The 71874-nt window shown below is 45.3% G+C and overlaps 1 protein-coding gene across 2 annotated transcripts; it reads right to left on the reverse strand.

Moving 5' to 3' along the window:
• Window positions 1–2095: 2095 nt before the first annotated feature.
• ALDH1A3 (aldehyde dehydrogenase 1 family member A3) lies at window positions 2096–38782 on the reverse strand. 2 transcript variants are annotated; one of them, XM_074156787.1, is made up of 13 exons: window positions 38651–38782; window positions 35004–35108; window positions 28901–29041; window positions 26487–26616; window positions 24711–24772; window positions 21871–21999; window positions 19382–19495; window positions 16422–16524; window positions 15198–15382; window positions 9937–10101; window positions 7505–7662; window positions 6241–6315; window positions 2096–4828 (listed from the first exon to the last, which is right to left on the reverse strand). In XM_074156787.1, the coding sequence occupies exons 1-13, from the start codon at window positions 38753–38755 to the stop codon at window positions 4756–4758; spliced, it is 1545 nt and encodes a 514-aa protein (XP_074012888.1). In that variant the 5' UTR covers window positions 38756–38782; the 3' UTR covers window positions 2096–4755. The 2 variants fall into 2 exon arrangements, with proteins under 2 accessions (XP_074012888.1, XP_074012889.1); XM_074156788.1 differs by lacking the exons at window positions 21871–21999; window positions 24711–24772; window positions 26487–26616 and having other exon boundaries at window positions 38651–38755.
• Between the last annotated feature and the right edge of the window lie 33092 nt (window positions 38783–71874).

The following is a 71874-nucleotide window of genomic DNA, read 5'->3' on the forward strand; positions in this document are numbered from 1 at the left end:
AGACATTAGGAAGAAGTTCTTTACAATAAGGATGGTGAGACACTGGAACAGGTTCCCCAGAGAGGTGGTGGAGGCCCCGACTTTGGAGACATTCAAGGTCAGGTTTGATGAGGGTTCTGAGCAATGTGATCTAGTTAAAGATGTCCCTGCTTACTGCAGAGGGGTTGGACTAGATGACCTTTAAAGGTCCCTTGCAACCCAACACATTCTATGATTCTATGAAGTTGCTCCTTCCCCAGATGGCAGCGTGAGCTTGCTCCTCTTTGGAAAAGCAAGGTGAGCTCCGTCCTTCCCAAGGTGTCAGACGTGCTGTGCTCCAGCTGGTGTTGCACATCTCTTCCCCATCACAAACCTCTTCACATCCAGGTACCAGGAACCTCTCACAAGCCTGGTACAGCTTTATTTTCCCCACCCCCCAGACCTACTCTAAGAGACAATCATTTCTGCACACTTTTTTGGTTTGTTATTCATGAGGATTCATAAATTGCACACATGGGCTTTTCTTTTCTTGCCTGGTCTGTACCAAGAAACAAGTCACAGACAATTCCTTGAGGATGGAAAAAGCCATATCCGTGAATGGCAGCTGCAGTCTGAGACTCACCTAGGGTGTTTCTTTGATGCGGTTATGGAGACATAGAGAGGCTGAATCTTCATCAGGGCTTTTACCTGTGTATCGGTCCCCATTAATCTGCTTTTACCTGCAGCCACCACAGTGTTACCTGTTTAGCACCCTTTCCACCTCCTACCCACCCTGCTGTCTTTTGTGCCTCACAACCTGGCTCTTACCCAGACCTTTCTTACAGCTTTTTTAGTACATTTGTTTGAAAACCCAATGAAATAACTTTTTTCCTTTATTTCTTGCTCCCCCTAGCAAGAATTTCTCCATGTGTTCAAGCTAATTTTTTTTGTTCTTTTTTCCCCCCAGATCCCATCCCACTCTTCCTGGCTTACATCTCCACTGGTTATGTCACTCACAGTAATTCCTTTGTATCTCCGGCCTTCCCCCTTCTAAAGTCTCAAAGCTTGGGAGCAATGCTGCTAGCAAGTGGAAAATCCAAGGAGTTTGGCTTGGCCCGTGTGGGGAGACGATAGGTATTTCTCACCTGTGTATTGGATGGGAAGAGAGTTATAAGACCATGGCATCAGTAAATTCTTGCTCTCCATCTACGTTACGGATGAGGGAAATGAGACAGGAACGGGAGCACATTTAGCAGAGCGACACTAGTGATGGATGTGTCTCAAAGGGGTTTAGGAAATGGCCAGACCAAGCCAGGAAGTCCCATCTGGCAGCATGGTCCACAGTCCCTTCAAACTCTCCATTTTGAGACTCACCTCAGAAAGCAAAAGGGATCCATCCTACTTCGATGGGAGGAAGCTGTGCTTGCCCCTGCCCAGCTGCATCTCTGCTCTCCTTTCCTCTCCGCTTACTCTAAATGGCACAATTTATAAAAGTGACTGCTAAAGGGGTAAGATAACAGACACAGGCTCCAGCTTCTGTGTGTAGAGCATTGACCACACTTTGGCACTTTACTTTTTAAAAATAGGCTACTCTTTGCAAATTGCAGAAGTGAATCCAAGTTCAGATTCCTTCACAGTCCCCCCGTGAGATACTGAATCCCCAAACTTGCACTCTGCGTTCCATGTGGAAAAGGTAAAAGTATCGAAATGGTGTTTTCTCTTGTGAGCCCAGTGCGCGTTTCCGCTTGGGGGCTACCGCTGGGTCACCGAATCATGGGGAACAGACACAAGGCTGTTATAGGAAGAGCCCCCTGTAACTGGAGCAATACAGGGCCATTTTGTTTTAGAAGCATGAAACCGTAACCCTTTCCAGTGATTGCTTTTATTGACACAATGGGCCAAATTCAGAGTGAAATAAGAAACAGCGGAGGACTGAGTTGGGTGGAAGTTCCCTGCTGATGGAAGGGGTCCTAACGCGTGCATTAGAGGGGTTGGAATTATCTTAAAGCACTAATCAGTGTAAATAAAAAAGCGTTCAAGTTACTCCTCAGTTAAAATGAGTAAAGTCAATAGAAGTTTCCTGCTCCCCCACCTTCTGTTCTGAGCAACATCAATATGCGGCGTTTAGAAACCATTTCACAAAGTTAAACATTTATTAGGAACAAGAACTATTACAAAAAGATACCCATAGTCTAAATATATACATGAGGTTTAAACATAGCATTTTCATGTACCTTTAGCTATAAAAATACATTAGATTAACTGTATCCTAATTTATAAATATAGTTCTTTAAAAAAAAAAAAAAAAGTAGTATTTCATATGAAAGCCTTACTGTGCAATGAAAGGATATATACCCTCTAAGGGGTTATTTTAAAGTTAGTGTCTAGTGTTATATAACTTAGAAAATTCAGTGTGTAGAGTCAAACCCTGATTTATACAGTAAGAGATACATTGACTTTTTAAAAACTTGATAAAGGGGGAAAAAAAAAAAAAAGAGAGGTGAAATACATATCATACATATAACGCCAGAATACTAGGATTTGAAGAATTTCAGATGATTTCAGTTTCAACCACTGTTTATCAAAAATTAATACAGAGATACATCAAGATATCCAGCCTTTTACTGTTTGCCTTACCTCCCTACTGTCTGACCGCAGCCCTAGAAAACCATCAAGTAGGCAAAAGTAAAACGTTTGTCTGAGAAGATGTTTGCACTCTAAGTGTTTTACAAAAATAGAAACTTATTTACAAGGTTCCCATTTGGCCTTTCTTGGGGAAGGGAGGACATTTTCTTCACCGGATGGGGAGATTTACCTGTCTCACCTATCCCTGGGAGGACAGGCACCTAGTTATACACAGCTGTTGGAGGTATGTCATTTAAGAAGTTAAGCAGTGTTGAAGTGCAATTTCAACGTTCACTAATAAGGAAGTTTAGGCTCATGCAAACTTTTTCCTTACTTATCGCCACCCACCTTCCTTCCTCCTCCAAAAAAAGGTCCACTCATGCAGCAGAACTTGTCACTGACTGGGTATATCTGTGAGCAAAGGACAGTACTGGTTAAATCCTTGCTTGCAGCAGAGAATAGAGGTTAGACCTGCATTTCTGCTTGGAGCTCTGACATCTCGAAAGCTCCAGGCAGCAATCTTTAGCAGTGCTCTATGGAGATCTGTCGATATGCCTCAAGGAACTTCTATTGGTTTGCTCTCAGAGGACAATCCCAGGAAGATCTTCCCAGTAAACTTCCCAACAAGCTGACACCACCAACTCCTGCAATACTTACAGCTCCTGCACACATAGAACTTCCCTTACCTTTGCCAGTGGTTCTCCAGTACAGAATCAGGAGGAGGAGGAGGGAAAGTAGGGAAACCAGGAACTGAAGACAGCATGTGGCTTGTCATTATTCTTGTAGTAACGTCTGGGCATGCAAAGAAGTTACTGCAGGAGATGCTAAGGCATGAACTTGGTGTGACAGCTGCTCCATGGATGCTATTGATGTATGTACACACTTATATGACTGTAAGCAAGAGACAATTCAAGGCAGTTTGTTCCTCAGTGGAGGATCAGCTACTCCCTGCTTGCCATAAGATGACAGCACTCACGAGGACAATGACTGCAAAGCTGCTGACACATTAAAGTCCAGCCGTAGCTTATTCCATGGTAACTGGTTTGTACACCCACATCTTTAGCACCCAGTGTGTGCTTGGGAACACCTGCCTTTTCATACTGTACTTCCAGAAATGTATTTTAAGCTACATTCATACGGGATAAAGAAGCGGTGAGGACAGCTTGTAAGTTTTACTCTCATAATAATAGCTCTGGCTCAAAAAATGAAGAGATGTTCAGACAGCCTGAAAGTTACAGAGAAGGAGAGAGCAGGACAGCTTCTTGCAGCTCCTCTGCTTCCTCCCCCAGATCAGAAGGATTAGTGTGGGTTGTTTTCTGTGGGGTATCTACCATGCTACATGCTTAGCATTCAACTCTGTGTCATCACGGTAAGTACAGTGCAAAATCCTCTTGCGAAAAGTGCTATAGTGTAGGTTTGAGATACAATTGTGACTCATTTGGAGCCAGAAGGGTTAGCAAGTCAGTAACTTGCGTTTGCAGCATGTGTAATGTGTGCACACCAAAACATCAGGTTCAAAGGACGCTTTAAAGTCTCGCTCTGTCGGGTGAAATACTGGCCCCAAAGGAGTCCTCTAGGAAACTCCCATAAATCTCATTCAGGGCTAGAATATCACCAGTATGGAGAATGCATGTATTTTTAGAGAGACCAAGATAGCTCTTTCAAAGAGAATTTCTTTACAGCTCCGTCCATGAAAGCTTGCACATCCCAAACTCCACACAAACTCCGTCAACTTCAGTGAAGTTGTATCAGCCCTACCGCTCAGGTCCATTTATGCCCAGTGAAACCCATTTGCCTCTGAAGGTGTTCAACAGTCCATGCCAATGGTACCAGAAGTCTCTCTAACATGCCATCGATGTCCACATCCTTCAGGGGTACAGTTTGAAAGCAGATGTCCAGCAAACACTGTGACTGACCAGCATTTTAGTCACAGGTGGCACACAGGGACAGGCAGGGAATTGTACAGTACAAGCGTGTGTCATGCTGCTAGTAGGGTCAGTTAAATCGGTTTTCGAAGAGCCAGTTGACCAAATGGAGTCCAGTAGATTCAGTGTTTCTAGAGGAATAAAGTTAGGTGTTTCCATTTTCCTTCCTCCCTCTCCCCTCCCCCTTGCTCTGAACACGTCCCCCATGTGTCACATTCAGAGTGTCAGCATTTTAGGCCTTCTGTTTTCATGGACTCTTCTGGGAGAGTTTAATGGTGACCGTTTTCACTTCGGTATATTCTGCCAAAGCATATTCACCACTGGAAAAGAAGAGGGAGGAGGGAAAGGGACAAACAATTGTAGCAGGTTAATGTGTACTTCCCTAAGATAAGAGATTTCTACACAAGTGCATTTTAGGCACTGATTGACAGCTAATATAGATGAATTAACTTACATCAGCTATCAGTTTGGCCCACCACTTCTAATAATTGCTAAGGACATGGACATAAGTGCACGCAGCTACACCCTGTTGTAAAACAAACATGGAATGCTTCTGGTCACAGTCACCCACAAGATGACACCTTGTGACTCTCTGCCTAGTGAAAACCGAGTACTGTTGTGAGAACCCACCAAAGAAACATCCACGTAAATATAGCTATCAGTGTTTAGACAGTAGTTACTTTTTCACTGAAAGTAGGCTTCTATCTACAAGACATCATATAACCAAAAGGACATAGTTGCTCCAGAAACATAAACTGATGACAGACCCCACCACTACATTATGTCTTGGTTGGTGGAAACCGGCGCTATTCCCATGCCTTGCCCAAGGGATAAATCCCTGATATCCTTTAATTAGCCGGGCAGTCAGGCAAAGTAAACCATAAGGTCTCAATATGTATGTCCCATTTGTGGGACTTTGCTGTGCTTAGCAAGTGAGGCATCTGAATATCTCAAGGGCAGGAGATGCACCAGAACAGCTACTGGAAATCGTTCCTGAAAATAAACCTGGCTTAGGGAAAAAAAAAGGTGCATTAGATTCCTCTGAAGAGTCTTCTGAATGGTGTAATAAAACCTGCCTCCCTCCTATACAAGAAGAAAATTAAGATTTAAGTAAATTTCTCAGCTCTACCTCTAATTTATAGGGTGACCTTGGTTTAAAAATTGCTGTGTCAGTAGAGCTGGAATGTCTGGCAGCCATAGTGCAACAGGTCAGGCTGAGGAAGAGGGACAGAGGGCCCTTCTGTAATTTAGTAGCAAGTTTGGATGATGGGAGGTAGAATGACTTTGGAGATCATTCCTTGTTGTTCTAGCTCCAACATTAGAAAGTCAGAGGTGGAAGAGGTTCAACTAGGAGCAATGATACAGCAGTCAGGGGAGGCCCAGATACCACCATATAAAGATGGAGGAGGTTTGGGGTGGATACCAGTGTCCCCACCCAAGGTGCCATATTTCTCCCTTGATCTGAAAAATCTAAGTAGTAAGGAAAAATACTTGGAAGTGGAATTGACTGAACTGGTTATTAAGAGCTTATAAAGGAGATGAAGGTGCTCCTAAAGGCACTGCTCACATTCTCACATCCGGGCTTTACATCCACGCCGTACTGGCTTAGCACTTCCCTGTGCAGCATACTGCAAGCCTGAGAGTTTAAAAGCAAATTCAACAGTATTTTTACTGTCACAATTGTTACTGCATTCACCATCCACATCTAAACAAAACATTGAGCAAAACTTACAGTTCTCTGCCATTGCCTGACATTTTAAAGCCACCAAAAGGAGCCTGTGCATAGAGCGCATTGTAACAGTTGATCCTATAATAAAAACATCAATTGTAAAAGACAATTCAATACCAAGGAGAAGCAAGATGATGGCAACAACAACAATACAAAAAGAGGATGAAATCTGTCAGTTTTCTCTTTATACAATTCATTCACTTGAGAAATCAGATTTTAGAACTAAAATCTTATTTTGCTACAGAAACAGAAAAGGTTTGAGTAGTGCTCACTCTGACCTACATCTCACTTCACAGTCTCTCTCAGAGAGAGAGACATGAATGGCCAAGACATTCATGCTTGAGCTGGAATTTATTTATTTTTTTTTTAGCTGTGTTCAGAGCCGTGCTCAAAATAAATAGTCCAACCTATTCCCTAGATTAATGCAGCACATTCTGAAATGAACACGTTTACTCAGAAAGCCGTCTAAGCACCCACAAGCAGGCCCCACCATCCACTTCCATGTACAGAAAGTAGTTGGACTGCATTAGGCAAACGCGTCTCTAGCCCCATTTCTATAGCCACTAGGTAGGAAAAGCTAATGCAGATACTTCCTCAGCGTCCCAGTAAAACCGAATGACTGGAGAGAGACAGGTATGGCTTGGTGCTGTAGGACATGTGTGTAGAGCACATGTATCCTTCACAGCCCAACATCCCATTTTTATGTAAGTATTACTCAGATGCAGATTCTTCTGGCACCAACTCTTGAAATCAATCCTCCGTATGCATCAAAATCAGGCATCAGATCCAATTCCTATCTTGAGTGGGAAAAAAATCAGGATTCCATTTTCAAAATTATTGTAATGTAAAATAAGAAATTTTGTAAGCAAAAATAGCTGTTTATCTTTCTGGCAGTGGTGTGATGCCATCTACTGTCCATACCGGTTTGTGCACCGGTATGTGCAGCTAACTCTCCATCTGATGGAGATCATAAGGATTGTTTTTTCCTACCTATAGGATTTTGAAAGGCATCATGCCTGGTGGAAGTTACTACAACCTCTACATTTTCAGAGTTTTCCAGACGAAGAACTGCATTTTTCTTGCCAGACTGTCTGTTCCTCACCACCTTATTTTGATGAAAGGATGTTGCTTCTGAGCAGAGTATCAAAAATGAAGCAGAACTCTAATACATCTTATATCCCGCACTTATACATGATTCCAAATCATACAACCCTCTCCTTTCCCAGGAAACAAAGTCCCAGCCCACACTCTGTCCCATGCTGCTTACCAGACAGTTCCCGACTGCAACGCAGACGCAAGAGTTAACGCTCTGTCCAGATTCTTTGTGAACACTGCGGCCGTGAGTCCATACTCGGTACTGTTGGCTCTTCTTATGACCTCTTCTATACTCTTGAACTTCATAATTGGCTGAACTGGCCCAAAAATCTGCACATATCAATTAAACATTAGTACAGGAAAGCCTTCGCTAATCATGGTAATTTTGAAGTAATCAAAATCAGATGTTTGTTTGGAAACTATATTTAAAGTGTTGTACCCTAGCCTTCTAGAAGTCACTGATAGAGCCTCTTAAAAACTACTAATTACACTGACTTCAAAGGAAGTACAGCAATGTGCTATAGTAGTTAATATGATTAACTACTAGTTCTATGTAGTAGTTCTATGATTCATTCTATGATTCATATATGCTAAGATCCAACAACTAACAGATCATCTATAACAATCAAAATAAGCAGATTTAGATCTGGACAAGTTTCAAATGATTCGTCCTTACTCCATTTACAACTCTCCTTTTGAACTCAGAAGCTGAGTATACTCAAGAAGCAATTAATATATTTCAAGGATTGCAAGTTTTCTTCCTTGGTTTTAACTCTGATTTTGTCATCGTATGCAGTTTATTTGCATGCAGTGTGTTTACCATGGATGTGTTTGACCCAAACTTGGCTTCCCAGGTTGGCAGTATAAAGGCAGCCGGCACACACAGCACTTCCCAGCTTCTGGGATGGAGTCTCTCATCAAGTGCAGTATCAAGGGTGAGGGGCCCTTTCCTACCTGCATGGTCTTGCAGTAAATAAACCCCAACCGAAGGCGAGATACAGCCTCACTTGTGCCACCTTGAGGGCCAGGCCAAGCAGTTTGCCCAGCCTTTAGGCCCAAACAAGTGTTTCTAAACTTCTTCATTTTGGGAGACCCAGGTACTTAACTGGAACTTTGGTAGGCAAAGGATGAACGTGCATTTGCAACAAAACTGCAAATGAATGAAACTGCATAAGCTTCATGAATCATGACTTGGGATTTGGAGTCAGTTCATTAAAAAAAGGCCTGTCATGGGATTTTCAGATCTTATTCCCTCTATTTTTAGAATGTAACTCATGCCCAGACTGACTGATATCTTTCCCAGGTTCCTTAGAGATTCTGTGGCAGATTTGAGACATCTAAACATTTTGCCAGGAGTGAACAGTAAGCAGCCCCATAAAAAGCACTAGGCTAAACTGTAAAATACAAGTACCAGTTAGACTTTGGCAACTACTTATTTTCCATTGGGTAACATGATGAAAAGTACATTAATTTCTATTTCAAAGGAATATCACAGGATCTAATCGCATGCAGCTTGTTCAATTTTTCTGCATATGAATAATGAAAGCCAGAGGATTAGATCTGCGCTTTGCTGGCTTCAACCATGTTTTCATATAGGAAAAAAATGGTCAGCCTCAGGGGATTTCACCATGAGAACTGAATCTGGGATTACTTCAGACGCTGACGCTACTTGAGAAAAGTTCTTTAGTGGCAGCGTAGCAGGGCCATTCCTTTCCTCCTTACCAGCTGCAGGTCCCAGAGTTCTTGTCCCACCTTTCTGCAGTAAAGCAACTCCTTTTTTACAAAGTAGTGAAGGAAGAACACACGTTATACTGTTCTCTGTCACTTCGAATCAGCATGTACCGCAGCTGAGCAATTTCAAGTCCACACAGTAGGAGGTATGTAAGAGCACATAGCATGCACAACCATCCCTCTGCGTAGAGTGGGAGAGCTTAACTCTGCCTTCAGAAAACCTTCGAAAGGTTTTCTGGACAAAGAATATGCAGAATTGCTCCAGCCCGCCACAGCCTCAGTTATTTTTATTCAGTTATTTATATTTAAAATGAAAGGATTAAGACTGAAACCCCTCCATCACTACTATTTATTATTCAGAAGCAGCATTTATAGCAGCTATAGCTAGGTAAGGCATGAGCTTGTACTTTGCATTATATCACATTCTCCTGAAATGAGACCCAAAACCTTTAGGATAGTATTAACTACTATGTTTTGATCTGGGTTTGTTATTGTCCAGCGAGTACACTCATAGGGCTACTTCCCTTTTGGAAAAACAAAATGGGGGAAAGCAGCAAGCCATTAGAGAAGGCTGGGAAACAGACACCTATTAATTGCACACAAATTGCTGCTAAAACATTTTGACAGGTTTTTTTTTGCCTGCTCTCCTTCTTCTCCTCTCACAATTCCATACACACAGAATCCAAATTGAAGTTCACCTTGCAGATACTTCATCGGTAGAATGGATTTCAGCATTAGGTAGCTGTTAGAACACTGAAATAAGTGAAACTTCTTCGCTCAGGTTTTCGCTTCCAACCACAACCATACCTCTTTTTTTTTTTTCCCATTTACAGTAGTAAATGCATATAAAGGTTCAGGTGACTCGTACTGTACCTCTTCTTTGGCGATACGCATGTTGTCAGTGACCTCCGAAAACACAGTGGGTTTTATAAACAGGCCTCTGTCTTCAATGGCAAGACCCCCACACTCCAGCTTAGCCCCTTCTTTCTTCCCACTTTCTATCAGCTCCAGGATTTTATCAAACTGTTTTTGGTCAATCTGTCAGACACAAAAGGAAAAGAAACAGACAGCGGCACCTTTATTATCACTGTTCTAGAGAGCTGAGTCGTGGTATGTGGCCCAGGGGTGTATTTGCAGGGCACTGTCATAGCAGGGAAGTTTACATCTCATTCTATGATACGGCAGTCAGGCAATGAGCAGGCTGAAAGGCAGGACGTGGGCATAGCCCTGATCCACAGAAAACAGAAGGTGGAGTTACATGTGATAGTTTAATATGATCTAATAATTTGCTGCCACATGGAGGGGGTCTCCCCTCTTTCCCTTGCTCTGCATCCTGGATGTGCACTCCCCCACCTCACCTTGCTCCAGCTCTGAGACTTACTGACCCCCCTGCACTGATTTAGCTCAGGAGCACTGTGAGAACAGCCCGAGATGGTTTCTGCTGGGCTGGCAACCTCAGGCAGCTCAGCAAGGGATGTGACCAGCAACAGAACCAGTGCAAGGGAAGGAGAATCAGGGTATATAAACTATTAAGTTGACTTTGCTGTAAAGAAACCCAGAAGAATCCAGCAAGCTCTGACTCCATCTCTTTCTGCACACACAGCTACACAAACAGCCGCAAAACCAGAATCATAGAATGATTCTATTCTAGAAGATGACTAGTGGGGTGACTTCAGAACAACTACTGCACTGAAGGCATACTTTTAAAATCAGAATCATCTTTCATGGATCTTAGAGACTAGTACCATCCCAGCATTTTTAGGGTCTCTGGACTGGGAGCCATATCCTTTCTTTTAACTACCAACCTTGTCTAACTCCTCCCCATCCATACCTAAATACACAGTAATCTCAAATAGCAAGCCCTGGTGTGTTACCAGCCTTTTAAACTAGAGGTTTCAGAAGAGGTGGGGAAAGGCCAGTCCAGCTACAGGACACTGAAGTCACACAGCTGTGTGGCCCTGCACCAAGACTTGGAGGGGACATCGCATACTCCACAAGCACAGTGGGGTCATATGCTGGGAAGAGGTGCAGAAGCCCCCAGCGCTTCTGATCATACTGGTCCTTCTTTTGTGCTCCACATGCACAGTGTACTGCAGGTATTGCCAGGTTTCAAACAAACAGATGTGGCTATTCGCATGATACATAATCAAGTGATGAAACACCTCATCACAGCACGCTGCAGATGGTAAGAGGCTTATGGAGATGGTTAAAAAAAGTTAAACTAACAAAAACCTCGACAAATTCATTTGAGGTGATTAAATAAAAGATTCCACCCACTGGTTCAAGGTGCCCTGGCAGCCTGGGAGGCTATTCTGAATGCCAGGTATCTCCAGAAGCTTGTACTGGTTCAATACCACTCCCTAGGCATCTGGTTTTATTTCAGCAGGGCCAGTTGCCAGTCAGGACTGTTTACATGAAGTGTTCCACACTCAACTCCTCCAGATTACAGACTATATCCTGTCCCTAGTTAATCCTGGCCACACGCAACCCAAGTTTTCATGCTTTTAAGACAAATATCAAAGCTTCAGGAGGGTGTCCTTGGGGTAATTCTGGTACACAGCAAAAACAGAGAACAGCACATCTCCTGCCACACAGATGTGTGTAGCCCATGCACTGTGGACAGCTTTGTACTAAGTGCTGGTATTCTCTCATGTGTTAAGATGCTACTCAAGAAAACACTTGATACATGCTACTGCACAAGGAAACGTGTGCCCTCATGTAGGATGCAGAGTGTCATATAGAAAGTTTGGCAGGTGTCATACATATTGTCTATTTGTCTGGTTGCTTAGTTGCCAAATGTAAATAATTTGAAAATATCTGCAAGTGCTTTCCATCCTGGCATGTCTGTGATCCAGACCAATCCAGTTCATCCACTTCACATCACAGAAAACAAAACAAGGATATTTATACAGCTGTAACTTGTTGCAAGGCAAACTATAGTTAGATGAAAAGACACTGGGGAAAGAAAACATTTGTAAAAATGACATGCAAGGGTGGAACTGTTTGTCATTGTAACTAGAGCTTGCAAGGCTTGTTTAAATTCTGTCCCCTACTCCACTATTATTTATGGTTCAAGCATTGACTTCTATTAAAAACACATGCTCTGCTAGAGCAAATTCTACTATTTGTCCATCTAACTCAAAAGAGAGGAAGGCTTCTAATGACCACTGCAATGCTGAAAATCTGACAACCCCCAAATCTTCGTACCTTGCTTCATTTAAGTCAAGGAACAGTTTTTGTTCTTCCAGACCTAGCATTTGTCATCCTACAGAACAACCCCACAACTGTGTCCAACTGACTGTTAGACAAATACTCTTTCTACTTACATTTTTTACTTTCACACTTTAATCCTAAAGTACACAAATGTCTACACTCTAAGGAAACTATTCGCCGTCTTAAAAAACAAACAATAGGTTTGGGGCTAAAAAACTTGTGGCTAGCAAGTGACGTGAGGCAGTGCTAGTGCTTCTTTCTTTCCTGCGGACCAGGCCTTGTAGTCCACAAATCCCAGTATTCGGGGTTCTACAGTAGCAAAACTAGTCTAATCTTGTTCTAATCTAATCCCTGTTCTAGTCCACCAGGACGTTAGTCTCATCTAAAGCTTTCTGCTGTTCACAACTGTATAATCCACTGGTTAACCGGTTTGCCATCTGGGCAGATTTACTTTATTATTTCCTATGATATAGCTCACAGGAATCCAAAGTTAAAAAATGCCCTTGGTCTGCGTTTGAGATTGGCACTCAAACAGTCCTGATCACCCCTCAGGTTTCTTGTGGCGTCCTTTGAATTCCGGCCAGCCAGCATAGTCAGATACATGTGAGTTTTGGAGAAGTCTCATCAGAAGCATGCCACATTTCTGTTTTAATTTAATACTGTATATATTTGACCTAATTTTGATCAGAGCAGTGCAGTTTGTATCAGCATAACCCAGTACTGCAGCTGACGCAGTCTTTTCCCCACACCCATGCCACAAGCATCCATGCCAGTGCACGGTAATCCACATCAGGGAACTGACCTGAGTCAAACCTTTCTTCCTCACTTCCAAAAAGGCTGGATCACAGAATCACAGAATATTTTTGGTTGGATGGGACCTTTGAGATCATCGAGTCCAACCAACAAAAAAAAAACAAACAAACAAAAAAACCAAACAAACAAAAACAACAACAAAACCACCACCAAAAACAAACAAACAAAAAACAAACCAAAAAATGCCAGAACACCAAACACCAAAACCAAACCAAACCAAACACCCACAACCTGAATCAGCCAGTTCCCCAGTCTGGTTCATTAGTGCGGTGCAATATAGGAACAAACAGCTCCAGACACAGTAATTTTTCCAGGACTAGCTTACATCAAGTACTTGTGGAACAGCATTGTCCCTGCTGTCCCCGTGCTGTCCTGCACCAGGTTGCCTCTGTAGCTACTTAGAGCACGATGCTCAGCCACGGTGTGGCTTGGTTTCACGAAACATAAGCTCAAAGTCTAGATGGCAGAGGCTCTCCTATTTTAGACTTTTTGAACTCTCTATAAGTTGCAGGACCTGTTGTCTGGCTACAAGCACTTGGAGCTGATGTAGGACCAAAAAGATGATGGGCTACAACCACTGTGAGCCTAAAGGCTGGCTCCCAACTCCTTCCCTCCATTGTTGGTTTCTAAGCCAGTGATCACCCCAGAATGGGGTCTACACGACAGCATGTGGCCATTTTTGTAATGCTGTTGTATATGTTCACCCTGACCAACACAGAAGGAGAATGAAAGCAATGACCTGGAGCTGAAGCAACTGAGGCCTAATGAGGAGAGAGGAAGAAAGATTATTTTTCCTGATGATTCTTCCCTCACCCATCAGTTCAAGATAAAAATAACCCTCACAGCAGAGCAGGTTACTTCAGGGACAGAGGAAAAATCTGATCTGGAAGCTTCGCATTTAAACAGCAACTTGTGGGCAGGTGTGAATTGCTGCTACTTTTGGAGATATTTTAAGCCCCTGTGACACTGCATCATTTCTCTCTTCTGCTTGAATTTCTGTGTGTTGCATCTTACAGCACAGGTTCCAGAGAGCGAGCAACCATAGCTGCAGAGGAAGTGGTTGTTCTTTTGCACTGGGAGCCACATGAAAGCTTTGGGATTAAGTTTCCTCTCACTCTCCCAACACCTTCCCATCTTGGTCTTGACAGCTGCATGCAGAGAAGTTCAGGGGTGTGTGTGCTATCTCTCCTAGCTGCAAGTGTAAGAGGTAAGCCAGAAAAGGGGAAGAGGACAGATGAGCCATATTTAAAGTCTGACCAGACACTGCTAGGGATAGATGCAGTCCCAGCATGAACAGAGCATATACATCATCTTATTCCCCATGCATGAAGACATGCAATAAGGTTTTGCTGTGCATGGATCATGCGTAAATGGGCCTAGATCCAGATAAGAGGAGGCAGATAAGAGAAGGGATCCCTTCTCTGAGGGTTCATATATAGCATCAAGGAAGAAAAATAGTGCAGGACTGAGAAAAGGAGGCCTAGGTTATAGACTTCTGGGATTCCCCCTATATTTTTGGTAGCAAACAGTGAACCTGTTAGAAGGTCTGACTGGCAGACCTCTCTACGACAGCTCAGATTGCTTTGGAAGGAAAAAATGAGGAAGGCTCTGGAAGCATTGACAAGGGTCATCACGACAGCAACTTGGCACGGCTCTTCCTCCTCATTCAGCTGAAACTTCTCCAAAGGATCAGAAATGAGGGAAAGGAAGAGAGGGAAAGTGTGGACTCAGGAGTCCCTGGGCTCTACTTGTCATCACCAACACAGCCAAGTGGCTGAATGGCCATTTCTGCAGCTTCACTCTTCTGTGCATTGCTATTGCTTGCTGCAACATGCTTTGTATTACTGCACCAGGGAGACAGCCCCTTCCATAAAGCTGGATAAGAAGTGAATTAAATACATTTGTGTTTAAAAAAATTACAACATAACATTTCAACAGTTGTGATTAATTGGTATTTAAAATAGAGAGAAAAATAACGCCATGATACATTACTCACCCCTCAGTGCTTCTGGTGGGACCGTATTTGCAAGGATAATATTTACACAAGGAAAATTAAACAAAAACACAACCAAAAACCAAACAACAACTGTTCCCAGGCACACAGTTACCTGGGGCCCTTGTTCAGTTCTGGCATCAAACGGGTCTCCAACGAGTCGCTTCTTGGCATACTCCACGCTGCGCTTGACGAATTCCGGATATATCTGCTCCTCCACAAACACTCGTGAAGCAGCCGTGCAGCACTGCCCTTGATTGAAGAACACGCCTTGATGGGCACATTCCACTGCCAAGTCCACTGCAACACAGCCCAGGAGGGAAAAGTGTTACCACATGCACAGTTTCAGCCTTCCAGTGTTTCCAGACTTGTTTTTTTCCTTTCTCTCTTGAAAGCCTCCTTAAAAAATGCTGACAATGGTCCCACACCCATTGAAGGCACTCAGAAGACCTCATACTCCCCCCAAACTAGATCTCTTACTATTTCCACCCGCACTTCCTGCCTTTTGACTCAAGGTCTAGTCTGCCATAGTCCCTGATACTTTTTTCCATAAGGACTCATTGAGGGCAGCAACCAGTTTTTCTCGCTTTGGGAATTCAGATCTGGATTCCTAGATATGGTGTATTGATTCCCAAAGAACTAGTTTCAGTAGTGATTGTTTAGAAATCAGCATGTCCTTCTGTTGTACAGCCAGCTCAGACCAGGTCCTTGCAATGCTCGCTGTTAGCAGATGGCACAAATACCTCCGGTTTTCAACCTATGCTGTGCAGGAGAGAGTATTTTCCTCAAGCCAAATAGGATTTTCCAACCACTTTGGTGGTCACAGATTACACGTATCTCCTAGCACTACCCACTAATGCAACAAAGTCACAACAGAACATGGAAAATGAGTCCTACAGACCCCTAGGACAGAGGTGAAGGCTGGATTAGAACAAGTCCTACAAAACTCTCTGTCATAGGAATGCCTGCAGAGGGGCTGCATTTTAGAAAACTGCTTTCCCCACTGCTTGGCTGAGGCTCTGTAGTACTGTCAAACAAAAGGAAGGCACTACAACAGCAGAAATGCAGAAATGCAAGATTTATCTGCAATTGCAGCTATCCCCAGGGAAAGCAACAGTATAATGGTGTGCTTGTTTGCCATAGGAATTGTCCCTGGGCTGGCCAAGAGCTCCAGCAAAGCAGAACTGCATCCTGCTCTTGGAAAAGGGTTTCCTCCAGCCTCTGGCTTGGATGTTGTGGCAAACGCCAGCCTCGCCAGCTGCCAAAGGACAGCAGAGGCACGCGAAAGCACCACACTCGTAGTGTCTTACAGCAAGTAAAGACAGCAGCCAATACTTACAGTCTGCATCTGCACACACAATGCAGGGGTTTTTCCCTCCAAGCTCTAATGTCACCCTTTTGAGGTTGCTTTTAGAAGCAGCTTCCTTGATCAGTTTTCCAACCTGTAGCATTGAGACACAAAGAGAACATGAGCTGTTTCCCCTGAAAGTCTTAACTCATTGTGTCCAGTGTGATGCTATCGAGGGTAGAAAAGCCTGGTGAGTGGCTGAAGCAGGCAGAAGTCAGGGATAGGACTCTTAAATGGTCTGAGTTTCCTACTGCTGTGATGTGCTGGGTCAAAACCAGCCCCAGAATTAATGTTTGGTTTAGGCAGATCTGAAAGGGCAGGCTACGTGGGAGAGCTACAGGAACTGTATCCTGAAGTTATCTGCTACCCAGAGCTGCAGAACAAGGCATCTCTGACCTCGTGCAAACTAATGAGCAATGCTGGTAATCAATGGGGCTCCAAGGTTTTAAAAACTGGGAATTCAACTTCTTAGATGGCCTGAGGATGTCAGCAGACAAACTCCATCTAGCTCTGTTGTGGCACTTTCTGCCCAAGAACCTGCTCTGACCATTTGGTGGGATTTATGGCAACCCTCTCCTGAAGGAAAGGATTTATTCTGCTTCCAGAATTTAATGAAAGTAATGCCAAACTAAGGGGTTCCCCCCTCACACTGAAGAATTATTTCCTTTAACTGACTGTGCCATTTCTTTTTTATACTGGTAACACCAAAACAGCGATTTCTATTCCTGTTTTAAAAAACAGAATTCCTTGCAAGAAGATCATTAATCAAGCATCAGGACCATTTAGTAATCTAATTGTGCTAGTATGAGTTAAAACTATTTAGAAGCTTCAATTGTGAAGGCAGGTTATTTTTGTTAAGTGTGACCTTATATTTGAATTTCCTCATTTTGTAACGGTTTTTCTTGTATTTTACCTTTGTGCATGGCAATCTTAAGTTCATTTTTGCCTAAAAATACTGTTGCCCTCGAGTGGAGCTGTGAGCGAGGTAAGCACGTGGCAGGTAGCTACAGGTCTGCATTTCTCATGGTTTGCCTTTGTAACTCAAACCTAGCAGTGCAGATCACATCTAGTCACTCAGCAGCCTAGGCCTAGAGACAGCAGAAATAAGCGATGCATCATGCTTCAGATACACGTAACTTCGCAAGAGGCATTACTACAAGCTGGCTGGTCAAAAAGGAGTAACTTAATAAACTAAGAGAAGGGAAGAAATCTAGATGGGAAAATTCTCATGGAGTTTAAGATGAGTATTTCCAGGCTGGCACTGAGCCCAAGATGGGGCTTAAAAACTAAGTCAAATTATATTTTGAATTAGCTTCGCTTCCTGGCTCAGAAACAGTAGCATTATTCTGCAAATACTGCAGAGATGAAGCTGAACTCACAGATGGGTGAAGAGGGAGGAAAACACCTCTAAATTACACATACATTAGTGAAGAATCTGTCTCCCTCGGTGTTTCCTGCACACCCATGGATTAGAAGACAAGCACAGTGTCTATAGAGTTTTTTGCCTAGAGGCTCCAGCAGCCGAGATTTTCCTTCTGCCCCTAATCCACTGGATACTCCTTTTTCATTAAAAACCCAAACAGACCCATGTGGGCTGGATGAGTCCATAAGCTCTATTGTTCTCACACAGCCAGAGTCTAATCTGGGCTAGAAGTTTATGATCTAGGATTTGGAGAGAAGCATGTATCTGGGTAAACTCCTGGATTAGACCAACTATCAAGAGAGTAAAAGTTCATCATGAACTTCTACTTTATTGTGTTCATGTTTGTTCCCATGATCCCTATACAGAAACAGAGGCTTAACACACCTTCTCCTGTAAGATAAACGAAACAGTGAGCATGTACACAAAGCCACTAGATGGTACTGTTGTTAAATGCAGGAGCTTTTGAGTGTTCAGTAAGTTACCTTTATGCACCAAGAATACCATTCAAGGTAATTTGTCATCATTATGCAATTAGATTACACTCTGCATTGTGAAGACAGACATAAGAATGGATGAATTCAGCAAATGCTCAGCAAAAAGAACATTACTTAGGGAAATAAAAGAGAAGAGACTATATGTGCCTCAACTGCACCCATCAGTGTCGGCATTCTTTGGACACTGCCCCTCTTCAAGGGGTGCATATATATTGCAAGAAAAACCTAGAGCAGAGAGTAGAAAAATATTCACATTTCTAAGCAAGCTGTTGTTTGAGGATTTGCAGCAGTGATTACTAGAGACAAATCTGTTTGCATGCCACAGCTGTGCTCAATTCTCTGGACAAGGCCAAGCCATGCTCTCCTTTCCCCCATGTAGGTACAGAAGAGGACAGCTGTAGGTGTCTGATAGTGCTGAGGTCTCGCTTCCACTCCTCTCCTAAGCAAGGCAGTGGTGTCTATTTAAAGGAAAAAAATGAATAGAAGGTGCCTTACTGTGCAAGTCTCAAGAGAAGCTCAAATGTTAATCCCATCCACGTCAGCAGAGGAAGCCTCAGGCACCGGGCCGTGTTTTTATTTAAGTCCTAGTTCCTCAGAAGTAACTAAAGCCAAGGAAGAATTGTTTGGGGCTCTGACTGACGTGTTTTCCAGTTGCACACACTTTCAGGGCAGGACTGGCAGGGAAACTTGCCCAGAAGCTCCATCAGGTCAATGACATGATGATAAATCACTGCCACCCTCCCCTGTAGACTGTCTTACCTGTTAGAGCATCTATTACTTACAGTTTTTACAGAAATATGGTGGTTTGGCAAAAAACAGCTTACAGAGGCATGGGATTATCACAAGCACAAGGACCTGAACTAGACAAATCCCAAACACTTCTGAGAAATCCTGTCGCGTGGAATGTGATGGAAAATGGTGTTGGCTATACGGAAAACACTGTCATTTCATTCGTCCAGTCTTACATGGGTGGCAGTCTTAGAAAAGAATGCAAAGAGGAACAGCAGGTGTTTTATGAGAAATCCATCACCTACCTTTGTTGATCCAGTAAAAGCAATTTTATCAATGCTGTGATGAGTAGAAATAGCAGCTCCGGCTGTGGGGCCATAGCCTGGCACAATGTTCACCACACCTGGAGGGAAACCCACCTAAAACAGAGTTTAAATACAGCTCTGTAAGACGAGACCTTGAGCACTCTGGAGCTGATCTGCACTCCTGAGAGCTGCAGTTCAGTTCTCAGGAAGCTTGAATTAGTTGCGCTATATTCCTTTCAATTAAAAATTGCAAGTTCCAGACAAAGGAGCCCATACCAGATACATCACTGTTTTCCAGACTTTCCAGTAACGTGGCTGTGTGCTACCAGCTGGAGTAGACGTGGGTGAAAGTAACAGCCATGCTTAGGAAATGCCAAGTTTCAGTAAGAATTCTTGGAGGAGTCCCAGTTTCGAGTCAAAAGAGAGTGAGTCTTTTGGCCAAACTTGGCCCCCAGCTACTGCTGTGCAGCTGAAGCCAAGGGGTAACTGAATGAAAGTTTGTTTTGAACAAAGGTTGACATTTGTGGTTCTTCAGGGGCCAGAGGGATTAAGAAGTCAGTAAAACCTCACTAGATGATGGGGCTAATAAAACAGGAATACAAGAGCAGATGGTAACAGACTTATGCCAGTTTCCACCACATTTACAACCTAGATTAGGCAGCTAGTATTTTGCCAAAAGAGACAAATGACAAAACTTTAGGTGAAATTCTAGTGTGAGGAGAAGCACAGAACTTACTGGTCTGTTTTTACTTCCTGAAACAAGAGTTTCAAAGATTATGGTCTTCTAGGCCAGCCCTCCGCTGCTACTGATTGCACAAAGTTGTTTTCTCTGCATTTTCTAACAATGGAATTGCAGGATATTAAGCCTTCACTTCATTTCTTGTGGCTTCTAAATGTAAAATCTCAATAAATCCAGTTGCTCCTTCCTAATACAGAAAAAGATTGAACTAATTGCTCATGTACTACCTTGCAAAGATTATCTTCATATGCTTTTTTCTTTTTTTTTTTTTCCCCATAAATCGGAAGTTCAGTCTGATTTCTTTTATGGATGTGACAATGATAAAAGTGAGTTTAATAGAGTTTGCATCTTGGCTAATAAGTTTTCAAGAAAATGCTGCGAGTCAAACTGTGCAAGTAATGGTGTTTGGAGTCAGCAGCAAAGCCACAAGGAAGCAAAAAATTGGTTCAGTTCAGCCTAAGCCAAAAAGTTTTTTCTGTTTTTCAGCAAAAATGAAAGCCAAAATATTTTGGTTGGCCCAAAATTATTTCATCGAACTTAACACATAGCTTTGCTTATGTGTTAACATCTTCTGCATCCTTTTAAATATGGAAAAAAAAAAAGAAAGAAAAGTCTAACTTATTCTTCTGAAAACCTGCAAAGAATTTAGCTAATTTTGGGTGGAGAAAGGAACATCTTCAAATAAAATTATTCTGCTCTAATTACATTTCTGCCTTGAAGGGGAACTGTGAGAAAAAGGCAGCTTAGAATTTCAGCTAAAAAATTAATTTCATCAGAATTGAATGGCTTTTTGAGGAAAAGCTACGCTTGTGTTTGTGGAGCTGTATGTCAGAGTGAAAAAGCAGTGGTGTGGCAGGGCTAGCTAGAAGTCATGAAAACTGCACCCTATGCTCACTCATCTTGTTAAGTCAATTAATTAAGGAGATACTTAACTGGTAGTATTTTTGCACTGCCTTTCCTGACATTTATCCTTCAATTTTCTCCCAGGCTAAGCCAAGAATAGACAAAATCATCATTATCGTTAGACTGAGCCTAACAAACAGACTTCTCCAGCTGAGAGGCAAAAGCATATCTACAACCCTTTTAGTTTTCCTCATAATTAGTCACATATGTAGATACAGAAAGCTGACGTGCTGCCCAGTCCTGGAAGGTATGGTGCACCTCCCACCACCTCTATATGATTAATAGATCTGAGGGCACTTAACAAGCCCTAAACCAAGCTTTTTAAATTCCAACCTATGATCTCCCCTTTATATCTGTATCAAGTTGGCTTTAAAGGCCAGACGTAGTTAAATTGTTCTATGAACCACAGAAATTATGAAGAATTGTTTCCTATGGCACTCTGTCTTGGTTGAATTACCCCAGTTAAAAATGGTACGAACTCAATACTGCTGTCTAATCAAACTCTTTTTTGCCCCATTGTGTAATGAAACTGAGCTGTAGTGTTTCCCTCACTTGGGAGGAGGAACAACAAGGCAGGAGAATAAAAATACCATTTTTTCTCTCTCTGCAACTTCTTGAGAAAGAAGAAAAACCCACAGGTTTTGTGATCTTTGCTACCTCCCAGCTAGCCACTGCCAACCAGGAAGGCCTTTGTAAGAAAAGACTGAAGACAGAGGTTGTTCCTACTTTCCTCTGTGAAGCTTTAACATCTTTAAAACCTAAAAATCTACACCAGCCAATTTAAAATAGAGTCTTGCTTATGACCTTGAAAGACCAGTACCTAGATGGGATGTTCAGATTTCCTTACCTCCTTGATCAGTGAGCCAATGTAGAGCGCCGTGAGAGGAGTTTGTTCAGCTGGCTTAATAACCAAAGTGTTTCCACAGCACAGCGCTGGTGCCATCTTCCAAACTAGCATTAGCAACGGGAAGTTCCACTGCAAGAACACAAAGTTGGTCAGATCAGCCCGGCACAGTCACCTACTCACTTCCACGCAGCATTTTCTCCACCTTCACACAACTCGGGGAGAAAGAAGCAACTGGGAGGACAGCCACAAAGAGAAGCGGCTGCTTACAATACTGCGTTGCTTGGACTGTGGAGTAGAACTTCCTTGATTTCCCCCGGAGATCCCAAATATTGTTGGCAGTCCTCAAGTTAATCCTGTAAATCGGACAAACCTCTGCACAACGTTACCTCATTCTTTACAGGAGTTTGATCACACTTTGTATAGGATTTTGGCTGTTCACAGAGATCGTGTCAGAGGCAATGTTCTGATACATCACTTTTGTACAAAACGTCCTTATATGAGGGAATTAGAGGGTGCAACCGCTCATTGAAAAAAACTCGTTTTTCTGTGTTAGGTATTGGCTGAGTAGTTAAGGGTTACACAATATCATTCAATTCCAGGTTTATAACTAGGAAACTGCAATGGGTTGTTCACTCATGGAAATCCAGGGGAGGTCTTATACTCCCTTCAAATTGTAAATTGCTCCTTTCCAATTAGTTTTCTTATTTGGAATTAGGAACCAGTCCACATCAGTTTCCTCTGAGCTAATCTCTTTCATGGTCATGTGTATTTGTAGATCTTGGAGCCTAAGCAAGAAGTGGAAAATCTAGCTCAGAAAGGTCATTTGGCAGCAGAAAGGATTTCTTCATTAAAAATAATTAATGCTGCTTTAGGGATGATGGAAGCAGGCCAACAGTAAGGGGACTTCTTGTCAAGACTCAAGCCAAGGGCCTTCAGCTATCGACAAAGAAGCCAAATATGTTAGGAATCCACAAATTCACACTTAGAAATAAATTAGCAGTGTAGCTTTTAAGAGATGAGTTCTGCTCTAACCCAGCAGAGCCTTGAGACAAAGCAGAATTTAGTCTAATGTATTATTCTTCAACTTGACTCTCCTTCTTTCCCAGACCTGTTTTGTTTCAGTGATCTTCTCCAATGGCTACATCCCATGATTTGCCCATTTGTCTTTTTCTCCTAACCCTTCTTGAAGGCCTGACTTTGCAGCTTGAGCCATTCACACTCACACTACTTTTCTACACTTTCAGAGCATGACATAACTCCATTAGGAGCTTTCTGCTGCAGAACGGCTGGTGAAAGTAACAGTAAAGGACTCCAGGGCTGCCTCGTGATATCACCTTGGGATAAAGCTCAGTCATATGCTGCACTTTCTAACAACTTCCCTTGCTAAGAACATCGGTTTAAATATAGTCAAGCCACAGGAAAAAGAGAGGATTGTTAATTGGTCTCGGAAGACATATGCAGAATAGTGTCAGAATCTCATTAAATCAAGAAGGAATATGCAAACCCACAAGACTGTTGGTGCTACAGATCAAACTGGAAAAAAATGGAGGCGATTTGTTCTAAGTGAAATGAAGAGAGATGTGGTTTTGTTGACCCCAATCATCGTTTTCACAAACACAGTGTGGAACTCGAGTCAAATTTGATTCTGCAATTTCTGTTGCATTTACTGCTGATGTAGGGTCAACCTGAAATATTAGAAGTCCCCCTATTTCCCTTTTTAGTGGCCCTCCAAAGCATCCTACATGTTGGCTTTTAAAGGGATAGTTTCCAAAAACATTGCTGAGTGCCAAAGGTGTCTGAAGCGTGCCAGGGAGATACCTTTTAGTTGGTGATCAATGTGAGGAACCAGATGTTTTGATCTTGTCACATATTTTAGTTGCTCACAAGCAGTCACATTGCTTGTTCAGACAGAAAAGCTGTGCAGAAGTCATCGAGCCAAACGTTTGATAACTAGTACTGACCATCTCCCACTTTGCCTCACCCTGGCATTGCTAAACAGACGGTACCATCTTATCACTGGGGGTATAAGCCCAGTCCTGCTGATGGAAAAAGCAAAATTTCCCCAGGTATCTTTGTGAACTGGTCCAGATCTGGTATTCCCAGAGTCCGGCAAATGTAATACCTCATATCCATTTCTTTCAGTCTCTCATATAACCTTATCCCAAAGGTAAAAGTCTTCCGTGGACTCTTATTGATCGAAGTATCCAAAGAGAGAATCTTGGCATACCACCATTTGCCTCATGGCCTGTGGGATACCACATTCAAAGCATTTTACAACCAAACAGGAACAAACTGTGTCTCCCATGTAGCTCTAAAGTCTTCCTGGCTGTCTGTTTAAACAGCAAGGAACACACACTAAAACTGGAGGTATTCCAAGAACTAGACACACTGTCCCCTCAGCAGAGAATGAGACCTCATGGAAAAGAACTATTCAGTGAGATTTAATCACAGAAAGCTCAGAGAACAGCCAGGGGTTATTAATAATAGATATGATTTAAAACTCAAAAACTATGCATCAGCACGAGGCGTATGTAATGATAGGATGGTTGTCCCAGCAGTGCAAGAGTCAGAGAGCTCTGTCTGGTCTCTGGTGAGTGGTGTCAGCCTTAAGAGAGGAACAGAGCATCTGATTAGGAGACCCACCCTTCCATTGCAGAGGACTTTGTGTTGCCAAGAGCAATTGGCATGGGGGTAAAACTACATCAGGCAACTGAGATGGGAGTTCCCTGCAGAACAGCTGTACTTAACTAGGAAGCCAATGGCTGCAGTGTAAGATGGGGAGTGCACATGTACTTCTTCCAGTTCTAAGGGAGATGCAGGGCACCGTCACTGCTACTTACTGGAGTTATAGCTCCACAGACACCCATCGGTTCATGCCTGGTGAAACAGACAAAGTTTTCATCTGCAAGACAAAAGAATAAAGGAAGAAAAAACAGTCAAAATCCTTGCTTTCTGCAGAAAGAGTGTAAGACGACGGCACACAAACAGGTTGGGCACAGAACTGAAACTATATTAGAAAAAGAACCCTGTATTTGTTCATCTTAATTCATGCCTTTGGGACATTCCAGGTGGATGAAGACCTGTTTGGGAACAGGTCTTGTGTTAGCTCTAAAGCCAAACGCTGCTTACATTCACAGTGGAGCCTTCTAAAACCAGGGTTTCAATTCCTTCTGCAATCTCCCTGTATTGAGGCTAAGGTGGAGGATAACTCCCTACCACACTGAAGAGCAAGCACAGATTTCATTCAGATTTTGTCTCACTGAAAGAAGCAAAGCACTTGTTTCCCTGAGGGAGAGAGTTTTTAAACCCATTTTGTACAGGAATCGTATTCGGTGTAACAGGAATTGCATTTCTGGTAAGAAATCACAAAAAGATTAAACTCTGGGAGTAAAGTAATACCATTCATCTTAAAATGCTGCTACTACTCTTTCAAAAAGAAAGCAAGAAAGACATTTTCCTTACAAATTCATTCTTGTGGAAAACCAAGTTTCATTGAGCAGATCTGACAGAAAACATGAACATTTCTAATTACAGTTTTTGGAAGTGATCTCAAATCAGGACCAACGAGCAGTGTCCAGACAAGCAAAGCTTCATGTTACTCTGAATGAGGGTGACAGATCTCAGTTTCTATGACTGGCATCGCTGCCTTTGCTGACTGCACAGGCTGAACTAATTCAGCCCTTCAGAGCCCTTCCTCTACTAATTTGTGTAGGACTAGGTGACTAGAATTAGGTGACTAATTTTTGTCTGCAGTGCCTGTCCTTCATACAGCCTCAGTGATCACTCCCCTGCAAGGACAAAATAGGCTGATTTTGACAAGACACCGTATTGCTCATCATGCCACGTGGACATCCAGTGTGTTAACTTGTTCTCCTCAAAACCATATTTGAATTTGTATAGCTGAGCCAAAGAGCTCGCTCCATGCCTGCCACAACAGTGCAGTGCGACTGCTCTGGCTCTGCAGCCTAGGAAACACTTTGACAAACCTCTTTCAAGTGTCAGAAAACTTGTCAGGGCCTCTCCAAGAGCTCAGTGCTTTGGCTCCTGAGAGGAGTCAACATCTCAGACCTTCTCTTTAATAAAAGTTAAGAAAATGCATTATGTGATCTCTCTAAACATCTGCGAGACAGCACTGTCAGGGATGCAGGAACACCAGTGAGGTGGGAGGCACTGGTGGATTCCGCATCAACCCTCTGCCACATCCCTGTGGCATCTAGGACAGCACAGGCTCTGCTGCCTTCATACCATTCTCCCTAGAAACCTCTGTCCTTCCACTCTCTGGCATCTTAATTCATCCCAGTGATACCTAATGAATAAAATCCCTTATAATATGTGGGGGTTTTTCTTTAAGAATTAGTCTGAATTTAAACCAAAAAGGTTTCTCTGTTAAAAAAGCAACAAAAGAGCCCATCCATTATTTCCCAGAGATCTATACAGGTATTCACATTGTTCTCCCAGTAGTTTAAAACTCAAAACGCATCTACTTAAAACACATCCTGAGATAGAAAGGAAATACTAGGCTGTTTTTGCAGGTTTTCAGAAGCCTGCCTTTCCGTGCACCACCCTCTCAAGCCTGATCCCACGCCAGCTCTGAAACTGGGTCTGAAGGAACTTACCCACTGGGATAGTTCTGCCCTGAATTTTATCAGCCCATCCAGCGTAATATCGGAGTGTTTTTATACAGCCTTCCAGGTCAATGAAATAAGCCTGCAGAAAAGGTTTGCCTGTGTCCATAGTTTCCAGAGTCTGAAAAAAACAAATTGCATGCACTGTCAGACGAGTCAATGTTTTTTGCTTAAAAAAAAAGCTTTTAGAGAAACTCCTTATCAATTTTATTTTGCCCTGTGCTGCAGAGATGGGGTTTCCTTCCCTTCCCTTACATTTAAGGAATGAGCTTGGTAATACAAATAAGGTAGAAGGGAGACTAGACCCAATAACCCTGATGCTTACAGAAGTCTCTTTGTTCAGTGCTTGTAATGAAAGCGCATCTTCTGAAAGACCCAAAAAGGTGGCTGTGGGTGGGATACAGGGCTGTGGTCTGGGGCACTGGTCAGAAATGATGTGTGTCATGACTTCACCATAACTGACCCTCCAACGCAGATGTTCTGGATTCCAGATGGTGTCACTGAAATCAGTCAGACCCACTTTCCTTTTATTTGGAAATCTACTTCATAGCCCTAAAACTAATCTCTGAAAAGCCTCTTTTGTCCACGGGATGATAGAAACCACATTTTTTACAGAGTTCCGGTAAAATAACCTTTGGGCTCAGATCTGTGCTGAGACTAAGGCAAGGGAGAAGTTGCTTCACTAAAGCTGCACTGATGCTGAGCAGCTCTAAATGAAGTCCAGTCTCGGCCTGTGTCCTTCGCACTGTTCTGGACATTAGCTCAGTGAATGCTTTGTTCTGTACTCAGGTCATTAAACGGGATATTGGTGCAAATGGCCAGCATATCCATAAAGGAAGTACTATCCCTTGGTAGATTGAAACATCTTTGTTTACATATGAAGTCATACCCTGTCATCTTTCACTGACATTAGGGTCCAAACAGCACTCGAACAGACATTCCCCTTGGAACGACTAGGATTGTTATCCACTCCGAATGTCTGCGAAACCAACTGATTTTTATAAGTCATTACTTAGCATGCAGCCAAGGCAGCTTCGGCTGGCTTTCTGCAGTGAAAATAACAATGCCAAACAAGCCCTCCCAGATCAGAAGGGCAGCAGAAAGCTTGAAATGAGTGTCCTGGTTTATGGAAAAAGGGGGGTCCTCTGAAGCCACATCAAAAAGTGAGCAGAAAATGAACAGGGTGTATTCACACAGGAATATATTTATATTTTTTCTTCCCTTTTATTTGCTGGCCAGAACTGCCTTCAGACCTGGATTTTTTGGTTTTGTCCTGCTGAAACTGGAGACTGTCATGTGGTTAAGAGACACTGTGTTAAAGCAAGAGATCCAGCTCAAAACAGTCATGCAAGTATGGGCTCATAAGCACATTGCACATGTAACCATGTACGTTAAGCCCTACTGACCTCAGGGGGACATCAGCTCAGGAACTTAAAGATATCTAACAGCACTGAACATCATAAACATCCTTCCCCTGAAGATAAGCAGCACCAAAGTGCAGCATTGAACTGGTGAGATATGGAATGACAGCAGCTCTAAGCTGGGAGATGTTAAGTATCTGTGGGTGCGATTTGGAAAGATGTTCAAGGCCCATAGAGTCTAAATACTTCTACCAACTGCAGCACATTTTAGCTTGGGTCCTACTCCCCTCCTTCTGCACCAGAAGGGCTCCTTCAGGACAGGATGGGGAATCATAAGCAATAGTTCTTCAGTGCAGAAATCCAAGTTAACACAGCTTCACGGCTATAAAGAGATTTTTCCTGAGCCAGTACACTCAGTAGGGAAAGAAACAGTTCCCACTTACACACAATTTAAACTTTGGATGACATCCAGCAAGCAAAAGATTCTCTTTCCAGCCCCCCATTTTAGGGGAAGCAATTCACAAAGAAATCAAACCGGCCTTGCATTTTTGTAGTAAAGAAGGACCGAGTCAGTTGTAGTCTTTTGGTATTTTTTTTTGTTTGGTTTATGTTGTTTGTTGGTTGGTTGTTTTGGGGTTTTTTTTGTTTGCTTTTTGTTTTGGCAGTTTTTGTTTGTTTGGGGTTTCGGGGGTTTTTTTAAGTTTGGAACTGGGAGACAGCTATGAACATTGATGACAAACTAAGAAAGAATATGTTTATTTCTTTGAAAATCTAAGTATTAATATCTGTAATCACTTCAATAACTAACTAAAGTTTTGAAGAAGTCATCAACTATATAGAAGAACTAACAGCCTTCTTCTAAAGGCTTCTAAAATCATCCTGCAGAATGAGGAAGATAAGCCACGACTCCTTCATGGACTCTTCTGCCCTTCATGAAGGGAAAGAAAAGAAAACATTGAGTAGATATGGATGCAGCAAAATCAGAAGGTTGGAGCTGAGTTATCAGCCAACTGTTCCTCATTTATCACCGCTCACAGTACTTACTGCCAGGATGACTCTGTCTCGCTCAAGAAGATCAGCCAGCTTGTGCAGGAGTCGTCCTCTGCTTAGGGCATCCATCTGTCTCCACGGAGAACCCCTCTGGAATGCCGCCTTCGCTGCTTCTACTGCATTATCCACATCAGGCTAGAGCAGCCACATACACAAGAAAACCTTAGGTTACAAGGAAGGAGCTGGACAACAGCACAGAAACGCCATCAGGCTGCTTCCTAGATGATACTGTAGTGGCTAAAAACAAGTTATCTGACAAAGCCACTTTCATTTTACTCCTGGATTTGGACCCAAGCCTGCAATAAGTTTTAGATTTGGCCTGGGCTTACAAACAACCTTGGGGTGAGAGTACCAATAGGGTAATTTTATGCAACTAGCTTGTTTATACAATAATCCAGAATCCTTTTTCTGCCCATCCAGGATGTAAGTGATGCTGGAGGAAGATGGAGAAACAAGATCCCAATTCTGTTCCCATTACAGCTTCCCCAAGTGTGACAGGCCATTGGCCTGCATGAATCATCCTCCTCTGAACAAATGTGGAAAGTCCCCCACGAGAGATATCATGGTTTTATCCAGGGGAACAGTCACAGCTCAGATCCCACCATTCAGTCCCACTGGACCCCATGCCAGTAACAGTTAAAACACTAAAAAAAGCTCCCTTAGATCCTAGATTCCGGAATGATTCTACAAGATGGGAAGGGTTTTGTTGTTCAGTGCTATGACAAAGGCATTGCACCTACACAGACTTAGTACCACTCTCCCTTCATCTCCCAAGTGCTTTACCATGCTCTGGACCAAATCTAACCCCATTTACCCAAGTTACCACTCACATGGGGAGCAAATTCCCCTCTCCCCACACCACCACCACCTCCTCCAGAGAAGCTTCATGCATTTGCTCTGGCCACAGTATACCCTGAACTCCTCCCTTCTTCCCACATGCATTGATTAAAAAAGTGAAGCTAAGGGCAGCCTCCCGACCCAGTGAAGTCAATGGGAACACCGCCATCAACATCCACAAGGCCAAGGCTGTACCCCAAGCATACATAAAGCATGCTTCGCCCCAACTTTGGACAGAACCCTGTTCTATGTAATGTCTGGCACAGCCCGTGCCTCACTTCAGCTGGTGGAGAACTCGCACCCCACCATAATATGTGGCTCAAGGGGGTGGGAAAGGAGGAAGGATTTCAGGCCTCGATCACTCTTCATAGCACTTCAAGTTGCTCTCATTTGTGTCTTATCTCAAGTCTTGTCTGGATGCAATTACTAAGCCTCTGCACTGATCCAACAAGGTCTGGCTGTTCTCCCCTCATGGGGAAATGTGTGGTGCTCAACCAAGAAAAGTGTTATGGGGAGACATCTTGCCTTCTTACTACAAAAGTTCATTGAGGAAAATGAGTCGTCACCCACTGAAATGGCACCTTAGACTAAATTTGGCTCCTTTTCTTTACAAGAAGATTACACAGCTTTAAAACAGTCTGACCTATACTGCCAGGAGAAGAACCCCACCCTTTTGGAAGGAACACTATTGGGGAAACTATTGGAGGAAACTTGTGCTGTTACAAGGGGCTCAGAATGGCTCTGGCCAAGCAAGGGTGTTGGCGAGGCAGAGGTAACAAGCACCTGCCTGCGCACAGTGCCTATGTCCTGCCTGGGGCCCATCACCCACAGGCAGAACAGGCCTTCAGAATGGTTCGCTTCAGTTGAGTTGATCCATATTTAAACTGGCACATCACAGAAGCCAGAAGGCACCACCAGCCGCTGCATGCTTATGTACTCCCCATCCTGCCTGCTGGAATGAAGACACAAGCTGAAAGAAGGCAATATTTTATGTGACAAAGCAGACAAAGAAACACAAAAAGTGTGTCAGGTTTAAACAAGTCTTCCCTTAGCAGCAATTCATTAGCTTCTGTGACCAGGCTGGGAGCACTGATGTGCAGAGCATTGGGTCTGCAGTGGCAAAGGCCACAATGCAGCATGCCTTTGGTACTGAGGGACTTCCCACCATCCTGGCACTCACAGGAACAGGGATGAGATGGCTTTGTGGGCAGAGGCCTTCAGTGCATGCCCAGATCTTCCCCATCGTCTAAACACAGGAACACCTGAGCCCTGCTGCAGCTCCTGCAAATATTAGTTGTCTTCATTCTTGTCTCTTTTCTCAGACACACTGGGTACACATAGCATCTTGGAGACTGCAGTCACTACCACACAAGCTAAAAGGCTTTCCCTAAACACCCTCAGGGGTAGCACCACCAAGTGAGATCTTGTGAACCTGCACAGCCTCAATAGGCCTGAGAGACTAGCAAAAACAAGGAAATTCTTCAGGAAGGCTGAAATGCCATTCTTAATCCATCCTGTTATGACTAGGCATTAGGGGAGTCTGAATGGCATGTTCATTGCAGGCGTGTTGCAATAGGTAGGCACAATGCGTGACAGAGAGACTCTTAACTGTCAAGGTGCCAGGGACACTGTGGTGTACAAAACCACAAGGAGGAGGTCCATGCATCCTGGTGAGCACTCCTGATCTATACAGACTTACCAAGTGTTACATAAAGAACTCCACTAAGAGAATATTAAGATTGCAAAGTCAAGCATTGCAGCATTGGGAAATGCCTGCAAACCTTCATACCCACCCTGGATGTTTGCATTATGATACAACCCCCAGTTACACAACCACATACCATTTTCCCCTGAACAAACTCACACTGTTCTTTGTTCTAAGCTACCTCCTCCACCTCAAGCCCTGCTCATCGCTGCTCCATTTCTAGCTTGTCCCTTTTTCCTCTCTCCTGCCTCAGCAGCAGGCTGCAGAGCACAGCCAAGGCCATCACTCCACTAGCTGTGGGTAGGGAAAAATATCTGCAAAAGCACCTTGTCCTACTTCAGGCTCAGTGTGCCCAACACTGTTTCAGTTTGGCCAGTAAGGAGACATGCCAGGGATGGAGCACACCCAGTGGAGGCCATCTTTCTTCAATTCGATTACTAACTTTTGAAAAGCCTCCCCTGTGCACATCTTTGGAAAGGCACCTTTCTAACATAAAGCATGAGCATGCCACAGTTTCTCAATTAGAAGAGGCTCCTCAAACTGCTCCACTGCAAACAGTCTACATATCACATTGCTCCAATTTTTGAGCCCAAGTTCAAAACAGCTACAAAGAGCATCTTAACAGCCTAAAGTGTCCAAAACCATTATTGAGGGCATTGCAAGTCTGCTGTAGGGAACACTATTCCTCCAGCCTCTTACCTCAGCCTGCCACTGCAATCTGATGGGGGCAGGATGACTGTGAACAAAACCCTCCTAACAACCCTTCAAAGAGCCACATAGGAGAGTGAACTGCTTAGAAATGATCATGACAGATGCTCTACAGTGTCAAGTCTGCTCGAGGGTCCCACCTGTGGACCTGCTGCACACTGTCTGTGGCAGCCAACTGAGCTGGGCACTTCTTTGAGGATGGAGCACCTTTCTCCCTGCCTTTGGTGGATGTTAGCAAGCTGCTAGAAGAAAAAAGCCTGTCTTCAAGTGTTATCAACAGCACCAGAGAAATTACAATGGTGCAAGTATTTTTGCCTTCATGTGGTAACACCAAGACAGGGTGGAAGTTCTGGGCCTGCACGATTCACTGAGGGCAGAAGGCTCTGTTATCAACCTGGCAAATACTTGGACACTAAGCCGTTATTTGGGAAGCAAAAAGCCTCCAACTATCCAGTGGAAGTATTTGCCATTTTATTTTCAGTGCTTCTTTTTTCACCCAAGACTTTCCTTTATCCCCCAACTATCCCATCAAGGGCAATTCTGTCTTAAATTCCACAACTAAAGAACAAACAACAAAACCTTTGCTCCTGGCCTCATAAAGCATTGGCCAAGTTTCAGCACCAGACTAAATTGTCATCGCTGAGATATCAGCTGCCAAATTCCCACCCCTCACGTGCAGCCTAAGCAAAATACACTCCACACGTCCAGGGAGGGGCAGGTTTCTGTTCGGGGATAGGAAAGTGGAGTCCTCCCCCCAGCCTGCTATGAAGGGAGAGCCTACCATGGCAAAGCACAGCTACAGCCAGTACCTGGAACTGCGACCCCTGTGGTGGTGCTGACCAGCAAAACCACATATGGTGGCACATGGGGACAAGACACTGGAAAGCACCATCAAACACAACTCACCACTTTCTGCAGTAACTCCAACAGACTGGAGTTAGAGACCTAGGAGGGGATGTTCATCCAGGGCACAGGAAATCTCAGGGGACTCAGTTTGCCAGAGGACAGTGGGACATGGTCAAGTGTCACCAGTAGCCCAACAGCCAGGTCAGGATGCTTCTCACCCATGACTCTGCTTTCAACTAATCCAGATCCAGGTCTAACCCCACTCAGTCCTTATAAAAAAACCAAAGCTTTTTTTGCTCTAAGTAGGTTTCTGGTTTTTTTTTAAAGTGTGAACTAAAAGGGTGAAAGAAGAGGCTTTCAACCCCCAAGGTGCAGATAACTTACGTTCTTGCCTGCAATTATTCTATTCACTGAGGAGTCCGCCACCTATGCTGAGTATCCTTGGGCAGAGGGCTCCACTGACTGTCCCAAGGAATGGTTTACGGTAATTCTTGTGCAAGCCAGAAGCTGAAAGTTATTCTTGAATTCAGGCAGGGACAAGTCTCAAGGAGGCAAGCTGCAAAACTGGCCTTTTAGTTCTGCATAACAATTTTCTTTAACCAAGTCATTAAGAAGCAGGCTTGAAATACTCATGTAAAGCTCTGTAACTGCTTGAGGAGACACTTAGGCCAGGGAACAATAACAACGTCATGGTTCCTGCCTAGCAAAATACAGTTGCATCAGAGTAAGCTTCAACTCCACTGTTTACATGCCACTGCAATTAAACACAGTTGTGTCCTACCCAGTTAGTATAAAAAAATTACACAGTGTTTGGTTCTGCCTCAATCTGTAATTGCCCCATGGATGCACAGATCTCCTATGGGAAAAGGTCTCAGAGGCTGTTTTAGTGTTATCCAAAAAGAACAGCTTCCTTACACATTATTTGCATGCAGGCTGGAGACTTGTACTGCCAAGCAAGTTTGCTCCCACCTACAGAAAGATCAGGCTCTATACTCTACACAATATATTACCAGAAAACACATTGTCCCTGCTTAACTAGTATCACTGCTACTAGGAAAGGATCCCCAAGGCAGCTACCTGGCTGGAAACCAGGCATTTGGCCCCAGAAGCGTTGGGCAAGCTTACATACCAAGAAAAATACCACAGTACAGGCAGAAATGCCACTGCTGCCCATCACTTACTGCCCACAGCAATGAGCAGCCAAAGCCCTGGTACAGCAGAGGAGCTATGAATCACCTTCCCATGACATACTGCAAAAAGACAGCTTTTGGGCCAGCTCTTTCCCGTAGATCAGGCCAGTTGACCCATACATGATGAGCTGTTTTGGACAAGACATGTCACATCTGATTGTTGCTTACCTCAGACTGTTACCAAACCCAAGCAGTTATATCCCCGGCTAATCTAAAGCATGCCAGGGCCAGGGACAACTAAAGTTCTTGAGAGACACTGGTTTGGTTTTAACTGAGAGTTGCCACATCTGTGCAGGAGGCCAAAACCCATGATACCAGTTGGAATTTTCTAGCAGAAAGTGGGCAGTGTTTGCATGACTGAGCTTAAATTCCCTCAAGCACTCAGGTTTTGTTGATCGTGTTTAAAAAAGTTTCAGTTCAGCATGTCCAACAGGCTGCCGGAAAGCTTGTGTATAAGCCACTCCCAGCACGAGGCCCAAGTTCTGTCAGGGATGTGCACACACCATCATTGCTATTTCCTCAGAGTGGTTTCTTCTTTCCAGTATATAACATAAGAATAATGCTGAATCTCATGCCTCTGACAGCATTTAGCAGGTAGTTCCTAGCAGGGAAAGTGACTCTGCTGAGTTGGACAGGACTGATCTCACCCACCCCCTGTAATTCTTGAGCAGATCTAGCGTCCCAGACCTCCAGCTCACAGTCTGGCCAGATGTATGTTGTCGTTAAAAGCCAGCTTTTCCTCTGTGTGCTTCCCTACAAAAGGAAGTCCCTTGGAAACTGTCTTTTTTACTGCCTTTCCCACAACACTTACCTTGTCTCCTTCCTCAATGTCACAAATTTTCTCCAGAGTTGAAGGATTGTAGGTGGGGAATTTCTTTCCACTTGTAGACTCGTGCCATTCATTGTTAATAAATATCTGAAGAGATAGCAAAGGGAGTGGGATGGGGAGGAGGAAAAAAAACAGAAAAAAAACTTATATAGACAGTGCAAAAAAAGAAAAGGTACTCCCCAAACGTCCTGAGAATCTTAATTTTCCATTGATGGTAGCCAATCATGTTCAGCGTCTCTCCCAGGGAAACTGTTTGCAATACTGACTGCATTTATCCAAACTAGAACCTGAGCCAGAGAACTGATGAAACAGCCTTCGTGCATCCAGTTAGTTTTGAGGAAGACAGAGGACGGGGCCCACACAGTAAAATACCATAATTTGGCAATGAGAAACAGACAGTTTTTGAAATACATCTCCATGGGAACAGCAAGCAGACACCAAGAGAAACTCATACGGTTGAGGCAAAAGGAGCCCCTTGTTACATGCCACAATTGAAATGTCAGCACACAATATAACTTGGTTGTTTGTATCCTGCCCTGGGCTACTTCCACAACTTGTCCCCCCCAAGCACTGACGGGAGAAGGGTAAGTACTGGCTCAGTTCTACCCCACCATGCCTTGTCACAGGCTAGAGCAAGCCTCCCACGTCACTTGGAGTTGTCTGTGACAAGATTTAAGCGTTTCAAAATATTGCATTTCCAGAGCAAGAACAAACAGTCCCAATGTTGCGTAACTGAAAATGCATCAAATACTAGAGTGTTGTTACCCACTGTAAACAGAACATGAATACCTATATACAATTAATTGATTCAACATGCATCTTATCCACACTGTGATCTAACTTGGCAGTGTTAGATTTTTATAAATATACTTTAAGTAAGATTAGATGAAGTAATCTTTATTAGTAGCCTGTTAGCGGCTGTAAGCAAGTACTTTTACTTGGAAGCCATCCACATTTGCAATCTTGTTTATGAGTCTCTACACACCACCAGGAGATTAATGTTGCATCCCTTACATTTGGAATTCCCACTGCTTTGGGTCATAGTTTTCTTTCCTTGGGCAGCTTTTTTCCTGAAAGAAGTTTCTCCTTACTATTTTTGTAGAAAAGTATGTGAGATACGAGTGGCGGAGAAGCTGCCCTTTTGGGCGCACCTGTTTCAGACAGGCTGAGAAAGAAATTTGCCAGAAGTGCTGCCAAACGAAGCCACAAGAAAAGACACAGTGCTAGAAATACTAACTAAGTTGAAGCTAATGCTCCCAAACTACCTCTGGCGCTACATTTTAACATTTACACATTTTAACTTCAGTTTTCCTTTGTTTCACTAACGAAGAAAATCACATTATAAGTGTGGGAGATAGGAACTGTAAAATTACAGCATCAGGTATATGCTCACAAACTAAGGACTGGGGAAGGATACCATTTTTCCTCTGCATTCAAGATTAATTCTACGTGAAAGGGTTGGGATGGGAAAACAATGTTCCTGTAAGTAGTAGTAAAACACGAGAGTGACAGGATCAGGCTGTTTTAAATGTAACATATATGCTAGCATCATTCTGGGAATCACACCACATAGCCCAAGTCTTTGGTGCCAGAAGTTGAAATGAAACAGAGCAGCGTATCAGCCGTTCATGCTTCATACCCAGGATTTGATACAAGGAATTGCGGACAGATCACTTCCATCACACATCCATGACAAGCATTAAGCTCCTCTATAAGCAAGATCTTTGTTGAAACTTTTTTCCTCTCCCCCAGCCCCGTAACTGGTAGAACCGAAAATAAAAATCTTTGCTAAGCAGAGGAAAGCATGCTGTCAGCTGTAAACATCTGGTGAAACTCAGAGCTTTTAGAAAACCCCTTGCAGTTTTATGAAAACTGACTGCTGCTCATTATTTTCTCAGATGCACCAGGAACATCACGATCAAGTGTCAAATTCACACTTTAATTAACATTAGTTTCCAGTTTTAAGAGACTACCTTGATACCTTTAGTGTACAGAGTCCCTGGCAAAACTCTGGGGAGTAAAAAAAAAAAGCCCGCTTTAAAACATACATGGCTGCAGGATCAGATCCCTAAGGAGTATTTAAAAGTGTTCACAACAATAAAAATAACAAAAACCAGAACATTTGGATGTTTAAGAAGAACTCTAATGGCCGTGTCCATATTGGACGCAGGAAAGAGCTGTTTGTGCAGCATTACGCCATTCTGCAATCAGCAGCTGCAGATCCAATTTGCTGCTAAATGACAAGTTTATCTTACAAAGAAAAAGTAGATAAATTTGGGATGTTAAAAATTAATCTAGTCCAGTGATTACCACTAATTGCTAATGTGTTTCAGTACCTCGGATGCTTAATTGAAATCAACACCTCACCGGGTAAGATATCGCTGTTTACTCTTTCTTGTTGCAAGAGAATGAACTTCAAGTTTTGCTTTTTTAAAAAAAAAAAAAAAACACAGAAATGGGACAGTAATTAATACACTCACTCAGCCCCTGCAGGTCCTTTAGTCCAGCCACATAGTTCAAATTATGGCAGTCAAGACTGCCCAGCAGCGTAACCAGCCGGGAATATTTTCCCCACTGCGCAAGACAGCGGGTGAGGCTGCCGTGGAACAAAAAGCAACACAGCTATCGCAGAGCTATGGCTGCGTTAGGGAGCAGGGATTTCTGCACCGGTGCTCAGCTCCACACCAGCCTCCCCTCTGACGGACAAAGCTATCAAGCTCAGGAACCTTTGGTTAAATCCAAAAGGTTGGGAGCGACTGTTTAAAGGGAAGCTCGATGGAGAGCAGAGAGGTGTGGGTTTGCGTGGGCTTGCTGTTCGACCCCTCATCCCGCGGGGAGGCCATGGAGGAGCTCTGTTGGACCAGCAAGCCACCAAACAAGGCACGGGTGAACACCACTCCTCTTCGGAAGCTTGGGGTGGCCCCAGTCCCATCACAGAGCCCTTTCACGAGGCCCAGTCCTGCAGGACAGGGACCCAAACCCATCCCTTGGCACTGAGCCCCCTCCCCGAAAGGCCCCGTCCCACGCAGGGGAGCCTCACGCTGGGGTCAAGGATGGCTGAGCACGACCCAGGCAAGCGGCTTCCTCACGGATAAACCCCTTCTTGCCTCTGCCCAGGCTCACCCCATCCAAATCCGATTTCCCTGAGCGCTAACGTGATGCAAACAGCATTTACCGGGCGGGTTTGTGAGCACTGCTCGGGGCGCTTGGGAAGATGGCCGTCAGGGTGACCGGGAGGGGACAGGCCAGCATGACACCACAGCCCACACACGGTAGGCCTGGCACTGGTTGGCACCAGCCTGCCCACAGCCCATGGGCACCTGGAGCTGCGCTACAAATTTGGTAGGTTTTTTTTCCTAAAAAAAAAAAAAAGTTGGTTTTTTGGGCTTTAGGGACTGGGGCAACAGCAGGTTCTCTAGTCATCTGCCTGCTCCAGTCACTCAGCCACACTTACATCCCCATAAACCTACTGCCTATGGCAGCAGGAGGAATTGAAAAGCTTAAGAAAAATGACAGTGTGGGAGAAAATGTTATACTAACAAAAAGACACTTCACCACCAGCCTGACTCCACCAAGCACCGGTGACACCGCAGCATAAGCCCGCCGCCCACTTCCCGTCGCCAGCTCACCTTGGTGTACTTCACCTCCAGGTTCCGCAGGGGCCGCGGCAGTGGCAACGGCGGCACCTTCCTGTCAGGCTGCCCGTTCTCCACGGCGCCGTTGAGGGCGGCCATAGCCGCGCCGTCGAACCCGCACCACCCTCTGCCGCTGTCAGCCCGCCGCGCCGCCTTAAGAGCGCCGCGCGCCGGCCGCCGCCGCCCGCCCCCATTGGCCGCCGCCCCGCCCCGCCCCGCCTCGCGCCCCGCCCTCCCGCCGCCCTCGCCCCGCCCCGTCGCGCGACCGCATCCCTCAGGTAACGGGCGGCGCCGCCCCGCCGAGGCACCGCGGCTGCCGCCGGGACGGGGGGCGCCAGCGGGCCGCCACCGCCGCTCCCCGCGGGGCTCCCCCGGGGCTCCCCTCAGGACTCCCCTCATGGATCCCCCGCGGGCTTCTCCTCAGGAGTCCCCTTCAGGACTCCCTTCAGGGCTCCCCCTCGGGGTTCTCCTCAGGTTTCTCCTCAGAGCTCCCTGCAGCACTCCCCTCAGGACTCCCCTCAGGCCCCTGGTGGGGGGGAGACCCGCCAGGCCACGGACCCCTCAGCTTGGAGGTGGCCATCAGTCGGTCAGAGCCTCACCCCCAGCAGTGAAGGAGAGAGCCTTGTCCCCAGCAGCCGGGCTTCGGGCAGAAGAGCAGTCACCCTGGCTTCTTCCAGGCGGGGCATAGGAAGATGTGCCCGCCTTCTGCCTCTGTGTCCCAACAAAACCTACCCAGAAAAGGACACTTGCATGGGTCCCCAGGCATGGTGTCGAGAAGTGGACTGTCTGGAAGGTTCTCCCTTCACTTATCTTACACCCTCTGCCTCCAGCTACAAGGGCCTTTCTCTGCTACTCCTGGTGCCCTGACTTCCTTACCCCATCCTTCACTCAGTGCCTCTGCAGAGCTCTCCAGGGCTGCTAGTCAAGAAAAGAAGGAAGAAGCATTACATCAAATGTCTGGTGTGTGGCTGACAGCAGCTCCTCTACATCCTGAGTGCATACATGAGTCTGGGACCAGTGTGACCATCCCAGTTTGACTACCCCAGTCAAAGGACATCAGCCTACCAGGCCAGGACCTTCAGCTGAAACTTCCTACAATGATAACCAATATACTTGTGTCCCACACAGTCAGCCTCCAGCACGGTGTTCATAGTAGCATATTCCGGACAACGAGAAAGATGCTGTCTTTCAAGAAGTCCTAAAGGATATGGAACATGTCTAAAGTGACAGATCTAGGCTCTGCGCCTGAACAAGTTCATTATGTATTGCTTAACTTCATTCTGAATAAAATATGTGTAAGTCTTTGCAGGCTGGGGGCCAGGACACTAGGAGCACCCTTACACCCACACACACATGGAAGATAATACAACATATTTTCCATATAACAAGTGGCAAGATGCCAGAAGTTATCTTACAAAATGTTTCACAGAATCTGTAATCCCCAGCAATAGTCAGCACTTTGCTGTTAGAATGCATAATAATACTCAGCGCCTCCAAAGGCAGATAGTCTGTGGTATCATAGCGGCGCAAGAGTTAGTGCTGATTCAGAAGGGAAAGTACTGCCGATGAATCAAACCCGACTTCCTGCAGCTTGCAGGATATTCTTGGAGGTCCTCTGCCCAGGTGAAAACTTGTCTGATGGAGTCTGGTTCCCGAGAGCTGCCAATAACACAAAGGAAGGGTTTTTTTTGCCTCCACAATCCACATATCTTTACCAGACAAATCATCGAAAAAATTTCTGTTGAACTGCCAGCGCTGAAGGACTCATCCTGCCTAGCAGTAGCAAGATGATGTTTTCCCTTCATAGGGGAAGGTGCTTCAGTTATAAGTTGTGGAAATATCCTTGTAGGCAAGGCTGAACCCAATGAGCATTCTCAGAAAATAAAGGGATACATTACAACAGCAGAAATGGTTATTCCTAAACTGTCTCCATTTTTAACTGTCCAGTGGACATTTCCCAAGAAAAGCATCAAAGCTAGAAGAATCTCTTAACCGAATCCCCACATAATCCTGGTCCCAATAAAGAGGAGTTTGGATCCAAGCTATCCTTAGGTGTCATTGACAAAACTATAAGGTCACTAATAGGATGCACAAGTTGAAGTCTGAGATGGAAGATATTTCTCTCTATTCTCTCTGGAAAAGACATGGCCACTGATCCATTTTAGGGCCAGGGGCATGGTCTGGCAAGGGAACTTTTTGGGGCCTCTGATAATTTGCCACTTCTGGTTTTACCGTAATGTATCACAACACTATAGGCAATAATTTGATAGTTCAAGTATCAGGGAGCGAGGAAGGAATCTTACAGAGGTGGCACAATACCCATTGAATGTATCCATTTCTGTCTGTATTTTGCCGGTAGAAATGTTCAGCTGAAGTGGAAAGTACTCTTGTAATTAGCGGACAAAATATCTGGATGAGGAGAAAGATGAACAAGAAGTTCCAGGACAAGCAGTGTCTAAAGAGTCATTCCAGTGGGTTGTCTCATGTGGAATGACCTTGTCTCTTATCTCTCATGAGGAAGATTTTTACAAGACATTCCCGGGAAAATTATTTTAGGCATTATTGCTTTTTTGAGTTAATATTGGTGCAGTGTGAGATGTATCTAAAGCAAAAGATCCACATGCAGGGCTTGGGGATGTGTAAGACTTTTAAAAGGCTGTACGAAGTGAATGAGTTGTGAGTCAGTGACATGTGAATGAGCTGAAATAATAAACTTTAACCAATATATATAGCTGTATGCAATATTTCCCTTAGTAATGTCACAAGAAGAGTAACAAAACGCTTCACCGTCAAAGAGTTTTGCAGACACTGACTGGTCCCTTGTTGGGAAAACTCAGTCCTACCACAACCTGGAACAACTCCACCAGCCTCAGGAGATGTGTCCTCTCTCGACGGTGCTTGTATCAGATCCACAGAGGTGGAAACACTGGCTCCTCCAGACTGCTGAATGGGAGGCTCGGCGGGAGATGCCCTAAAAGCAACAGCAGAGTCCCGATCAGAACAAGTGAGAAACATTCTATATTCGTTCCCATGCTCCAGGGGGTCCATCCTGCTCTTCAGATACAAGCACGGAAAAAACGGGGTTTACCTAAGTTTGTAACAGTTGATAAATGTGTCAGAAACAGACGCAAGAGGAAAAGCATCTGTTAATGAAAGGTCACATTACTACTGAGTCACCCTGTTATGTTCTACTGCTGCAGCAGCGTTTTTGCGGAGATGTCTGCAATATGTGTCCTTAACCTGCTGCACCGCCTGCGATAGCTGCGAATTCCCTGGTGCTGAGCTTCTCGGCGGAGCCCTGTCTCACACAAAGTTTCTAGACTGTGAGTACACCAGCTCTTCTCTGCCAGCCAGCACAAAGATTGCCTTTTCTCCGTTGGGTCAGACGTGTACACTCTTAAATCTGCCACCATGTATTAGACCTGACCACGCTTTCCTGTGCCAGTCTGTCTGTCTGTGCAAAGAGCAGTAGCAGGACACGTTCATGCTATGATGTAGCTGTCTCCCTATCTGCTATGGATGCCAAGGGTCTCTGAAGAAATTAATTTCTCAGCCTTCCCCACCTCATTTAACCGCAATCAATTATTGGGAATATGCTGGTGGCAACTCCTCCTCCAAATACTCCATTCTGCTCCTGAATATGTCTTACACCTTGGCTCCACACCAGGAGCACAGAGGAGTTGTATCCAGAGGAGCAGTGAAGACTTCTCCAGATCACCTGGGATCTTGATGGTTCGAGACAACCTTGGCTGCCTGCTCCATGGATGAAGACAAATTTGGCAGTGGGACAGATATTCACCTACAGGACCATGGTTCCACCTAGCACGGTCAGCAGTGGCGTAGCTGTTGAGAGCTGCTATAGAAGTCGATCAGTTGATATTTCAATGATATTTTGTACCTAGACCTCAGCCTATGCTTCAAGCTGACCAGAAGTCCCGTAGTTTAACATGGCACAGAGCCAAGGCTTATTCTGCTTATTTTATATACACCCCAAAGCACATACACACACACAAACATAAATCTGTGTGTGAAACACCATGCTCTAAAAGGCTACTGAGTCTGCACACTCCGGCATTCAACAGCTACCAGCGATCAGAATTTGCCTGGTTTTGTCCATTCTGATAAGCTGTAATTGAGTTATCCAGGCCCTTTCCCTACCGGCATCCCCCTCACTCCGCATTGGCGACGGTTGCTGCTCCTGAGAGAGCAGCTCTCCTCATGATTTATTCTCCTCTTGTTTAATGTGCAGCGATGGGGCTTTTTACTGCCTGTTATTCAAACCGTGCTTTGAGCACAAAATTATTCATTTCCGTCTGGTTTTTCCGTGGTGCTCATGACAGCAGTGTCTGGGGGTTTCACACTCCACATTTCCTTTTCCAGTAATTTTGAGAGGATGCTGACCCCATGTTTTCAGTGAGGAAAGGAGGCAGGCGGTGATGAATTAAAAAAAAGAGTCTTCGTGATTTTGGATTCCCAACGTGAGTCACCTACAGTCTGAGTACTTTCGATGACAGGCATCGGGAGCTCAGCTCCCACTGAGCTCAGCTCCGGCTGTAATTGCGCAACAAGCTGGATCTGAAGGTCTCCCACCTAAACATCCAGATAAAGTAGAACACGCAGCCTACCGGACATTGCTCCCCGGTGACTTTAATCGGGGAATTTTCTCATTTTTCTCTGCCAGATTTTGTAAATTTACTACTCCTGTAACTTTGCTTTCTGTGTGTAATTTTCCAGGGTTTGTGTTCATTTTTCTAAGCAAGCTTAAAAATCATAAATTTCATCAGTCTTGATCAAAGTCACCATGATATGGGTTAGCAGCGGGATGGATTCCTTTGAACTACGATATGATTGACGTTTTACAAGCTCCCTGATAGCAGCAGTGGACTGTTGACTTGATATGGGCTGGCCATTTGAAGGGAGTGATACGATGCTTTGCCAGCGGGTTTGGGTTTGCTTGGTTTTTCCAAATATTTTCTAGCTGCAAAATCCCAAGATCCATTCCAGACCCCTGACTTCTAAGGAGCTCTCTCAAGCCGGTCCCTTTTACCAGGCTGCCTTCTTTATTCCAGACACAGAGAATACAAAGATGGAGAAACAGTCTCTTAGACACCCACTGGAAGAAGCTATTTAGTAACAAAGGCACCCATTTGCTTATTCACCTGCCTAAACAATTAGGTAGCTAATGGTAATTACTGTTTGGCTGTAAACAGGTTTTTGCTGCGTTCGTTGAAGACAAACCTGATCAGCTGCCATATAAAACAAGGAGGAGAAATGGTAATAACTGAACTGCTGCCTTCAGCTGTGAAAGACATTGCAAGTGACACAAAATTAATGAAAAAGTCTGCCATTTTATACCAGCTGATCAAAGTATTCACATGCAGTTTCAAACAGATTGGAATCCAAAGAGGTGCCTTAAAAAAAAGATAAATGATTATGTGTATATGTATTATGTGGAGGTTTTTTTAAGTTAATCCAACCTTATCTGGGCTGTGCCGAATGATGTAAGTAGAGAATGGTTGTAGGTGTCTTGTATCTTGGAGTTTGAAGCAGCCTTACCCCAGGAACTCAGCACTCTCCCAGGATTTCTATCACCCTTCTCATGCCCTGTAGGTTAAATCTTCCATTTTAGCATATCTGGGGCTAAAGAAGAGTTTCTTCTCCCATTCCTCTGCACCTCCACAAACCTGTCAGCAAAGGCGAAGAAAAGCGATGCGAGACACTGTGAAATGCTATTTGTGTAAACATTTGTAGTCCTAAACACGACTTCATGGTGCAAACCAGGACTTTGGGTGGCTGAAGACAAAAGGCAGCCTTTTTACACTTTGCACTGTAATTACTTCACAAAGCAAAACCCTCAATCAAATTAATTGTCTTCATGCATATCACAGGTATGAAAGTGTGACTGTGCACAAGGACTGGCCTTCCGTTTACTTTGCCTGTCTCCAAAAGTAAATTGGAAAAGTTAGTGGCAAGGAAATAACAAACAGCAGAACGTTTTGAAGCATTTGATAATAAAATGACTTCTATTTCCTCTTGCCTTCCCTTCTCCCTGCCAGGCCTAGCACTGGAAGACGAGGAGAGCGGGAGCAGGAACAGAAACAAGTGCGCGATAACCTACTAAGATAGTGTCTGCGCCGCGAAGAAGTTCAAGGACCTGTTTCATTACAAACCATTCAGTGTGTCTGGCACCGCGGAGCCGATGGGAACCACTCCCTGCATTGATCTAGCCATGCAGACCCGAGGATTATTTGCCTACAAACAGCTATTGTTTGGCAGGATTGGCAAATGAAAAAAACAAATATGTTTGTTTTCTCCGCAGATCATGTTGCTTTCCTACTTTCGCTTGATAAAGAGGCATTTGGGGCCGGTGCCCCAGGTTTTGGAATCGCCAGTCAGGAATCGAGGAGCCTAAAATGTGCTTTCTTCTTCTGCTCCTTCCTCCCTGTCTCTTTGCTCTCGCTCATCGTCACATCTGTTCTGGGCCCAATGCCCAACAATTCGGCATTAACGCCTCAGTACACACAGGCTTGCACAGCTGAACAGTTTGCAATGCAACGTACCCGGGGCCGTAATGTCTTCCCCAATCAGGCTCCCGCAAACAACTTTTGTTTAGGGGAAGAATCGTTCGGCTTCATAACGCTACTTGTGAGCTGTGCCCAGCTGAATCTACCCACTTCGGGTCTTCCCAGAGAAATGGTCTCGCAGGACGCAGTCACGAATGTAGAAAATAGAGAACAGAGCAGGTAAACAAATAACCTTAAAGAAGATACCGTCCCAGGCCTCGATCCTGCAAACGTGCACGGGCTTAATGTTAAGCACATGAGCGGTCCCAGATGACTTCGGCAGAGCTACTCACACGCTTACAGCGCACGGCATTTGCCAGATCAGAGCCCTTATGTCTAATTACAAAATAAAAGGCAAGTCTCCCAGTTCTATCAACTGTAATGAATTGTTATTAACAGCACATTTTTAAAATAGCCGCGGGGCAGAGTCCCAGGCAGACCCACTGGGGATAAAGTGATGTGGACTTGTTGCAACAGAACCTGGAAATACTTTTTCTTGGGCAAAGCACCGTGCCAGTCATCTGAGATGCTAACACTGCGGTGAGATTGTTTTCGTAGGCTTTGACCTGTGCAAGGCTTATTTTATTTTGTGGCTTGTCTTTGCATAGTCCCTCTCTTTTGCACCTTTTGGGTTGAATTCTGCTCTTTGAACCAGGAGTTGGAAAACTGCTGTCTCCTGACCTCGGGGGTAATTTCTATAAGGATTTGTTGACTTCACAACCTCCCAACATACCTTGACCAGCCACACTGAAGCGAGTCAAATCGCAGCGCATACGTCCGCCGGGCTCTTTTGCACCAGGTCCTGCATCCGTGACCCTGGGCTGCGGGGTCCCCGTCCGTGTCCCCTCCAGCGAGGGGGGCGAGCGGCACAATAGGCGACATTGTGTCCCGTCCACCCGCAGCAGAGCCCTCGCTCCCACCAATGGCGAGGCGGGGGGACAGATAAATCTGGGGGCACACACAAAAAAAAGAAGAGAGCGAAACCCACCCAGGTTTGCAGGCTTGCACTGCGGGCTTCTTAATGAAGAGCCAGCCCCGGGGCCCTCATTAAGAGGGGCCTCGGCGTGCACACCCCGCCCGGGCCGTGCCCCCTGGCCGCTGCCCGCTTGCAGCCCCGACAATACCGGCGGTTGAGGGCAGAGCCGCGGTGCTGCTGCCGCCGCCGCCGCCGCGCTCAGCGGGCGCGGAAGGTTGCGCTGCCGCTGGGGGCTGGCGTTTGCACCTGGGGCTGCCGCGGTTTAATGGACTTTAACACATGCAAACAAGAGCTTTTGTTGGCGGCCACAAAAGCTGCCCCCGGCCGGGGCTCTCCCCAACACTGCCCGCATTGTTTCCCCTCCGCTGCTTCTTGTCACCCTCCTTGTCAGAGTTTAATGAGGACAACGAGATTTCGCAGGCTCATTTCGCACTTCAGCAACTTTCTAACACTTTCCTAACGAGGGAGAAAGGGCAGAGGAGCTCGGGGGCGCAGGGGAGGAGCCGCCCCGGCCCGGCTCCGTCCCCGCGGGCAGAGACCCGCAGCCCCGGGGCCGGGGTAGGTGCGCTCGGCGGCCGGGGCTGAGCCGGGATGCGGGGAAGACCCCGTCCTTCCCGTGGTGGGGCTCGGCCCCTCTCCATCGCCCCGGCTCAGCCCCTTCCAGCCCAGCCCCGGCACCTCGACGTGGCTTGACTAAAAAAAAAACAACAAAACCAAAAAACCCGATTAATCTCACCGGGTTTAAGCTCGGCCGGGAGGATAGGGGGTGTCCCGGGGTGCCCGGCGGAGCAGCGATGCTGCGGGGAGGCGATGGCCGCTGGGACCGAGGTGGCCAGCGGCTGGAACCGTCCCCGTGGCTCGCAGCGAGGCGCTTCCCCGGAGCAGGTAGCTTTCCCCCGGGCACCGGCTCCGCGCTTTCTGGGCCGGAGATCCGCAGTTTTCTCACCTCCCCGCGGTCCTCGCTGAAGCCGAGCATCTCTCCTAAAGGAGAGAAGAGGAGCGGGGCGGATGCTCGGCTCCTCTCCCACCCTCTCCCGGGACAGTTTCTCCCCACCCCGGGGGCGCCGGGCACCGTCGCAAGATCAGCCCCCAGGGCCGGCCGCGATGGTGCCGACACCGCTCAGCGCCTGTCGGCGCTCCGGGAGAAAAACGGGGGTTCGCGGTGCCGGCCGACCGCGGAGGCGGGGGATGCCGAGCCGGGGCCCGGTAAAACTTCCGAAATTCCAGATTTGCACAATTAAAAGCAAACCCGTCGCTTTCCTAACGGGCAGCCGCCAGGCCGTGTCCTTCGCGGTGTTTTAACTGCTTTTGGGTTTCGGGGAGTGAGACCCCCCTACCCTAAAGGCTGCCACCCCCCTCGGGCTGGTTTGATTCCTCCCTCTCTAGATAGGCAACGGTCCCAGGCAGGTTGCGGCTGCGGTTTTCGATGTTTTAAGATGGAGATTTCGGGGAGGATTTGCCTTTAGCCGTTGCAAATCCCCGTCTCTAACTCCTGTTCCCACGACCGAAATCTCCCCTCTGCTTTTTTTCTTACTTCCCTCTCCTGTGTGTGTGAGAAGTTTGGAAAACTCGAGAAGTCGTTTAATGCAATGGGATTTTAAAACACAAAAGTATGCGGTGAAAGAAAAAAAAAAAAAAAAAACCAAACAAAAAACAGAAACCTCTCCAACCGTTTAATTAGATATTTACCAAAGGAGCCATTATAGCCTGCTGGGTATAACGCAGAGTTTATAAGTTCTCTGGCCGCAAAGAAATTCAGTAATTACTTTTTTTTCCTCCCTTACAATGGGATGGGTTAAGGATGGAGTGCGATAAACTTAACTCTGTTCCTGGGCTTTTTGTAGATTAGCCTTTGGCATCCGTTGGTAAATACCAAGTGAATAGAGACTGTGTGACCACAGTCCCTTGAATTAGGGACAAACATTTCCTCTGTGCATTTTAAATAATGCTACTGCCAAATATTTTGTTACCAGAGATCATTATCCTTTGAATGAAATCTCGAGGAGTAAAGGCATTGGTTTTGTCTTTGCTGGTGTGGAACAGACTATATGATATCTAGAACAGCAACGAGCTTTCACAAATTGCTATATGATTTCTACTGCCAGGTTCTGTGATATTGGATACGACATAAAAATAAAAAAGCCGGGCAGATAGACACAGAAACTCACAGAAACCACCTGTATATTTTGTTTCAAAGGAAAATCTCAGCTATTGTCTTACTGGCTCTGGTTCTGTTAGGCCTTGGATCTGCTTAATCTTTAAAGCTATTCAAACAAATTGAATGATACAAGGCAAGTCTCCTATAATTAATCCGGATTCTTGAATTTTGATACAAACTTTTATGTAACCGAGAAGTTTCTCCCTTTTCCTTGCAAAAACACTAAATAGACACTAAGTCCTTCTGTCAAGAGGGCTACCATGAACAAAGTTAAAAGGAACAAACCTGGAAATTTTCCCTTTGTGGGGAAGAAAGGGAGGAATATTAGAAGAGATGCAAACATATAGTCATGGGAGAGCTGGTATTGGTGTCTGGACAGAGACCAAGGTTTAAAGTGGCCCGTACACTACAAACTGCCTGAACACAGAAATCATGGTTTGTCCCAGGTAAAGTAAAGCTTTTGCTGGATGTTATTTTGTTAGTTTATTCAAACCTCACAGGGACTCAGCACTGGCCCTCAAAGGTCTCATTTTTTGAAATGTTTGTTCTTTCACTGCTACAGTCCAAAGATAAAAGAAATAATGCCACCGTGTATGGAAGAACTCACGATGTTAACCCTGAACTGCCGCTGTGGAGGATGAAGCTTTAGCTGCGGTCTGTCCCTTTTCACATTATGCAATTTGCTGTCGGTATTTGGCAGAACTATTCCAGAATGAATACTCACAGCAGAGCTGTGCATCCTGCGATGAGGCATTGCTGAAATCCCCCAACGTATGACTCCCTTGTAGGAATCAGTATATTATCTGGATTATGAGGAACGGAAGAATGATGTATTTTCTTCTTTTTTTTTTTTTTTTTTCTTTCTGTGATGCAGGCTGTCCAGCCTGTGACTTTAGTGGAAAATCAGTATGCATAGAGAGGCTCGCAGGCCTGGACCTGCTAAATAACTCAGAGTTTGCAGATAAAATTTCCACCAAAGCCGCCGGTAAAATCCTCACAGACCCAGCACGGGCTCAGTTGGTGTAGGCAACTCTCCACGTTACCCCACAGCAGATCTACTCCTGGAAGCCCCTGCTTTATGACTCTCCGGCTTTCGTCCCCCATGCAGATTTTTCTTTTAATCATGTAAATGCAGCAAAAGAATGAAAACCTTTTGGGTTTTGAAGCGGATGTGCCTGGCAGTGATGGTTTATATTGGGTAGTTCTACTGCCAGGTGTATGGAGAAGGACCCTCTGCCCTCGGAGCATTGCATTACCTGCTGGGTTGGAGGAGCTGGGTTTCCTTGAGCTTCCAAGCAGACGTGGGTCTGACTGTCTTTTCATGAAGACAAACAAAAGTAGTGCTGACTGTACAGACAGAGCAGGAAGCTCTGCCTGGCGTGCAGTCTTGTCCTGGGTGACTTCAAGCAATTTCCTCTTTGGTGGATGGATGCCCTACCCCTCATGCCAGTCAACAGTTCCACCTTGTACTCTTCAAGGTGCAGCTTCAAACCGTGTGCCCAGGATGCCGGTGCTCTGTGTCAGCCCTTTGCCACTCACATTACCAGTTTCTCCAGAAAGGCATGGAAATGCCCAAAGCTTCTTCTCCATTCTCTACAGAGGTGTCACCTCCTTGTGGTTGTCTAAAGATCATTTGGAGTGAGGCTTGTTCATTTTAGGATGGGAAAAGAAAGAAAACACAGGCTGGGCCAGTTTCCCTGGTCTCCATGGAAGAGGGGAACAACCAAAAGTTGCCCACACAATGGCCCAGGCAGGATGGTTTTCGGGTGCCAGCAGCTCCCAGGTGCTGCTGCCGATGCCAATGCCACTGGGTCTTGTCACAGCTGCTCAGCGTGCCGGCCCGGAGAGGGCACTGCTGATAACACTCTCCAGGTGTTCAGCCCGAGAACAAAGGGCCTTTTCAGTGGCTGCTGAGAAGGAAGAAGCCTCCTTGCTGGTTGCAAAATGGCTTTCCTGGATGGCAATATTTGGTTACAGTAGGATCTGTTATTTCAGAAGAAGCCCCGCAGAAGGGAAGGTAATTTGACTCAGGCAAGTAAAAAACCAATGTGGGGACCCTTGTCTCCCTCCTTCTTCTCCCCAAAGTACTGAAACAACATAGAGTTGTAATGTTTCATCTCAGCAAAGTAAAACTGGAGTCTGGGACCAGAATGTGTCTCATCTCGTTATGCTCATTTACATCAAGGTGAGCTCGTTCATCATCCTGAAGATACAGGGCTTCCTGCAGAGCCACAGTAACTTACCTGGCAGGTTAGCACACAAAACAGTGTCTTCTGAGCACAAAATCGAGCTGAGAAACACTGTGTGCTGGCATGAGCACAGTCCAGGGGAGGTTTTCTCTCCGTCTATGGACCTGGATTTCAATGCTTGCGTTGGACCATCTTAATCAAACGGTTTCACGGCAAAACCTGCACTGTTTGCACAGGGAAAACTGAAAGATAACTTGGTCCTGTGGATGAGGGTACCGAGGTGGTTTTGCTGTATTTCCTGGCTACATGAGTCTTGATCGGTGTACTCTGTGTTTTGGCACTGGAGGGATTCCTGAAGAGGAAGGTACTTGTGCTCGTGACCATCGATCACAGCCGTCTAGAGGTGGCGCATTCTTCCTTTCCCACACAGCCAGCTGCCAGGGGAAGGAGCACCCCTTCTACAAGCACTGCCATGATGTCGTCCATGTATTTGCAACACCTGTGGCCCTAGCACCAGATCCTTTCTGTGTTGTCCTACAACCTTCACCAAGGTTACTATCGCCATGAAATACTCCCAGCATGTTCCTTTACTACAGCTGCTCAGTTACCCCAACTTTTATATTTTCCCTATACCCCATAAGCTGTTCTTCTCCACAACAGTGGGGAGGTGGTGCCCTCTGATATGTAGGAGGTCACTTATTTGAAATGATTTTCCCTGCTTCCTTCAGGTAGAAGTGAGAAGGACAATCCAAGGAAACTTTCCACACTGAAACATTTCCCATCTATGCAAATAAGACAAGAGGGATGCTGTGTTCACCCCAAATATATCTGCCAAGCTCACCATAGCAATTCATACAGATAGATATATATAAAATCCTGAATTTCTCAGTTTAAGTAAGTAGAAGAACACTATCTCAGGAATTATGCTGTTCAATCAAGCAGTACTATTTCCTAATAGAGACAAAGCTATCCTAATTCTTCAAACACCCCAGCTAACATCTATACAAATAATGGGATTTGGCTGAGTACAGTTAAATATATTTGATTACTTCCCTTTTATCTAGTTCTAGGTTTACTGTACTTTTCCTTGGTTGGCAAATAAGAAGCCCTTTTCTTCTAAGTGACAGCAGGGAAAAGAATCAGGTTGCTAATTTACCTGAGACCCAGGAGTGTGTAATGATAGATGTGTGCTGGAAACTATAGAGGGGGCTTTCTAATTTTGAGGGGAGGAGAGAGGGAAAGCGTGAGATTCATCAGTCTTTCAAATTGATCTTTTGCACTCTTTCTGATGGACTTTCATGGTCATATTTACATACAGCAAGAAACAAATGGAGTGAGGAGAAGATCAACTGGCAAAAAGTTGAGACCTAACGAAATGTGTCACACAGGAAGCAATTAAAAAGGAAAAATCACTGTTCTCTAGACAGACAAGGACGCATCATGCTCATGGGTACTTACAGTATTTCTCTCAAAGTGAAGGTTAGACTTACCTGTAGTGTTGTGAGAAGTAAGCTCTTCAGAGGCAAGCACACACGGTCCTGGACAAGTTTGGTTAAATAAGCAGAAATCTTGGTGTGGATGTTCAGCGTTGGTCTCCACAGATGACCAGCATCGGGTTCAGGAATCAGAGACCACCCTGGGGAGCCATAGCCTATGAAGTGGCTCTATGCTTCTGCTGTCACCAGATCTGCATGTCACCAGTGCTTCCAAGACATATGCTACTTGGTTCTTTGCACGTTAGTAGACGGAACCTCTCCATCAAAGTCTTCTTGGAGATATGAAGAAGAAAAGAGGCAGGTGGGAGGATGGATTGCAGGTAGGCACACAGGTTCATGCCTATGGTTTAGGTTTGGTTCAGAACAGGTTTGATATCCACCCAAGGAAAAGCAAAAGCCCAGCACATTCTCACATTTCAGTGATGGCCAGCTAAAATGGGCTTAAAGCACAAGCAGCTCTGAGTGAAAAGTCAATCTCTAGATAGGAAAAGGATGTAGCAGACTTAAATCTGAGCCTAAGTTAGGTTTGTAGCATGGATGTACTGTTAGTCTGATTTAGGAAGAGCGTATCTCCTCCTCTCCCTTTACCCTCTTCTGGGATCATTTGTGGGCAGGCCAAATTCAAGCCAGGCTTCCACCTGGAGAGGTGTGTTCACACCAGCCAAGAGAAGAGCAGTGCTAGAGGGTGAGATGAAGCGATTTATATATGATTGCCGGGGGCAGTTTGGGTGATCTGATGCATAATTATTTAATTTTTAAAAAAAGATTTTAATATGGTCTAGTAAATGATACCTTCTTTTGGTTCCTTAGAAGATTCAACATACTAGTTCTTTCCCGGCTCTTTATTTAGCTGATTCAGATATAACGTTGGTTATACAGAAATGCAGAAAGATGCCATAATTTCCCGTGGGCATGTTTGGGTGTATCCTACACTTACAGCAGACCCCATTTCCCTAAAACATCTACAGGATCCCCAAAGTGGGCAAACAGCTTTTGTCTGTCTTTGTTATTTCGCAGAAAGAAATCTTATCGTGACTTTCAAGTAGAAAAAAAAATTAGAGAAATAATAACATGACCCAACTGCGAAAATATTTTTTTTCATGAACTATACCAATGAATTGGAAATGCAAGTAGTAAAATGAATTGCCAAAAGTATCAAATATATGTGTTTTCAATAACTTTTTTTTCTGTTACCTAGTAAAATATTTTCCTGGAGAAGGGTTGTTAAACCCCTTTGTGCAATATAAAGGTGCAGTGATGTATTGTCTCAGAAGTGGTTTAATGGAGTTTTGGGGTCCCATTTTTGTACATATTTTCAACACACACACTGCATGATCAATTTGGATTTATAAAATGCTATATATTTCTTTCTAAGCGGTGATCTTAACTTTTAAAGAATGTTGCTTAGTTAGGAGTGCATGTGTGTGTTTGCATCTTGGCAAGGCAGCAAATAACATACAATATTTATGTCATTTGAGAAAAGTATTTTGTGCATTTGCCAAAAAACAGTCCTTTCTGAGAACCTAAAGGTATTTGATCTGCTCTGAAGCATAGTCCTGGGAGGAGGATTAGGTGTGCGGGAGTTGTGGGCAGAGGGAAGGTCTGTCCAGTCTTTGCAGTGTGAAAGGGCAGGATTTTAAAACGAGGAAGCCAGATCTCATTTCAGCTCAACCTCTTCGAATCTGTTTCAGTGAAATGATCTCAGACTTACCTGTTGTTTTACTGCCCCCAAAAATGGTTTTTTGCAGTCAGATTACTAACCCAGGCTGGGCAGCGTTAGGTGAAAGTCCGACCCCAGCTCTCCTGCCACAGGTACTGCAAACAACTTGAGGAGGTCAACCCTCTGCAGGGAGCCTTATCATTAAATGTACAGGGCAAAGATGTCCAAAAGATAGTGTCTTGTGTTACACCAGCATTTCCCCCTCAGTGGCTGGCCCCCTTCGGCCCGCTTTCTGGGAAAATGCAACCAAGAGCTTAGAGCATGAAGATGGGGAAAATGGGAGTGTTGCACGATCATAATTGAGCTGTATCCTGATCTCCTGCTTCCCTTATCTATTGGTGTAACAAAGATCAGGATCCGTCCTTGGCCACCTGGTCATGAGCTGCTGCTTATTCATTTCAAAAGCCCCATGCCTCGCTCACACCCCAGGTAGCCCTATAGACCCGTTGCACCGAAATCTTTGTGCCAAATCCAATGATATAACGTTTCATTCAGAGAACTTCTCCATTTTTGTCCTCCCGCTTCTCTTTTGCTTTATCTCTTCCTTCTATCTTCAGCCTGTCAGGACTTTCACATACCTGTGGCTGACAGCTAAGAGATCTGGAACTTTGATGTTGTAAGGGATATTTTATCTCAGGTAATTCTCACCAATTCCTGCCTTATTGTGTAGGATATCCAAGGACTCCGAGAGTGAGCAACGCCTTTGTCTGGTAAGATCAGAGCAATTTGCAAGCTTTTCTGGGAACAAGGTCCAATAAAGGGACTTTAGAGATATAATCTGTCAACCCCATTGAGCAGCACTGTGACAGCAGCCTTATGATTATTGACAGTTTAAGCATGGCCCAGGACAGAACAAGGCTGGGGGTATGCAGTTATTTGTAGTAAGACATTGTTTTGCTGAGGAAGCAAAGGAAACCCTTTATACCTGAATTCACCAAGTTTTTACCGAGTTTCTCTCTCACACAAACAACCTACCCTACTGGGAGCTGCTGCTTTCTGCCAAGAGTTTCAGGGAGAAAAAAAACCCCTCTGAGGTGCAGCCTCTAATTCACAAAGGTGACCTGATTTTGTGGCACTGGTTTTGAAGGGTTGACCCAGTACAGCAAATCCCAAGCCTGCAGCCACTGGGCAGAAGGTGGACTGTCACCCCAGTGTTCCAGAGTGTCACCTGTGCTGCGTGGCTTTGGCATCACAGGCAGATGCAGCTGTGAGACCAGGCAAAGCCTTTTTTTTCTTTTATTAGTCCTACAGTAAGTACCATGTGGGGCAGGAGCCAATGTGAGGTCTGCGATTGAGCCCTGTGTTTGAAATCATCTATCTTCATCCTGTACCTTGCTCTTTTCCTTCAAATCTCCTCATTCCTGGTGAGTCACGCTGAGATGGCAGAGGTGTTACCTGGGATCAGCCATCCATCATCTCTTCAAGCAGCCCTGGCATGGAGCTCTTTAGAAAATGACTCACAGGAGAAGCTCCATGGGTCTGTCCTCTATTGTCTTCACTACCCACCAGCTGGCTCACCTCACTGGGGTTTCACCCTCTTCACCATATTTGATTCTTGAGGAGTTTCCTCATTATTCAATGTGTTTCTGAATTAATTTTTCTCCCTTGCTAGGCAAACATTTGTTTATTTTATTTGCAAAGAAAATCAGTATCATCTTCTTCAGTAAACACTCAGGCCTCACATCTTTACAAACATTAACAAAGACCCCAGCTCATCTTCAGTGGCCACAGCTCGGTCTCTCACGGCAGTTATTTTGGGATAAAACCTTTCTGCAGAGGCAAGTAACGGGCATCTATCCATTCACCCCTGGTCTGCATCCATGCCCTCGGTTTCTTAGTCATCAAGCTGCTGTTAACGTGCGCTCCTGGTAGGTGTTTAAACTTCCTGAGTAATTGATCTCTGCTCACTGATGATCAGATAGGCATGTCAGAGTCGATCTTCATGCCAACGTACAATCAAGCCTTGGATGGTTCCCCAAGCTCCTTTTCTCTTCCCACTCCCTCAAACCCTCAGCCATCCTTTGCACAACATTCTCTGCCCTCATCAAAGACGTTGCTGTCCCCACCCAGCATTTTGAAGCCGGCACTTTGCAACCTTGGGGTAGATATCCTCCTGTGGCTCAGTGGTGGCTTCGCTGAACGAGTTGTAGCCCAGATGTGGATGATACCAGCCATGTGATTTTGTTGGGTTTTCACGATAGATGCTGAACCGGCTACAAAACGGCTGGCAGGTAACCCCTTTCCAGCCCCTCCACCATGCCTGCAGCAAATGCTTTTCCTGATGGCAGAAGAGACTTACCCTGCAAAGAGCCACGCAAAGTTGTGCCCACCTGGCAGAGGCACCAGCAGCAGCAGAGAGCGAGCAGGGCAGGCAAACATCTCCCTTTCTGGGCAGAGCAACGGGTCTGTGAGCAGCTAGACCCCCAGAGGACAGGATGCCGTCGCTGCTGCCAAAGGCTGAGACTTTGCCCCAGATTTGCACAGGTGCAAATTTCTTGATTCCAGCGTCTTTGCCTTAGGGTTCGTTTATTCCTATAACGGGTGCCTTGGGGAAAGCAGATGGCTGGAGGCAGAAGAAAGCAGCCGTGGGTGGTGTAAGAGGAGAATCCTTCCAGCCCACCTTGGCCACGGATCTCGGCTCCTGCCACCCAGGGAAGAGCCGCTGGTGGCCCCGGGAGCGAGGGGCTGGCCGTGCCTCTGAGCACCTACCCGACAGGAGGCTCTTGCAACAGCTCCAACGTGTTTCCTCAGTAATGAATTCTGACTTGTTTCCCCAAATTGCCTCATAATGACTCAGTTTGAGTCTAATGATGCAATCCTGAAGGGAATCATCAGCTCCCCAGCTCCGAGGGTCGGCCGCTCTCTAGCTCCAGCCCACGTGGCTGCTGATTGCGGCGTTGTTTAGTGCGGCTCAACGTACCCCGGCTCGACGTGTGCCAGCTCCCGGGTGTACATTCTTTCTAGGGATACCTCACCCCAGCCCACTGTGGCTCGGGCCAGCGCTTCCCTCCACGTTATCTAGGTGCAAGATGGAAAAGGCCAATCTGTTTTCCATTAGGTGAGAGCAAACGGGGTGGTGTTACCACAGCGCTGAGCCGGTGGGTGTTTGCAGTCCAGTCCCTCGTACCGATCCCTGATATGGTCCTTCTTGGCTGCAGCTCGAGGACCAGATGGAGAAGGGACTTGGGGAGAGTTCTGCAGAGCAAACACCTCTTCTGCTGCCTGCTGCTCATGCAGACAGGAAATCTGACCAAATACACATTAAAAAAAAAAAAAAAAGTAAAAAAAAAACTTTTCAAGCCATCACTGGCATTGTTTCTACTTGGCAGACACATAAGAGTTCATTGCCATGCAAGATCCCGTCCCAAATTAAAATATCTCTCCCAGCGACAGCCTTTCCCACAATAGTCTGAAGCAAATTGTGGGCTGCTGAAATGACACTAATTTGCACCTTCCAATTCATTATGCACTCCAGACTTCATGATCCTATTGAGGTAGAAGCCTGGCAGTGACAACTTTACCGAGAGTTCCACACTGATGTCATTTGTACGTTTGTTCACTGGAGTTTGATTTTTCCAGATCGTGCTGCAACTTCAGCACAGGGTGTTAAATGATTTACTGCAGAGAGATGGTGGCAAGGCCAAGAGTAAAACCCAGGTATCGTCAGTCCCAAGATACTTTGACAACCAGATAGTGTTAGAAAACACTCCCTGCTGCTGCCTCACACTTTTATTTATCAACAAAAGCAGGTTTATTTTGTTTCACTCTTAGCAAGACACTGTTTCACTGGAGACCACTTAAAATGAGATTTATCTTCCTTGGAATAACTACAGACTCTTGCATTTGTAATTCATTCCCCTCCCTTTTCTAATCTCATTTCTATTGAATGTATTGTTTTTCTTTCCATTATTTCTAAAATGAGATCATTAAAACGAGTATTGGAACTTAACAGGTTTGGGGCAGGAAAAAACTTCACTGCAGATGCATCACAAATATAATACCTTAGGTTGCCGCAGAGCCTCTCTCAGCTACAGGGCAGAAAAGAGCTCTTTCTCGTGCCATTTATTCCTGTTTCTGTTTTGACTTTTTGGGAACAAAAGGGAAAAAAAAAAAAAAAAAAAAAGAAATTCTGACTCCTGGAGTCCATGACTCTTTCTGCAAGAGGCAACCCTGCTAACAGGACAGCGTTTACCTGTGTGAGTGCTTCAGAGGATGCGGCTGCTGGGCTGGATTCTTCTGCTTGCACCGAGGCAAACAAGGGGGAACCTCCCAGTCTGACCTCCTGCCTTCAGTGCTGTTCCGCGGGTGCAGAAGAGCCCCGACCCCTTCAAGGGCTGCAAGTTTGGGATCTGCTGCTCCACTGACTCAGCTGAATCCAGAGAGTAATTACATTTTGCCTGAAAAGAAACACACACTCACTCCCTCCTGTCCCTCAACGGTTATTTCAGTGTTTTTCTTTTGTCTCTCCATGTGCCCGAACCTTCTCTGCCCTGACAAAAATCCTACAGAGCTTGAGGTGGGGTTTGGGATGGATATCTGGGTGCAAGCCCCCAGTTTGCTCAGCGCTGCTGTGCACTGGGGGGTCCCTTCTCTGCTCCCAACCCAAGCAGTGACAAACCTCTTTCCAATCCTTAAGGAGCAGCCAATTCTCATCTCGAGTGGGCTGGATACCAGGGGTGGGTGAAGCAGCTCCTGATGGAAAGAATCCAGGGGTCCTCTAGGATGGTCTATTAATGCAAGTTATTACCTGACCCTTGGTAATACAGCAATATGTTCCAGATGCAAAGAAGAGATTAGTGGAGAAGGGTACTGGGGAACTTCTTTTCTTCATTAAACTTCTATTAAAAAAAAAAAAATAAAAAAAAGGAAAAAGAGAGCAAATTCTGATCTAACAAAGCTTAAATCTAGAGTAAATCCATTGCAAACTACAACTTCACTCTGGATTAATACTGGTGTAAATTAGGCTAAGATTTGACTGCAAATCCCAGCTCTCTCCTTACTCCTGAAAGACACAAACATTAAGGTCTAAGCACCTACAGTTATGTACTGCACAAAATATTTCCTGACTAGGAAAATCTCATGGGACAATGATCAGGAACAAGATGGTGCACATAATTGGTTTAATTGAAAGTAAAGGCACACTACTAAAAATACAGAGATGAAAGCGGTTTTTCCTTTGCCAGTTTTAATACGAGCAATATTAGTAGCAGCTGCATTTCAACCCATTTTTGCAGATAACTGTGAGAGGGGCATTCTGAAACCTAAACAGTTTAATTGCATAGGCTACCCTTTAATTTAGGGTGGTGAGAATGATATGAAGGACTCATTAAACTGGGGCATTAACCATGGCGGAAAATAAAGTAGTTTCTTTGTTGCAGAAGATCGCGCTACCCTACAATCACTACAGTAAACTCTTCATGGGAACCGCGGCAGGGTAGGATGGGTAGATAGGGACACGTTGAGATAGAGGGAAGCAAATGAAAAGTAATTGGTACAGTGCTCTGCAGATTGTATGTCACTGCAGACAGTTATTTAATAACTCTCCAATTATTGCTGCCAGCTGGGGCATATTAAGACACTGCAAGAAGTCAGGCCAAAATCCCCAGGGCATGGCTGCTAACCCGGCCCCGCGCTTCCTCCCCTGGGACAAGGAGGGGGCACACCGGGGGCAGGCTGCGGCACATCGGGCATCCGGGAGGGACTGCTCCGCTTTTCCCAAGAGATTATGGTGCTTCCCCAACCCCTCCCGCCCCTAGCTTAAAATACGAAGTGGTATAAAGCCATTTTGGGGTCTCCTTCCCTTGGGACACGGGGCAGCTCTTGGCAAGCGTTTCCTTCAGTGTAAATGCAATTAAGTGCAGCGTGATGGGCAGTTCGTTCCGTGGCAGCACTGGTTTAAGCAAACAGCATCTCCCCCGCTGCCCGTGGAGCCGACTCGGCTCTCACAGCTTTGGGTTTATACTTATGAAGTCTGGGTGAGGTGCACCCACGATGGCTGGGAGCTGGGAGATGGCTGGAGCACTCTAAACCATCTCACCTTGCTTCTCCTCTCGGCAGTTGACCTGGTGCTTTGAATATTGCTTTCTTGGATTTCACTGTCCCCTCCTCTTGACCTGCTGCGAGAGCTCCGTGTCACCCAATTCACCGGTTTATTGGGGTATTTAGAGTCCAGGGGTTTGTGCACAAACCGCAGGTGAGTAGCAGACCAGAGTCCACGGCTAGTGGCCAATGGTTGCTAATGCCAGCGCGGACCAAAAGAAAGGGCTAGGGACACTTGAAGCTTGGAGCAAGAGTCCAGTGGTCACCGTTACATGTTGAAGTAGCTGGAGGGGCACCAGAGCACTCCAAGCAGCTGCCAGACGTTTCTGCAGCAAGCCTCGCAACCTTAGGGTCTGTTGTTTAAGCTCAGGAGACCAGAGTCCTGTGGTTACACAGCCTTCCTGGCTTTTTAAGCACAACCTCAAAGCCCCCAACAACCACCATTTCTCTCAGAACTGCAGGAGAAAGCTTAACGTCAGGAACTTCAAGGGCTCAAAAGGCCAGCTGGAAACCGAGAGCCCAAAACGCATCATCTGAGACCCGCTGTGTCACCAACACCACGGCTCCACACAAAGCAGGTAGCTCCAGCCCGATGGGGTCATTCCCCAGGTCCGTGGGTCCCAGTCTCAAAGTGGACGTGAAGACAGAGTAACCTTGCCCTTATTCCCCAGCAAAACAAAGCCTTTTTAATGACTCCTTCCCCAAGCTCAGGATTGGGCCCATAAAGCAGAAACTGTACTTCGATACCAAATGAAAAACATTACTCACAGACTGTAATTCCTTTCTGCAAATACCGGAGGAGAATATTTCATTTGGCAAACAATTGAGCCTTACAGTTTAGAGCTCTTAATGTGATTAGGGACAGGTTCTGCAACACATTTGTAACTCCAGGTGATTTTGCTATATCTTTTTGGACTGTGACCAGACATAAAAATGCCCTTTTGCTAGATTTGGATCCAACTAAAATTGAGGAGAATCAGATGTCGGCAAGTCCTTTCCAGTTTGATCTTTACCCAGGGGTATCACAACATGCTGCAGCTATGGGTTGCGCCGAGCGGCTTTGAAATCTCAGGCTCTTTTTTGCATTAAGCAGATATCTCCTCTGACGAGAGATAATTCTTCTGTAGCACATATTCTGTAAATGAGCACGCGCTCATTTACACGCTCTGAATCACCGTGATGTACTTATGGGGACGGGAGAGAGCTCAAGTACTTCCATTGGCTCCGTGGGTACAACTTCACTTCCTTTCAATCTTCCTAAATTGCTTCAGAAAATGCCAATCTCGCATAAAATGAGCTGAGACCAGGTGCCCCCCCAACATCCAATCCTGAAAGCAAAGCCCCAGCGTTTTGCAGGATCAGACTTTCTGGGAAATTCCCTGGTCTCACGTGTTGTCCTGCCAGTGTTTCTGCCTTGGCTACCAAAGGGGGGGCTGCAAGCAAATTAAATTAAGAGCAAAATTTACAGTGGAAGGAGGCGGAAGGACAGCACCACAGCGAAAAGCTAGATTGTTCCGTACACGAGGCTGAGAAACAAACAGAAGCTTGTTTGTTATAATACAAACTGTCGATAAGAATAAAATCCCTAATTTCTTGTTCATGAGGACTCACGTGCTGGCTTCATCGGCACCAGTGGTCAGGGTGTCCATTGCCTTCTCCACACCCCGCCAGGAACTTGTTGTGGAAGTAACGTCCATTGCTTGACCAGAAACTGGATCAACCCCTTAGCCACAACCAGCATCCTCGTAACATCATACTATGGAATATTTATGGCAAGCTAAAAAGCAGTGAATAAAAAACCATCAGGACAAAAAAAAAAAAAAAAAAAAGAGAATTCACATTCTAACAGATTTATCACTTTCTAAGAGGAGGAAAATTGAACTAAGGACAAAACCACATCATTTTACCAAGCAGGTAGGTCAAAGAAGAATCAGCAATGGGAAAACCAGACCAGGGCTGTGCACATTAAAGCCTTGCTTCCACTGAACGGCCACCGCCGCCAAGACACAACGCAAAGGAATACGCTTGAAGTGTTTTACGATGTCGTTGATCTTTCTGACCCCGATAGCTCTGCTTTAGTAGCACTGAGGAAAAGCAAGCTGGTTTAGGACACCTGAGGTGCGCGCTTCGTTGGGTGGTAGTGGCAGCCAGGATATCTGGTAACCGGGGGCTCTTCACCTCTCTCAGGAACAAGCAGAAGAAGGTTTAACGGCAGGAATTCGAAGCCAGCAGCGTTCACATGGGAGAGGAGACATCTGGTTTTGAACGAGGGCAGCCAACCGCTGGAACACGTCAGGAAGGAATGTGGCAGATGCCTCAGCCCTCACTGTCTTCAAAGCAAAGAGTGAATTTCTCTTGTGGAAAGATGTGATGCAGTGCAGCTACGGGTTACCAAGGCCGGTGGGGGAAGTGGCTTGGTCAGCTACTCTGAGCCCATGGGGATGCCGGTGGTCAGAATGAACGATCAGCATCTGTGAGTGCCCAGCTTGTGCTGTGTGTGTACTGGATGCTGTAAAGTTTCACTGAACAGGTCATATATGTGGCTAATCACACACACGTGTGCATGTGCATGTGCGAACCGGAGTCGGGGAGGGTTACAGAAACCCTGTCACCGGCAGCAGGCTGAGACAAGCCCAGCAGCACTTCAGTAAATCTAAATAAACCAAATGTCAGGACTTTGTCCTTGTGGGCTTTTCCAGAATTTTTTCTTTTTCTCTTTTTTTTTTTTTTTTTAAAATGCTGTGGAACAAACATTAAGGCCAAAACAACATCTCTGCCCTTTACCGCACTTTCACAATCCAGGCACGAGGCCAGACTGCAAAGCGGGACTGTCCAGGGGTGCGGTTTGGTGCTGTGGCCATGCCAAGGCGGTGGCCTCTGTGACCCCAAGGACCAGGCTGGATCCTCCACCAGCACCATCCCATGGCACCACCGTCAGCCGGGCTCACCAAGAGCTGCTTTGTCCGGCTAAACCAGTGGGAACCCCTTCCCTTCCTTGCACAGGGCTGGGTTTCTGGTCGTTGAGGTCCCTGAGCCATCTCACTCTGGGTTGGGTGGGTGATGGACCCTTCAGCAGAGCCGATACTCCACTGGATTTTATGGATCAGCACACCCCAGCTACGGTGACTGCAATGATGGCCACAAGCAAGGCTGGGCATGAGGCTGTCACTGCGGGGCTCTCCCAGCCCCATCCCTTGACCATTATTCCTGCCACCTTCCTCCTGCCATCATCAAGACGTGCCCAGCTGTACAGTCAGCGGAAAACCCACCTGACTTTGGCGTGCGAGGTTCTCTCAGCTGGATCTGAAGCTGCCCAAGATGGTTTGCCACCTGGGCACCAGGAGCTATCACAGGCAGAAGGTTTTCTAGCACACAGGTACAGGATCAGTTTCAGAACTTTTTTCATTCCTATTTCCACCCCACCCTTTTTTTTTTTTTTTAATTAAAAAAAAAAAATAAATGCATTTGTGCTACCCTCCTGTACCATACCCAGGCATCAGGGCACTCAGCTGGGATGTGAGAGATGCAGGTCCAATGGTCCAATTCTTCCCTCCATCCCAGAGGGGTTTCTTTCAGCTTCTGCCAAAACTATATCCAAGTGCAACAGGCATGAGAAAAAGAAAAAAGAAAAAAAAAAAAAAGAGAATAATAAATCACAATTCAGTAGGTCAGAAAGCAACACACAAATAAACCAGATCCTGTGACCTTTCGGTCATTCCCAGGAAGCAATAACAGGAAAAAGCTTGAGGCAGCTGCAGTGGCTGGGTTCACCCCATCACTGGGGTTGAATTCCTTCAGATCCCTGTAGTTTGCTTGGGGAACCTTCGAACTACTCTCCGCAGCCCCTGGCTTCAGCTCCCAGTGTCCTGGGGGAGACTGGTTAAAATCTCATGGTCAAAAAATATCAGTGGAGTGAATCCAGGCATAATCTTCAACAAGGATATGAATATCTCAGAAGGAAAACAAAAGCTCCTCTTTCTTCTGGTTCACGCTTTCAAAGGTTTCTTGAAACTTCGTGACAAGTTCTTAACTGGTGTAAATCACATAGCTCTACATAAGCCAAGAAAACTGCATCTATTATTTAGGATAGTGATCCAGTTCTAATGAGGAAAGTATCTTCTGTTCATCCATTACCATAAAAATAGTTATGTAAAGCCCCCCCCAAGTGATCTGCTTTAGCATTTGTTCAATACTTTTTGATTACAGTGGGCAAGAAAGAAGCTTGGTTATTTTTACTGCCAAGATTGAAAAAAATTTCAACTTTTGCAAATATTTGCAAACCCAGATGCCCCAGTAAAAACTTTTAGTCCATTTAAAAAAAATAACTTATTTCTTAATAAAAACCCATTTTGCAAAGAAAACATACCAGATGTAACAAACATTTGAGGCCCGGCGTAAAGACCGCACGCTCCCCAGCTCAGCCTGCAGGCGGGACACCCAGCATGGCAGGGATGGACATGGTTCGGATGAAAGAGGACACGAAGTTTGGAGAGATGTGCTGAGCTTGGACCGAATCCTGCTGGGTGCTCAGCACCCTCAGCGTGGGGAGCAGCGGGGACCGATAACGAATATTGGCAGAGTCTGTCCCAGGGGGAGTGAGGAAAATCTGAAGGACTTGACGGCGTTGAGATATACGCGCCAGCTGTCACATCTTTAATCACCCGTGACGTTTTTTTGTTGCCCTGGCAATTGAAAGGTTATTTGCGGAGAGCCTGCGGAGGAAGATAAAAATGATGCAGTGTCAGAGCGCGGTCCCACCCGCGCCCCTCCGCTTTGAACCCTTCCCAAGATCTTTCAAAGGGATTTGCTTCCTAAGGACAAAACCACACCAGACAAACGGTTTTGATACGGAAAGAGAGAGGAACCAAATATCCCTAAAGGTGAAGGCCCACCTCTCTCTGTCGAAACACTGGAACAGAACCGACCAGCTCCGAGCGCAATTACTTTGCAATCAGCAAAGTCATTAAACTTGCTCTCCGTGTGCGTCTGTGGGTGCACACACACGGCAGGGAGGAAGGCAGGGGCAGCTCTCCTTGCACTAAGCTGAGCAATCCAAATTTACCGAAAGGTATTGCTAAAGGAGGAGGTCAGAACAACAGGCTAATCACGCAGACAGCAGTCTCCTTTTGTTGGCTTCAGAGCCCTGCTTCGCTTCTCAGTGGCTTGCAGTTAGAAGAAATAATAATTACCGTCACCACTGAACCTGCGCAATCTAAATACAGAGCAAGAGCTGCCTGCTCCCCTTCCAGCACGGGGGTGCTTATGGGGAGAGCGTTCCTGTAGCCTTCTCCTACTCCGAGCCATCTGACGGAGGGTGAGGATGGAGGTTACACGCAGCCTCTCGCAAGAGACAGGCTTCAAGGAGGTGTTTTATGAGCTTTCCCCACATCACAGACCCTCTGAGAAGCTTCCAGGTGCACCTTCCCATTGCTCTCGTGGTTCCATGACTGCAGGGGCGTGCGCGTGGGCGTACAACGCGGGTGACAAGTAGCAGAGGGGGCTGCTAACCCGAGAAACTCTTCCTCTGACTCGGTCATTCACCAGAGCCCAAAGAAAAACCGCTAGAGGTCACGAGGGAATCTCTGGTTAATGCAAATAACAGCACAAGCGGAGAGCTGCGAGCGCTGCAGGTTCCTCTTGCAGGATGTCCACAGGTGGCCACCACCCACCTGCCCTGGGGTGCTAAATGCTGCCTAAAACCTTCCACCTGCCCTCCCGCCTTCATTGCCAGCTTCTGCCTTGCAGAGCTGTTAATTAATAAGCTTCCCATCACTGACGTGGCATTTAAAGGGACACCATCATGTAATACCTGTTTTCAATCACAAATTTGGGAAGAATAAGGCTTTATATACCTTGAGACCCCAGGAGGAATGGGTTGGTGATGATGATGTTCCTTTAAATAGCAGCAGATGTTGAGACCTGGAGGAGCCATTTTTCTTCCAAAGAAGGAAGCAGTGACAAAAAAAAAAAAAAAAAAAAAAAAAAAAGAGAGATACCTTCATTGAGCAAAAATTGTGTTTTCTCCCATCACATTGTCTCCATTGATCCAACACAATTGAAGAGCTCAAGACAACACCTCCCATCACCAAGCAAAGCCCAGCTGGCCATGATGGCTGCTCTGTGGGACATCCCCAGCAGCACAGCCACCAGAAGAGAACCAGCTCCTGGAGCACCAGGACCCTCGTCTTCTCTCCAAGACACCTTCAGCCAGAACAGAACCAAACCTGTCTTGTCCAGGTCTTCTTAGCAGTGCATGCATGGACATTTCCCCTGGAATTAACACAGATTTTAGCTCAAACCAAACACTTCAGTGGAGAAAAGCCTTCACTGAAATGAAATACTATAGTTCCTCAGGATGACAGAGACAGGTTTTTAAGGGCACCTCAGTAGAAGGTTGATGATTAAAATCTGGACCCTGGCTTAGAGCATTTGGACACAGAGCCAAAGCCAAAGCTTTGAGTTCATTTAAGTACCCGTGGGCTTCAATATCTGCTCCTGGAGCTGGTGACACGGAGCCTGGGCTTTGCCTGCAACCACCTTCACCGCTCTGCAGCCCCGTCCTGGGGCACCCATCTGGTCCCAAGCGATTTCTAACTCCTTGCTAGCAGGAACAGGGTAACAGTCTGTGCTCTTCCCCCATCCATCACAGTACTATAATCAAAATGCTTTTTGTTTTGCTGGAGCTTAATTTTCGGTCTATGACTCCAAACTTACCCTTCTGGCATTGGATTTCGAACCCAATTCCATATTGGAAACCACTAATTTTCTTAGTACCATTTTCTATGTGGTAGAACTCCGCTTTTAAAAGACTCGGGCACGGGAAAACTGCTTATTTCCATTATTTTTAATAAAAAAATTTTCAAAAACAATGCAACAGATTTCATCCCTAGTGGCTCTCAACCCCAGATCTAGTTTCGAGTCAAGTACAACCCTAAAAATTGACCCTCTGTTCAGCCTCAAACCCCAAACCTTTCCATGGGCTCCGGGTGGAAAGTTACTGACCCTGTATCTGAGCCAATTTTCAAAAACACAAATAACTTGCCTGATGAAATTTTTGTAGGGAAAAAAAAAAAATATATATATATATGCACACACACGCATACACACACACGTGCCGTATATACCAGAAGGGATTAAATCCTCATGTTGCAAGAATTTAATTTAAAAAAGCTAAGACATTGTAGGAATGCAAAAATATCACCTCAGCCTGGTAACCTTTGGCTTAGGCGTGCACTTCCACAGCTAACAAACGGGAACGTTTCCTTTCCAGCGCTGGGAGAACCGGTGCCACTCAGGAATGCCTGGCTTCAGCCCAGTTAGAAAAGGAAACCAGCAACCCTTTACTAGTGGGGCCTCCGCGGGCTCCCGGAGTCAGCCTCTCATCCCAGGGGCTTGTTATAATTCCCACTTTCTTCATCGTCCTCCGAGTGCCCCGTTTCCAAAGGCGCTGCTAAGGAGGACCAAAGAAGGGTTTCAGCAAAATAACACTATATATTTTCCTTGCTCCAAATCCAGTGTTAGAGTGTTGGGTTTGTTTGTTTGTTTGTTTGTTTGTTTTAGGGAGGTAATGCACGATTTGCATCCATGCGGGGCGTTAAAAGGAGAGCTGTGCCCGCTGCTGTCATCTCACCCGTGTGAACGCCACTGGGACGAACAAACCGGTGTCTCCAGACAAGTCCATTCAAACCGGAGAGAAACAGTCCTGGGGAAATATTCGGTACCTGCACAGGGGCAGGAATAAGTTCATTTCACACCAAGGTTAAGCGTTTAATAGGACCCTGTGCGTTAGCAGAATTCCTGGCACGTCCGAGCCTCGTTTAAAAGGTGGACGGGAAACTCTCTGCCTTTTGGTCTGATCTTAAGTTAATCACGACAACCAAGGGACTGACCTACAGGAAACAATCCTCTAGGTACTGACGTTACCCAAATAAAGCTAGCAGTTTCTGTAGTTTATTGGCTGTGTATTTCCCCCCAGCAGGCTTAATTTATGGTAATTACTAGGAACTATGGATTAAATTAATAAAAAGGAAATTATTAAGGTTTCCTGACCTGGAGGCCAAGGGTAAGTAAAGGGAAACAAACTGCTCTCGATGGGAACGCTTCCCTGCTGCTTTCAGGGCCAGCGGAGGAGGACTTTCAGTGCAGCAAGAGGGAGGGCAGGTTTTCGGGAAGGAGCTGTCTCACCGCAGATGCCGGGGAGGACCATCACATCCCACCAGCCTGGGGAGCCCTGAACCATCACGGCACAACGATTCCCTGGCAGAGGAGTGGGCTGCTGCCTTCTTCTTGTCTGAGCTATGTACAGTGTACGCAACACGGTCATACGCTTTGTGTTAGCAAAGAAATAGAGATCTCTGTCGGATGGGAAGAGACTATAAAAATAATACAATGCAGAAATCCAGCTTAATTCAAACTACACCAAAGTCCAGAGTCCTGTTCTAAATCCAGCTCTGCCAGCTGATCAGAAGAAGTAATTCTCTCCTGCCTGGGTTGGAGCACGTTTATTACTGCTTATAATTCTTATATATATCTCATACTTTAAATTACCATTTTGGATGCTCTTATGCTGTTGCAAAGTCAGACCGTTAGCATTTGCCAGACCCAGCCTCGCAATCTCTGCTGGCCTGGGTATAAATATGAATCATGTTCATCAAAGGCAGAGCAGGACGTACCGATGGTGGGGGCAGAGGGGATGGCTCCCGCTCTGCTTTCCCTGCAAGATCAGGGCAGAAAAAAAAGACGCCAAGTTTTACTCTCAGTAACGAACCTTCAGTTCATCACTCCCCTCCTCTGCTGAGGCCCTCAGTGCGTACGTAGTTTCTGCAATGAGCGCTTTCAGCTTCGTTAACTCCCTCCTCTGTTCCGGGTCCAACGTAGAGTCTATCAAAGGCACAACCTGTGTTTCAACTCACGCTCTGCAGCCAACTTTGGGCTCTGCAGAGAGCCTCATCCGACGTGGCCCGCACCCTACCAAGAAGTTTCACAATTTTTGACACCACATATTCCCATCCTAGGGAAAAAAGTAAAAAAAAAAAAAAAAAAAGTCTGCATAGGCTTTTGATATGAGGTTCAAAAGAATATCTGAAAACACCTCCCCCTTTATACAGATTAAGCAAATGCAGCACACACCTGAACTTGTATTTAAATATGCCCAAACCGTGTTTAAGAAAGAACTGCTACAAGCTTGAATCCTGAGAAAGGCAGTGAAAAACTACTGGAAGCAGCCCCGGCAGGGCAGGCATGAAGAAGCGTAACCAACATTTACAGTGGGCAATTGTTATAGTGAAAACAAGTCTGCCAGATTATATGTCACTGGGGAGGGATATCAGCGTCTGATCTAGGTAAGGACGGGGCAGGGGGGTACCTGGAGCCTTGTCAAACTCAATGCTCTTATGTAGTAGGTTGAATAACAGAACAATGTTTACATTTCCCCTTGTGCCCTAAGTAGTGTGGAAGCTGGACACCTGAAAAGCATGAATGATTTTTAAAGCAGCGCCAGTGGCGGCTCTTGGTCACCAAAGCCTTGACCGTTCCTTACCAGCATTGAGACAAATTACAAAGAAAACCAAAAAAAACCCCAAAAAACCCCACAACCAAACCAAAACAACCCCAAATTATTGCTGCTTCTGAACGTGGACAACCAGTAAAGACAATATAAATGATGGAAAATTCAGCAGCTAACTCATACTGTAGGTACATCAGCCTCATAGCAAAGTGAATCGTAGCAACTTGAAGTGCAACCGTTCTGCTGAGAACCTGACAAACTCCAGCCAAGAAAGAACTTTTCTCTAGTTTCTTCCATACTAACACATTGAAACTTAACACTGAAAGTTCTCTAGATATACAAACAAAACAATATCCATAGCTAATGGCAAAAAAAATCATAAATTGAAGTAGGTAGGAAACAAACATCCTGCATGCACTGGGGAGCAATAAACGTTGTTAGGGGAAGCCATATAACAAACACACCAGAAATACTGGGTGGAGGTAGTAAAACCTTTAGAGCTTTAATCAAGAGGAAGAGACGTCACGATTGGACTTGTCCCTCAGTGCAATGGAAGAGGGGATGACTTGCCTGATATGTTTATCATTTCTCCCCACCGCTGTCCTCTATACAAAGCACGCCACCTTCTTCCATACTCTTAAGATACTCTTAAAGCTCTCAGCCAGCTCTGATCCTCACAAAGCAGACACCTGGACGCACTCAGCCTGGTGTCAAGAGCAATGTCCTGGGTCACATTAGTCCCTACAAAATTGCCACGCTCAAAAAAAAAAAAACCCACAGTGAAACACAGACAAAAAAATCCTCACCTAAATGATGAAGTTTCCCTAAGCAGAACCCACTGAGCTAAAGGCAGAAAAGAGATGTTTTTCCTCTAGGAGCTGCTTTCACATTCACATGTCCACTGCAGACACTGGAGATGTCAGAGCCCTGAGCTTGTCCCACAGCCCCATCAAGGTGAGCTCTCCATGCGCTGCGCCTCCAAGCTCATTTGATGCAATCTAACAAGGTCTCCTCCAGCCTTGGCCACCACAAGACTCGTTCAGTTCTTCACCCCGATTACCAAGACAGTTGTGCTAAAGGTAGTGACACGTGATGAACTATGGATGCTTCAGGTGCTCCAACAGCTATCGATCAGCCACAATTTTCCATCCTTGTCAAATCGGGGTGACCACTTCATGGTATAAAATTCTATTTTGCTATTGCCAGTCTGAATCCCGACACACTTCAAAAGCCAAATTGGTAGTTTCAAAATTCAGCTTCATCAGTCTCTTCTAAACTCATGTGCTCTCCAGAACAGTGAGTCCTAATCCAGCTTGAATTGGACCATTTCATCTCATCCCGGGCTCAAATGATTGTCAGTCCATCAAACGCTTCTTTGAAAACTGATTTCTTGCAGATGACCATGATTGCTATAAAACAGTATTTAAAAACATTTTAATATTTGAAAATAACTTTCCTTTCCTCTTATATCAACCACATGTTTGAGAAAGGGCCTGGGGTTTACCACGGCTTGGTGAGAAAAATAGCAAAAAAGAGAAAGGATAATGGGGTGATAATGACTGGAAATGTATGGATTGAATTTGGGACCTATTTAAATACAAGAAGACAATTTGCGACTCGGTGGTATATGCAAACACAGAGAAATGTTTGTGGCTCAAGTGTGCATTTGAGTATAGAAAAATGTTTTGCGGCAAACTATTTCTCTTTTAGCGCAGACAAACTGTGACCAAACTGCCAGCTGTTGAAGCTGTGGTACCCACCCCAGTCCAAGCAGATGGGCTGTGTCTGCTTGAGAATTTCTCAGGAGACTTCCCATTTCAGCATTACCGCTGTAGGATGGTATTGGTTTGCAACCACCGTGCTGACCCCCAGCACACTGCAGACCACAGCCAGGAGCAAAACTCCTCCTTTACCTTGTGCCTTCAAACTCCTTCTTCTGTTTGACCTATTCCTAGGTGACATCTCAACCTAGCAGTAATCAGCAAAAGAGCCAACAGGAACCTACACTCCAAGCTGGAGCTTCACTATGATGGAATAATTTTAATTGTTGGACTAGATGATGCATTTGGACATCATTTTAGGTCCCTTCCAACTGAAAATATAATATAATATTCTATCCTATGCTATTGTGATGAAAGAAACCATAGAGGAACCAGTTCTGGTCCCACTTGACTCAGGTTAGTGGTGTCTTATTGTCCTTGGAAGGCCCAGGGGTTTCTGTGGTTTTATGGTGCTGCATTTTAAGGATTTTGGTGTCTGGTGACAACATTTAAACATCATGTGTAGTCACTGTCTGGCTCCCATAAATCAGATTATTTTGATAAACAGTTTGTCACTCGCTCCACCGGAGGCAGGGACATTGCCATTAAAAACTATAAAACCAATATAAAATTGCCTGAAAGGGAACTGTGACTTCAGGGATCCTGATTTGTGATCCCTTACAAGAAGTCTCGTTTTAAAGAGGAATCACTTTGAGTAGGGCCTCATTAAAGACTGAACTTGTAAATCTCCCACAGGAAAACTAAGGCACATTAAAATAAAAATAAATTTTAAAAAATTGGTGTCTGAAGAG

This window comes from Numenius arquata, chromosome 11 (assembly GCF_964106895.1).
Source record: "Numenius arquata chromosome 11, bNumArq3.hap1.1, whole genome shotgun sequence".
In the NCBI taxonomy this organism is placed as follows: Eukaryota; Metazoa; Chordata; class Aves; order Charadriiformes; family Scolopacidae; genus Numenius; species Numenius arquata.

Coding starts and splice junctions, on each gene's coding strand:
- ALDH1A3 (XM_074156787.1), bottom strand. CDS start 38,755: ATGGCCGCCCTCAACGGCGCCGTGGAGAACGGGCAGCCTGACAGGAAG. Junction 26,617..28,900: donor GAGACAGAGTCATCCTGGCA/GTAAGTACTGTG, acceptor TGTTTTTTTCAG/ACTCTGGAAACTATGGACAC. Junction 22,000..24,710: donor TCTGTGGAGCTATAACTCCA/GTAAGTAGCAGT, acceptor GTGTTCTTGCAG/TGGAACTTCCCGTTGCTAAT.